This window comes from Spermophilus citellus, assembly GCF_964194105.1.
Source record: "Spermophilus citellus genome assembly, chromosome: 2".
Taxonomy (NCBI): Eukaryota; Metazoa; Chordata; class Mammalia; order Rodentia; family Sciuridae; genus Spermophilus; species Spermophilus citellus.
Genome location: NC_138183.1, coordinates 142,392,342 through 142,464,430, shown reverse-complemented (window position 1 = coordinate 142,464,430; position 72,089 = coordinate 142,392,342). Strand labels below are relative to the sequence as shown.

At 42.3% G+C, this 72,089-nt stretch overlaps 5 pseudogenes across 5 annotated transcripts in view; 4 read left to right on the top strand and 1 right to left on the bottom strand.

The window, feature by feature from the left end:
• The window catches only part of LOC308641622 (non-histone chromosomal protein HMG-14-like), a 2,976-nt pseudogene extending 1,972 nt beyond the window's left edge, over positions 1-1,004 (top strand). Inside the window, exon 2 of the transcript in view lies at positions 830-1,004. The product of the transcript in view is annotated as a non-histone chromosomal protein HMG-14-like (transcript). The remainder of the gene's footprint in view (positions 1-829) is intronic.
• Positions 1,005-4,600: 3,596 nt separating this feature from the next.
• Positions 4,601-5,519, bottom strand: LOC308641621 (putative olfactory receptor 10D4; annotated as a pseudogene). Its single transcript has one exon. The product of its transcript is annotated as a putative olfactory receptor 10D4 (transcript).
• Positions 5,520-16,371: 10,852 nt separating this feature from the next.
• Positions 16,372-28,905, top strand: LOC308641620 (von Willebrand factor A domain-containing protein 5A-like; annotated as a pseudogene). Its single transcript has 14 exons — positions 16,372-16,414; positions 16,522-16,724; positions 17,023-17,227; positions 17,339-17,514; positions 17,799-17,913; positions 19,653-19,684; positions 21,440-21,597; positions 21,840-21,928; positions 22,114-22,257; positions 22,629-22,708; positions 23,773-23,905; positions 24,748-24,912; positions 25,154-25,254; positions 28,785-28,905. The product of its transcript is annotated as a von Willebrand factor A domain-containing protein 5A-like (transcript).
• A 1,282-nt stretch (positions 28,906-30,187) lies between these two features.
• LOC308631506 (olfactory receptor 10D1B-like) lies at positions 30,188-31,095 on the top strand (annotated as a pseudogene). The gene has a single exon. The product of its transcript is annotated as an olfactory receptor 10D1B-like (transcript).
• A 4,314-nt stretch (positions 31,096-35,409) lies between these two features.
• Positions 35,410-36,414, top strand: LOC308641619 (olfactory receptor 8G50-like; annotated as a pseudogene). Its single transcript has 2 exons — positions 35,410-35,424; positions 35,475-36,414. The product of its transcript is annotated as an olfactory receptor 8G50-like (transcript).
• Positions 36,415-72,089: the final 35,675 nt, after the last annotated feature.

The window sequence follows — 72,089 nt, the reverse complement described above, 5'->3', positions numbered from 1 at the left end:
ATTCTTTTCAAATATTCAAGTAATACGTGTAGGCCCCAGCCACACTTTGTTTAATTCTCTTATGAATCTAAAGAGGAAGGTTGTTTTTATGTTAGGAAGTGGGGTTCAAAAAATTGGTCTTGTTCAAGATGGTGGCATTATGAGAGGTAGGCCATCTTTTACCATGATGGTAAACAGTGACTATCCATTCAACTCAGAACCCAGGTTGCCAGAGTCCCAGTCTAGAGCTAGGCAACTTCTCATTGAATTAACAGAAATTTTAGTAAAAATTCACTTCTCACTATTATCAGCCGGTAGGAAATCTGTTATGTTTGTCAACTTATTGATAAAATCCTTTTCTAAAGAAAAGCCTTACCTTTCTTATTTCCCTGTGATTTTGAGTTTACAGTTAACTAGGAGGATGCCAAGGCAAGGAGATGGCCAAAGACATTTTAATTAAGTCAAGAAAGACTTGCTTTTAATCAGGTCTTCAGTGTTGCAACTTCTAGCATTATAGATATCACACCAATATTTCTGGCTGCTAGACCCATCAAATGAGCAGCAGCTGGCTGGATGAATGGACTAATAATGAGTTCAGACCCTCACTATGGATTTGCTTTTATGCCAAATTATACCCATACCCACTATATTCAAGCTTGTGTTATGCCACCCTTTGCCATGCTAATAATCAATGGTACTATTGGCATAAATATCACTCATACAGAGATCCCTTGTGCAGTCAACACATCCTGCTGGCTCACAAATTGTCTAACCTTTGCTATGAAAGCTAAACATATATTTATCCTCAGAGTGCCCCCTGTGCAATCTGACTTCCAGTGAACCTGTCTAGAGAGTGGAGGAGTCCGGGGGACATGGAGATGGAGAATCTTCTGAATGAGATCCTGCACAGGACAAGGCATGCAATTAGCCTCATCATGGCTGGGATTACTGCCCTGGTGGCCACCATCAATGCCACAGCCACTGCGGCTGATTCACTTAGAGTATCCAGACTGCTCAGACTGTAAACAAGTTGTCTACTGCCATGGCAGAAGCCTTTGCTGTTCAAAATGACTTGAATTAACTGTCCCAAGCTGCTATTTTAGTCATTCAGCAAGAACAAGACCTCCACCAGGAACAACTAGATATTCTGTTTATGTTGCAAAGGCTCACTTGTGACTCTGAATTTCATTGCATTTATGTCACCCAATGCCACAGTCCTGCTGCAGCAAAATAACCGGGGGTGACGAACAACTTGTGTACGTTGATACAGCAGGAGTGGAAGCTGTTTATTGGAGGACAGGAGGGGTATTTATACATTCCACACAGCTTATCTAATTAACATAAACTCGATACAGCAGTCAACCAATAAGGAATCTCCACACTTAATGGCTCGCTGGCGTTACTTCACAAACCACACCCTCTGGCATTTTGCCAGGTGCCATCTTAACTTGTTTACAGACCCTAACATTTCTCTGGCAAAATGCCAGGCACCATCCTGACTTGTTTACAGACTCTAACAACCCAATATCTGTATCTGAAAATGTAATCTTACACTTCTCCAGTTTTTCTCAGTATATTAAGGGTGCTTGGGACCCTAACGATGTTATGATTATGTATAACCTTACCAAGGCAATTGTCAAAAAAATCAATGAGACTAAGATCTATCTTGACAACCTCCTCTTTCTTCCAGGGATTAACTGAACATTGGAGAAACCTAATAGCCAAATTAACTAATTCTTATAGTGGAATTACCCTGGCCTTGCTGTTTATGGCAGTGATAAATTTTTCTTGTGTTGTTGTGAGATGCTTGTATAACCATATAAAAGCCATCGAACAAAAAACAGCAATGCTGGCTGAAGTCCTTGCAGCACAGTCAGAGGGGTGAGATGTGGGGACACGTGCATGGAGTACTGCATACATGGCATACGTTAAGGGCATCTGAGTGGCAAACCACCCCCCCACCATAGGCACATGAGTGGTAAACCACGAATTACCCTGGCCTTGCTGTTTATGGCAGTGATAAATTTTTCTTGTGTTGTTGTGAGATGCTTGTATAACCATATAAAAGCCATCTAACAAAAAACAGCAATGCTGGCTGAAGTCCTTGCAGCACAGTCAGAGGGGTGAGATGTGGGGACACATGCATGGAGTACTGCATACATGGCATACGTTAAGGGCATCTGAGTGGCAAACCACCCCCCACCATAGGCACATGAGTGGTAAACCACTTACCCTGTAGGCACAGCCCTGGGCGTGAGGCCATGTGTTATGGTCCCTGTGCTTGCTCCAGGGCCCACTCTTTGACTGGTTGCTGCAAGGACAGTTAGCAAGACATTGTGTTGGTGGCTGCCTATAATCTGCTTACCTACTGCCTGAGTTTATATACATTGTAAATGTGCAATAAAATCAGACCTGCTTCCACCTTCGTTTCCAGAGGTCTTGATTAGTGACTCCTCAGCCACTCTCTTCTCTACCCTGTTCCATGGACCTCCTCACTGGATGAGAGAGAGCCCACGCAATTTGTCTCCCAAAAGGCAGGTGAAGGAAAAAGAAAGAAACATATAAGTGTTTAAAACTAGAGGGGCTGTTTGGGTTTTCTGATTAGCAGAATATTTAGAGTCATAACAACCTTACTCTAGCAGATGAATATTTTTTTTAAATTGACATTACACATATAGGAGAAAATGGAGCCACTGTTTACATTGTATTAGTTAACATTAGATATGTTTCATATTTAAATCCAATTGTTGCTTTTTGAAAGGAACATTTGTGTATCAATGATTTTGAAATTTGCAATATTGTCCATTTGATTTCTATCAAGAGTGGAACCTAACTTCTTGTGAAAAACAATCACAGCATCTGTTATAATTTGAATCTTGAATGCCCTTCCAAAGGCTAGCATGTTGAATAGAACTAGGGGCACTACTGGAAAGTGATGGAGACTCTAGAAGTTGGACCAGGTTGGAAGAGGTGGGTAGCCTGGGCCACATCTTTGAAGGCAATGTCTTGTTCCAGACCCCTTTCCAATCTCTTTCTCTTTCTCTATCTCTCTGAGTTCCCAGAAGCCAGCAGAGGAGCAGCTTTCCACTGTCATGCCCTTTTGCCCTGATGTTTCTACCTTGAAGCCAGAAGATGGCCATAAACTGAAACCTCTGAAACACTGAGCCAAATTTTTCTTTACTCCTTGAAATTGATTATCTCAGAATTTTGTCACAGCAATTGAAAAACTAATGAATACATTCTTTCCTTAGAAATTCTTAGATACCACATTGCAATTCCCTGGTTACTGGCATGAGCTGCCACTGAACCTTTTAATAGTTTCTAATAGTGCATTCTACACTCTGTGATGACTTATAGATTCTTCTTGGAGAACTGATTTTTAGTCACCTGTTGATGGGCAGAAATTGAAGAAAAGAAGAAAGCAAAAACCATTTCATTACAAAGCACTATTCTATTTTACTTCTAAAATACAAATTACTTCCTCCCTATCCTACTTTTTTCTCTTTGTCTCTCTCTCTTTCCTTTCTTCCCTCCTTTCCTCCCTTACTCCCTCTTTCTTTCTCTGTAATATTTATTTCATTCATCTGTCCAAGGGGAGTTAATGTGGCTTATAAGAAGAGTCATAAATAACTAGTAGATAAAATATAAATAGAGAAAATAATATAGAAAAAGAGGACGAGAATTATATTTATTACACAATTTAGTATAGTTTCTATAAACAAAACTTACCTGTTTTACCCTCAGCATTATGGAACACAGAGATTAGGGGAAGAAAAATAACTTATATTGTTTGTTTTATGAGAAAGGAAGAAACTTCCCGTGGGAGGGAAATTTACTATTCCTATTTGAATTTAAATAATTTTAGTTTGGTTTTTCTTTATAGAAACAGAAATAAATCAACATCTTTGTTTTAAAGCCAAATAGCAAACTATTTACTGTCAATGGGAGTTTTTTATTTTTTAATCACATTTTTACAAGACAAAAATTCTTACTTTGTGTATCTAATGAGAAACAATATAGACTCATATCTTTCCAGAGGTCTAATAATGCAATGAAAACATCTAGGTCCAAAGGAATCCGCACAATAAAAAACTCTCAAAATCACACAAGACTTTATTCCAAGAAGATATTACCTTAAATATTAGTTAACTAAGTTTGAATTTTGATGTTGCTTGCTGGAAATTGGAGTTCACTCTCTAAAAGAAAAGAGACAGAATTCTGATGTTATGTGTTAGCCTTTCTTCAATTTTTTTCTCTCACTCTCTTTTTCCTCACGATGTATAAGAGTACACTTTCAACCAAGACCATGAGGAGACAGATGTGTTTTAATTCTTTCAACTATTTAAACAACTAAGAAATGTTTTGGGGTACAATTGTGCTGAGACAGAATTCATACAGCATGAGTACAATGTCAAGTAGCAACATTATCAGTTCTATTTCATTATAAACATGGGGGGAAAAGCTGGACAAGTATATTAAAATACTGAGAATAAGAGGTAGATTGATTCAGAGTATATTTTATTTCAATATGTTTTGAGAACCGCAGATGAGAATTTGTCCTATGATATGGAAAATCAGACTTCATCCTAAAAAGCTTTAGAGTCTTTTATTTATTTTTTATTTATTTTTCCAGAGCAAGACTTCTCTTGGGAAATACATTCCTCAGGGCTGATTTTACGTCTTTATTCCTCAGGCTGTATATAAGTGGGTTCAGCATGGGAGTCACAAGGTTGTTCAAGATCTGAACGACAGCACCCATCAGAGGCCTGGGGTTAGGCTGTAGGTAGATGATGATGACTGGCCCATAGGCACAAAGAATCACAGCCAGGTGGGCACTGCAGGTGGAGAATGCTCTTTGCCTGCCCTCTGTTGAACGAATTTTGGATATGGAGATCCCAATGCGAGTGTAGGAAACAAGGATGAGAAAAAAGCAAATGAGAGACAAAAGACCAACATTTGTAAAACCCACTCTCTGAGCCAGAGATGTGTCCTCACAGGCTAGAGGTAGCATTGCAGGTATATCACAGAAGTAATAGCCCACCTCGTTGGAGCCACAGTAGGGTAAACTGGAAGGTGACGGAGGTTAGGATAATGGCATGGACACAGCCACCCATCCAGGTCCCTGTGGCCAAGACAGAGCACACTCTGTGGTTCATGATGACCATGTATCTCAAGGGAAAGCATATGGCAACAAAGCGGTCATAGGCCATCACTGTGTACAGGAAACACTCAGTGCAGCCCAGGAAATGGTAGAAGAAGAGCTGGGCAGCACAGCCCTGGAAAGAGATGCCATGTTCCTGCCCTGAGAAGTACAACAACATCTTAGGAGCAGTTGTGGAAGAGAAACCCAGGTCAAAGATGGAGAGGTCTCCCAAGAAAAAGTACATGGGAGTGTGAAGCCGAGAGGAGGAGATGATAGCAGTGAGAATGAGCACATTTCCCAGGAGGGTACACAAATAAAATAATGAGAACACGAAAAAAAGGGCTGTCTCTAGGCCCTCTGTCTCAGGGATTCCCAGCAGGATGAATTCGCTCACCATCGTTTGATTTCTCATTTTTATAGAAGAATCAATTCTTGATTGTCTGTAGAAAGAAAGCTGTGGTTAAATTTAATATGTATTTAAATTTGTTCTGTTTAGATCAGTGCAATGAAATGGAGAAGAAAATTATCTAGATATTTAGAGAGTGATGCTTTCTGAAAAAATTGTCTTTACCTTCCCACATCTCCCAAGATGGGTATACCCTTCCACAGTGTAGTTTCCAATAGCAGGTGGCACTCATGAACAATCCCACTCAGCCTCATTGGTCTATTCTCCTATCTTCCATTCTGCATACACACTGTTAAATTGCATTAATTGAAATGTTCCTTTGTGACACTTATGGAAGCTGCACGTGAAAAAGATACAGTATTTATTCAGTGGTCTCATCCTCTGGAGTCCCTGAACTTAGTGCAGATGAGTGACTGGTAGCCTCCACCTCAGGCTCCAAAGTCTATAATTCTCTAAGCAGGTCCAATTTCAACAACACTAGTTTTGCACCAGTAGGAGACACAGGGGAGAGGGTAGTAAAAACACCTTTACAAGTTTTATAAATTGAGAACCTTGAATTTTTTTATTGTTTTATATTTTCCAACACAGTAAGATCTTTAAATTATAGATCGCTCCGTGGATTCTAAAAACAATGCCTAAGACCCTATCAATATCTATTATCTCTCTTTCTCTGTCTCTCTCTCTCTCACACACACATCTATATATGATTATGAGGAAAGACAAGATAAAACATAAAGGTAAACTGGGCATGGTGTCCCAGCCCTGTAATCTCAGAGGCCCAGCAGGCTGAGGCAGGAGGATCATGAGTTCAAAGCCAGCCTCAGAATTTTAGCAAGGCGGTAAGCAGTGAGACTCTTTCTTTAAATAAAATACAAAAACAGGGCTGAGGAGGTGGCTCAGTGGTTAAATGCCCCTGTGTTCAATCCCTGTACCAAAATATAAATAAATAAATAATAAACAAAGGCAAAACTTCAGGTACTCACATAGCAAACACTGTGCATAGCTGGCTGGATTGTTGAATGTTGTTTTTGTTTCCTCCCCAGTAGAAGAAAGAAGCTTCCCCTGCCTCAATTCCCAGCAGCCTACAGGTTGCTAATAAGGGTCCTGAATTACTCTCTTTTTAAGCTATTTTCATGTAGCATACCACATGTCTAAGGGTACTCCAGCTCCCTTACAATCATTTCCTGTCTGACCCCAGGAACTGCAACAATTCGTAAACCCAGGAGATTTTAATAACCTTGGTTTTCCTTTGGGCATTAATCCTTCAAGTCAGGAACCTCATTGTGCAAGAGTGCAATTAACTACTTGGTATAATTGGAGCTCAGAAATGAGAAAGTGAGATGAAGAGAAAGAGAGAGAGATTATTATAATTTCCTTTGTAAAATATACTTTGTGGAATAAAGGTTGATCTGATACCTATATAGCACATATTTTTATTTAGTGCTTTTTAATGTGCTAATGTTTTTAATAGATCATTTATACATTATTTTACTCCACAATACTGCCAGAATTGACCTATTGCAACAGCAACTGCAGTAGCTGAGAGAATTAAAGAAATTGATGAAAAGCTAGGCCCAGTAAGTGTGGGAACAAGGGCAGCTCCAGGGCCATTAGCAGTAGAGTTTTGTGGAGCAGCCTTAGAGCAAGACTCAGGTTCAATAGTCTCATCCTCTGGAGTCCCTGAAATTAGTGCCCTCTGCTTTTGTGGAACTCAACTTAAAATTCAGTACAATGTCCTTGGTTAAGTCATATGCTTGCCCTGTGTTCAGGGTCCAGGGTCCAGGGGAACAAATATGGGCAGTGCTCAATGGTATGGAGAGGGGCTACTGCCTAGATAGAAAAGTAGAAAATATGCTGAAGGGCCAATAAGAGTTTGAAGCTATTACTTGAACTGTCTGCCTTATGTACTGTGTGGCATATATTGTGGCTTCTATGTTAAAATGTCATGAATATTCAATAAATATTGAGTAGAGGGTACCAGACCTAATTCTTCAATGAAAACAATTATACATTTGTTTATTTACATGTACATGAATTCCACTATTCCAACAAATATCTAGAATCCAATTTATGCCAGATATTAGTCACTTGCTAAGAGAGACAGACAAGTGAACTGTAAAATGGATTAGACATATTCCCTTGGCTGAAGAAATGTAAACTATCTCTGGGAGAAACAGCATCGTACAGTCTTATTTAGATCTCAAAATTCTGATGGAATCTACAGAGATAGGAAAAAGTAAGTAATAAAGAGAGTTTTTGTTGTTTTTGCTGCTGCTGTTGTTTATAAATGCCCCAAATCATGGAAGGAGCTAGCCTTTGGCTTGTTTTTCAGGACTTTTGTCCATGAAGTTTCTGATCAAGTTTTAGTGCTTATAGGATGTTTAGGTAGTAACACCACTCTGAAAACATCTCAAATCTGGAATCATTAAAAATTAATAAAATTAAAATTTAAAACATTATTAAAAATTAATGTTTTTCTTACACACTAAACAAATGATAAAAGATAAAAACTAGATACTTTTATCTTTCTTTCTTTTTTTTTTTCCTTTTCAGTATGATAGAGGGAACTCAGGGCCTGGCACATGCTGGGCAGGCACCTTACCTCTGAGCCATGTCCCCAGTCCAATCCTTGATTATCTTTAAATTTTGGAGCACCATGACTGGCATGAAGAATTATTTTTTATGAATAAAGAGATGATTCATATACTTGTGACGAGCAATCAAAATTTCTTTAAATTTATATTAGCTAAAATTTAGGAAGGCAAATAAAATAGACTATGTTAGATGTTCACTTTAGAACCAAGGTGGCATGTGCTAAATTACTGTGATTGTCACAGTGATAATACATCCACATCCCAAAAGGTCCAGTGTTCTCAGTGATGATACTTATTACAGATTTAGTAGTCATCAGAGGGCAATGGGACAGAATTTGATAAAATAGCAAAAGGTCTCTTATTTGTGCTTATAGTTCTCTTCTTCCAGAAAGCAACAAGATATTCCAAAATTAACATAAGCAAAAAAGTAAAATTGCAAGTTGTTTTTATCTGCATTTTTAAGCAAAGTTTTGCTGTTTGTGTCAAATAGATTTTGTATGTGTCTAGAACACATGAAATACTAATGTTTAAGGAATTATTACTATTTAATTGAGAAAATATAGATATATTTATGTAGTACAATATGATGTTTTCAATTAGGTAACAATTAATGTTTTATTATCTTATGAAATGACTAAATCAAGCTAATTAATATATGGATCACCTTTTTTTGTAGTGAAAACACTTAAAATCTACTCTCAACAGTTTTAAAGGCTACAATACAATTTTATTAATTCTAGCCATAGTATTGTGCAATAGATCTCTTGAACGTGTTTCCCCTGTTTAACTGAAATTTTGTATCCTTTAATCAATATTCCCTTTTAGCAAGCCCCAGTCCTTGATAAACCCCTTTCTACTCTCCACTTCTATTAGTTCAAATTTTTAATAATTCCTATACCAGAGAAAATGCACAGTACTTTTCTTCCTCTGTATGGCTTATAAATAAGATCCCTGAACTACAGAATTTTGAGATACTTGTTCAGGAAAAAGGAGAAAAATAGACACAAGATAAAAAAAAAAATGCAACTGGCAAAGTGCAAAAGCCTGGCATTAGCCTCATCTGATAGCATCAGAGCAGATGTTTATTTACTTAAGTTTCCATGTATGACAGTACACTAAAACCAGATTTCAATTCTCTTATCTGGATGGGCCTCCCACAGACGCCCTCTGGGAATGCTTACAAGGTAGGAACCAACAGAGGAGAGCAACAAATGGGTAGGAGAATAATAAACCCCACTCTGTGGCTTTACAACATTTTCTTGTAAATGAATTTAGGCATAATGTAGAAGCAACATAATTACTACTACACCACTGGGTTTTGAAATGACTCTGCTTTTTTTCCTCAAGAGTAATTACTCTGAATGTTTTTCCACTTCAACTTTTTAGATTTTATCATTTTCACTTGACCCCAGTCTGAAATATTCTTTCCTTCCTCTTGAAAACAGCTTTTTAAAAAGTAAATGTTACAAACTCATTGCAAAATAATAAAGAAACACACAAAAAATGTAAGTTATTCAAATCCCCATAAATAGGATTACATATTTTAACATTCAGGTGGACATTGTTTCCAATGTCCATTTATACATGGACAACTTGTATTGGGATAAAATAATGTGTAAGTATTCACAACTTCTGTAAGAGATGGTGTCGCTCAGGCCAGAGAGATAGAATACATCTGGGGACAAGTTACAGATGGGAACAACAAAAATAGATAGAAATCCCAAGAAGAAATACATGAGAGTTTCAAGAATAGAGGAAGAAAGGAATGCTATAAAAATCAGTCATTTCCAAGCAGAGTGAAGAGGTAGATGACAAAGAAGACACCTAAGAGAAAAGTCTTCATTCCCTCCATCTGAGGTATCCCCAGGGGAGTGAACTCATTGAGCACAATGTGATTTGGTGACAATGAGTGTACTGGTATTGTGTCTGTCACAATCACACTGCACCTTCCTATTTTTGTGTTCTTTGGAAAAAATCACATCTTATATAAAGATGCAAATATAGTATATTTAAACATTTCTAACTGTGCAATTTATGAAACCTTAGAGTCACAAAACTAAAATTTTTAATATAACATTTGTGTGTTTTCTGTATTGTAAAAAAATTGTATTTAAAAAGAGTATTTGTGGTAAGAATACTTAAAATTGATCTACTTTCTTAACAGATTTGTAAGTATACTATACAGTAATGTCAGATACAGAAGAATATGTTCATAGATGTATCTCTAGAATACCATATTTATTATTGTTTATTTATTAACAAAATCAAATTTTTAAATGCTCTAAAATGATTGCTTTTGACCAAAAACAGATTTAAACCATTTTTAATAACCCAAGACAGCAATTGTTGCAGCGAATTTGTTTTTGGCCAAATGAAAAGAATTGAGGTATTTGTTAATATATCATGTGGTCTGATTGTTCATATAGGATAGATAGGGTGGGTATTGAACGTCTTCTGTGTTGGGTTCATATCTCATTGACACCCTTTGTTCTCTATAGATGCCAGTATTTGGCCTGTCTGTTCTGTGATTATTTTCAATTTCAACTTATTTCCTTACTTCTTGTGGTTCTCGTTTCCCATGAGCCAGAACTTAATCATAAGATGACGCTGGATTTAAGAAAGACTGGAAAACTGGAAAATGTTTTATTTTAGAATAGCCATAGACTTGGCTTCACTTAGGATTCCTACTAATAAGAAAAGAAGGTGAGGATCAATGTTCAAAAATACCTAGCAAGGCCAAAGCACAAGAACAGACTTTCATGTGGAGATTCCTCATCTGAAGTAGCCTCTATTTGTTCTGTAATGTACTACACTCATGTATTACCTAAAGGGGTTTCTGTCCACAGGCAGTAGCACATCTTTAATGGTGTCCCATAAAAGTATTATAAAGCTGAAAGATTTCTATTTCCCTGTGGTGTCATACCCATCCTAATGTCATAGCAGGATGCATCATATGTAATGCTGTATTAATGTACCTATTGTGCTGCCAGTTACATACAAGTAGGGGACAATAAATTATGGGAGCTATATAGTATTTGACAGAGATGATAAATGACTATGTTATTGATTTATACATTTACCATACTATATTCTTTACCATTGTTTATAGTGTACCATTTTAAAAAAGAAAACCTTACTGTATACCAGCAGGAGCCTCATACGTCTTATGTTTGATTCATATCTTGATTATATCAAGGGCCCGTGTTCTTAATTGACCTGGACTTTTGGGTCTGTGTTAGTATACTTTTGATTACATAATAAAGAAAATACCTAATGAAACATGTTACAAAACATGTTCCATAGCTGAGCCATGCATGATTGTTTTAATTTCTTGAAGAACTTTCACTACCAGATATATACTTCTTTGCTTATTTATTTGTTTATTGTTTTTTTTCCTCCATTTACAATATAAGCTCAAAAGGGAGAAGAATTTGTCTTTTTTTTTTTTTTTTTTTTTTTGCTAAATGCCAATGTGCAGAATAGTATCTTCTGTTTTGTATAGAAGCCCAGTAAATACATGTTGACTGGAAGAATGAATTATGTGTTTCTCTAATAAAAGTTTGATCATTGGACACATTAAATATTTTATCTGAAAAGTATAAAATTATTGACTGTATTTGAACAAATGTGAATAAACTCAAAATATAATGCATCCATGCTTTAATAAATATAAAGGTCTGTTTACTTGTTATTGTGCCAGGTTTAGGGTCATTTCACCTATTTATCCTTACAATAAGCAGCAATATATGTGTGTTCTCTGATTCTGTCCTTCCAACCAAATTCTGTGTCTGGTCTGCAGCAGACTTCAAATTCTAAGCTTGTGATTCAGCTAGATCAGAGGATGAATGCTACACATTTTCCCCGCTTTTTTCTCCTGTTGCCAGAAACTTCAGCCAATAAAGTGAACATGTAGCTGAGGAAAGAATATATATATATATATATATATATATATATATATATATATATATATAGATAGATAGATAGATAGATATCTCATATGTAATAATATATATAAAATACATAAATATTATATATATGATTTCTATCCAGAGAAATAGACCATCCCTTCTCATCATTAGTCTGTCATATATAATAGTAATATATTTCTGTATTATTGCTTACTACTGATAAAATCAAATTTGTTCTTGTTCTTATGCATTGCTTTACTCTTTATGTGTATGTATTTGTGTTTTTGTGTGTGTGTGTGTGTGTTTACTTTCACATGCATTAAGATCAATTAGATCTTAAAAACAACTCAGGGAATTAGCTACACCACTATCCTCATTTTACAGATGTAAGAAGAAAAAAGTTGCCATGACAAATACATCACAAAGACCTAATCAAACTGAGTCTTTCATACACATATATATGCTACATAGATTTTTCTACATTGATATGAACTTCTTTGATCCAGATTTAATAGGTCAATTTGATATATAGAGAATATACAGGGAATTTAATCACAGGTAGTGTTCTTTAGCCAGGAAAATGAGCACAGATATTCTCAGCTATTTACACTGTTACACCAGAAATGTGATTTGCCATCCTGAAGGGACACACAAATCACCATGCCTGGAAAATGCAGACCTTATAAAATGGATGCTATCCCAACAAAGCAGAAGTGTGTACCCAGCCCTAGCACTGGGTATCATGAAGAGACAGAGAATTGAAGTTAGAGTTGGGGAATCAATGACACATGCCCACAATGTTTCTATTAGCAGGGCCAGCACAGCAGCAAGCCCTTGGTAAAGTCTGTTACAGGGATATTTAGCATCTGATATCACTGCTAATGTTACTCTTGCAGCATTTTCACTGGAAAAAAACAGCTCCTTCTCTCTTTGTCTCTCTAACAGTTCCTTTGTAGACACCAGGCAGATGGAAAAAGCAAATATTCTCATGTTCTGGACTTTTACATGATCCAAAGAAGAACAGAAGTACAAGTATTTGTTTAGTAAATATCAGTAGGTCCCTTAGTGGTATAGTTGCTAAAATATAACTGGTCCCTAGAAGGGGGAAGGACTTCCTGGGAAATTTAACTGCATTTGCTTTCACTTTTCATCAGGTCTGGGAACTTCAGGAGAAGGTAGGTAACCCTGCTGCCTGCACTGAGACAGAATCCCACCCCTGCACCTGAAGCCTGAGCCTACCATTTTACCTCCCTTTCACCTGTCCTTACATTTATTGGTACCTGTCTTCTAGTTGCAAACCCCAGGGTGTGGAACTTAGTACTGGTGTATTTCCCCAGGATTTCTGCAAGTTTAGTTGTTTAGGAGAATCTTGGGGGAAGGCCTGGAGGGAAAATTTGGCCATCTTCTGATAATCCCCACCTTTCCCATTTTACTATTGCTTTTCTATCTCTCCATCCCTCTACTTCTCCCTTCCTCCTGCTTTTCTCTGGGATAAGTGATGTTTTCTCTGTTTTGTGTATGTTTGTGCTGTCAAATGTGGCTTTAAGTCTCCACCCAACTCAATCATTGCAGCTCCCAAGCCTATCTATGTCAAAACTGAGATTGCTGCTGTCCCTTTTTGTAAATACCTGGGCAATGAGAATCTAGGACTGAAAAAATTTTTTTTTTAAAGAGAGAGAGAGAGAGAGAGAGAGAGAGAGAGAGAGAGAGAGAGAGAAAGAGAATTTTTAATATTTATTTTTTAGTTCTCGGCGGACACAACATCTTTGTTGGTATGTGGTGCTGAGGATCGAACCCGGGCCGCACGCATGCCAGGCGAGCGCGCTACCGCTTGAGCCACATCCCCAGCCCTAGGACTGAAAATTTAAAGATTGAATCACTCTCTGATTCTGGGCAAGCCCCACGCTGCAGCCCAAATCACTTCCTGGCTGGCCCAGGTTTTCCACTTCTCATAATAGGCTGTTAGGGTGTGGTCCACTGGATTCTCCTGCTCCTCCCCTCCCTGCCTGCCTGTGACTGCTTCTGTCAGACTCCTGCATCTCCAATGTCCTGTCCAAACAGAGCTCTCAGGCTGAGAGAGAAGCTCTCTCTCCTGGGTAGCTGAGAGCTTGGATTTTTCTCAGTCTTTGGTCTGCTTTGTTCCTGTATGAATCTACTGCCTTAAGTTTCCTGTGGGTGTTATTAGATGTTCTTTCTCTGACTTAGCCTAGACTCTTCTATCTGTCCCACTTAGGGATCATCCTGGAAGCCCTTTTCCTCAACATGTTCTCCTGTTCTCTAACCTGCTACTTTCCTCTTGTGTTGTTTTAAAATGTGGGGTGTTTTACAATGCACTGTTTTTATTCAATTGCCTGTAATAACAGATTTGGAATGAGGAGCCTGGTTATTGCTGTGGATTTGTATAACAAGGCTTGTTGCATAGGAAATACAAGTGATATCACGTGGATACTCAGCATGGGCACGATTTCAAATTTTGTTAAAGTGGAGATTTTGTTTGTTTTTCTAGGTGTGGGAGTGGCTGTGTATGTGTGCGTGTTTGTGGATCTAACTCAAGGTCTTGTTTGTTCTAGGCAAGTATTTCATCACTAGCAAAATCATCACCCTAATATGTGCTTTAAATAATGATTTGGATCAGTATAGTGAGTTTACAAATATTTTTACCCAATGCTTCAGAAAGCTTGGGCAGGGATCCTTCCAGAAGGAAAGCTGTTCCTCAAAAGAGCCCCTGTTTTTGTGCCTGCAGTTCCCTTAGGGAAGCATGGCATTCTTTATATTCTGTCCAGGGCTCTGGATAAGCACATGTGTGCTATTGTTCTCCAGCATGCTCTGAGCTCCAGGTGGTGCCATTTTAACTCTTTAAGTCCTATTTTTAGTTAAAGCCCCTGTTGGTTCTGGAGATGGCAGCCCAAGTCACACTGTGTCAGATTAGGGACAGGCAAGCTAGCACATGATCCAGTGCAGAATGGACTCAAAATGACTCCCTGGAGCATGAGGATTCAGCATTAGGATAAAACCCACCTGTGGGCCCCCTGGATAAAAGAATTGCCATTAAATCATGCTTTTGGTACATAAGATGTATCTCTGTTGATATGTATCAAATTACATGGAATGTACCTCCAAAATGATTATAAAATTTGAGAGGAATGTTTAGGACAGTCTGATTTAAAATGTGGGACATGTTGCACGTATACTACTTGAATACTAGAATAATTTGGACATAGCAATTAAAAAAAAGAACTGTGACATGTAAAAGAAAAGTCACAAGGCATATGGTACAAGGTCTAGGAGACTTAACATCTTTTTACATGGGAGTCTGAATAGAATGATTCACAATGATTAACAGTAAATGTTTATTGAATAATAGTAACAAGGTATAATAATAGTAACAATGCTGGTATCTGTTCCAGTTTAAAAATACTAATGTAGGAATTTTGCATATATTAATCCAAATGTGAAATGAAGGTCTGATGGTTATTATTTTGGAAAGATAATACCGAGTTTCAAGGGAGATTAAGGTTATGAGAGTATAGTGGGAAATGAGGGTCAGAATACCGAGATCTGGAAGCAATAATTTATTAGTAGCACCACAGCTCAGAGGGATATTTGCCAATGTCTAAGCCCTAAGCATAATAGGGCTTATACTTTTATACATAAGCAAATTTGGGGTACATCAAGGTAAGGGAGTTGGTGCAATTCTACTGGAAGGTGCATTCTACATTTCTTATATAGGTACAAGTTTGTCAACAATCTAGGGACTCAGCTCACATAGCTTAGGGATTTTTATGGCACTAAGCCTAAATGGGGATTGTTCTATTCCCACTACTTTTTTCCTGTTTCTGTTACTGCAATTATCTGTTACAGCTACTTGTTAGCCGCTTCAAACCTCTATCGTTAAATGTCATTAAGCAGATTTGCTATGTGTCAGTGTGCGAAACCACAGCCTGTCTGCTCTTAAACTGCTAAAATTCTTATTTTACTCTACCATGGGATCTATTCAATATTCCCAAGGGAACAGTGTATTAAACGCACTTTTGAGCTTTTGAAAAAGTGGAATTGCTGTTTTAAGTAGCCTCAAGGGTTTTAAAATTTCCTGTTTAGTGAACCTTGGTGAATCATACAGCATCACCCACCACCACTCCTGGGGAGGGTTGTCATTTAGAAGGAGCCAAACTATCAGACTCTGTCTCCTTTTCCTCCTCCTTTTGTTCTAGATCCAACCCTAACTTCCTGAATGTATTCTTATGCAAGAGGGAGGCTCATAATGTACTAATATTTGGATGCATATCTCCCAACATGTCAGTCTGCTCATAATGTGTCTTTTCCTCAGATCACCTTGTCAGCATGGAGGGCTCCTGTGGCCTAATCACTCTCCAACAGGAGCCAGGTAAGCCCGATGTCCAACCCTTGTGTACCAGTGCTAGCCCAACCCCTGACCTGCAAGAGGTCTTCCATTATAGCTTGTGGAACTCTTGAAACCTGACCTATCCCCAGCGGCACTGAAGAATTTCTCTGTAACTTTGTCCATCCATGAGTTTGTGGCCAGTGTGTCTGCAACCTTAAACTGTGAGAATGAGGAGAAAGTCCCTTTGGAAGCCTCCTTTATGTACCCAATGGAGGAAGACTTTGATGTCTTTAGCTTCAAGGACATGATGGATGGGAAAAAAATTGTGGCAGAATTACAGGACAAGATGGAGGTACAGGAGATGGGTTCTTTGTCTTCTCCCCTCCTTTAATGATTAATGTGAACTCTTTAAGATCTCATTCAAATGAACCTTCACTAAAAGTGCTGGTGTTGGACGCTTTTCCCTCCACTCACGTCTAAATGCTGATTTTCCTGAAATCATTTAAGGATAAATCACTTAAAGGCATTAAAACTCCAGGTGTGAAATTGAGAAGAACCATTAATTTCTTTCTCTAACAGTCTTCATTTTCTTCAGTCCTGTCTTTTCATTTGTTGTTACCTTTCATTCCCATCCCTCCTGTTTTCCTTAGGCCCAACGCAACTATGAGGATGCCATATCCCAGGGACTTATTGGAGGAGGACTCATACTCCAGAGATGTTGCAATGTGGGGAACCTCCAGCCTGGGTCAAAGGTGGAGCTCACCCTGAGGTATGTTCAGGAGCTGCCCTTGGACGCTGATGGGGCCCTGCACTATGTGCTCCCAGCCATCCTGAATCCTAGATTCCATCTCCCTGGTGAATCCTTTTCCCCTTTGAATACTGGGGTGGCATAATAGGGGATTTTTTCCTTCATTTTGGGGTGTGCCAAAACTATTAGAAAAACAGAATGAAAGTAATTTTTTGTAGAACATCTTATAGATAGTTGCCTTGATATGAAAATTCCTCTAGTCCCCTTGGAGGAACTGCCCTACACACTCAGCATGGTTGCCACCATCAGCTCCCAGCATGGCATCCAGAGAGTCCACTCCAACTTCCCCTTGAGTGCTGTTGAGTTCCTTGCAGATGATAAGACTTCTGCTCAGGTAATCAGTAAGAGAGGACTGTTGTTGCCAGGACCCTATTCCTTGGGTCCTGACTTTGTCCAACCCTTCCCAGGTGGTCCTTACTTTTCCCTATTAACCCAGAGGGGGATGCACTGTGCTCCCTCTTCACCCAGGTTTCATATGCTGAGTCTTCTCCTGATTCTCCCACTGCTCCTGGTCATGCTCACTGGTGGAAGAAGCCTGTGGCCCTCAGCTCTGACCTCAGCTCCAGGCAGCAAAGAGTGAAGATTCTAACCTGACTCCCTTGATAGTCCCCAACTCAAGTTTCCTTGGCTGAAGAACACAAGTTTAACAGGGACGTGGAACTCCTGGTTTACTACAGGGAGGTGCACAGCCCCCGAGTATCTGAGGAGATGGGGATGCCTGAGAAGAAGCCAGGTATTTTTTTATCCCTTTTTACTCAGTTTTTGGCAGATGACTGTCTTAGAATCACTCTCAAATATCCTCACTTCCATTTTCTATCCAATAGCAGCTAAACCTACTCAAGTGAAATATTGAAAGAGCTTCACTGCAGCACACAAAGAGATTGGCTTGGGTGTGCACTGTGGCATTGTCTTTTAGGCAAGTTTAAGTAGTAGATAGTTAGATGAATAATGTGAACAAATAATTCATAACAGAAAAGACAGGCATTTATACATATGCAGCAGTGATCAGTCCAGATATAAATGCAAATAAAAATGAGCATATGACATCTTTATATTTTAAAATAACAAAGATTTTCAAATATAATGCTTCATGTTTCAAAAGGTATAGTGAGTTTGGCACTGTCATAGATTACTGTGAACAAAATGTTTTGTGTCCATCTTTTCAAGACAAATTTTACCATATATATCTAAATAAATGCTCAATTTGGTAACTGCAATTTTTGGAATGTTAACTAAGGACATAAATCTAAATACAAATAAAAATATGCACTGGATACGCTTTAATAACAATTTTAATAACATCAAGTGTTAAATGATTAAAATTATTTCATTCACTATGCTGTGCCCTCATTAATGTGATAAGTTAATATGTAGCTACTGAAATATTATACATTGGCATTTTGGAATAATTTGGAAGAAAGGCCTCCATGTAACTGGAAGTAAGAAATAAGTCTCACAAGCAGGTTACCACTATAAAATAACATATGCCATAGAAAAAAACATTTTTAAAAAAGGACGTATGAACATAGTCATTGCGATTAGATTAAGACAATGTTTGGTTTCCTAATTTCTTTTTTAATCCAGTGAATAACCCTTATTGATAGATTCTTCATACATACATGTAATATTCCTGAAATTCTTTCTTTTTTTAAATTGTGACAAATAATAAAATTTAACACCTTAAATATTTAAAGTGGACAGTTCTGTGACCTTAATTAATTCATCTTTCACCACAATCACCACTATTCATTTCTAAAATTTTATATTTAGCCCTAATTATTAATTTCTAATACTGTTTAGTGTCTTAGTAAGTTCAGTTTCTTACTTTTCCCTGATTTTTCTTATTAACTAAATCTTCCTGAACACATATGTGCTTTTCCTAATAACAAAAATTGGTACAACCAAGTCAGTCTATTGTTCTCTTGAGCCGTCCTGGCTGCCTGCACTGGGGTGCAGGGACCATAAAGTGTTACTGGAAAGATACCTCCACTCAGCAGCATTTTCCACATGGTTAGAATGGAGGCATTGTTGGGGACAGTCACATTCACAGTGACATGGTTGGGACTAGACTCATGCTTACACAACAACAAAGCTGTGCAGTTCTCTGGAGTCAGTTCCCACAGGCCATCCCAGGCTCTCATTACTGATGTGTGGCCAAGGTAGTTTCATACACTTGAGCTTGCAAAGTGGCATTCTTTGGTGGCCTCACTTGGCAACCATAATTTCTTAGGGCCAGCTGTCCATGATGAGGTCCCAACCTCAAAAATGTTTGCTATACCCAGTTCATCTCCTATGAAGCTGCACTCTCTGCCTTGTACATTAGTTATCTGTGTTTGATTCCTATTGGTGAGCTCTTCATGCCTGTGAAATACATTATTAGTGATTGGTTCTCAGAACATTATTTCATAATGTTCAATTTTAGAAGATAAGGATTGAGATCTCTATCTCTTTTCTTGTCTGATATTTTTCTAGGCCCCATGCAGATGTTCTTATCTACTCCCATGGCCAGTTCTATAGACCACAGGGGGACATCAAGGACATCCTTATCACTCTCATGAATCTCTTCCAGCAGAGATATTCAGGTGCAGCTTTGTAGCTCACATATTTGGTCGATTTGATTTGCTGTACATGTAACCACAAGGAAGCAAATGAAATCTTGGAATGGCAACCTGGCTCAATAAAAACGTTTTATTGTTGTGCCAAATGAAGCATACCAGTATAGAGGGGAAAGCACAACATTATTTTTTAAAAACTTAGAAGAATTTACTATATTAAGGGAATGATGTCTTTTTAAAATTAAAATTTAATTAAAAATAACTGTATAAAAATAACTTTTAGAAATAATTTTATAAAATTATTAAGAGTTCAATATGAGTTCAGTCCTCAGCTAAGTTTCATAAGGGTATTGTATCACTTAGCCAACAAAACAACCATATTAAGTAGATATTATATACCTTGATTTTTCAGATGAGGAAACTGATTATAGCAAGGGGTAGGGTTAAGGTTTGAAAAACCTTGTTTGAAAACAAGGAAGCCAAGATTGGTGAAGTTAAAGATAATTTGAAGGAGGCTGAAAGAATTATAGTAGACAATACACATGCAGTGCTCACCATGTATCTGGTGGTATTCTGAACAGTTCATATGTACTAACTCCCATCATTCTTATTCAACCTTTCTGACGTCTCAGGACAGTGGCAGCCCAACAAAACCCGGGTGTCTCTTGTCACAGAAAAGTATCTACCTTATTCATCAAAATAATGCTGCATTGTATATCCAGATGTCTGGATTGTATATACATCATTTTTTCAATTAGTCTTTATCAAATATTTTGTGGATGATACCTACTATATTTAGTAGCCCATTTGATTAGTAGAGTATCCCATGAATAAAAGATTAAACTGAAACAGGATCCATGGTCATATTTTATCTCAGGCTTCTAAGGATTTAATTCTACCATTCTAGATTCAGTTTATAAAAATACAATAATGGTACCTCATTCCATATCCTCTTATATTCTCTGAACTATAAAAGTGGAGTTAATATAATCTAGTCATTCTCATTTCATTTCCATCTCAATAATGATGTTTGAATTCCAGCATCAATTTTCATTCACACCTAAACATAAAATCAGATATAGCTTTAAAAGTTTATCCACTCAGGATGGTCTCCTCTGTTCTCCCTCATCCCATGGTTTATGTGAAGCTATTTGAATTCAACATGAACCCCAGAACTTTCTTTTCTTAGAGAGAATATCAGTGAGTCCTTCATACCAAATCATGCGGAATTTCATTGGTGTGTATATTGCTTATAAATACTCTTATAATTTATGAGCTTCAAAATTATGCATATGAGCATCAACCTTTCAAAGCTGCAATTAAAGACTTAAACAATGACCTTTGTGATAAGATTACCATTGGTTTGATATGAAGAAGGTGTGCCTCTGCAGATAAACTTATCTGCTGCTTCTTTTGGCAAATGCTAGAAAATGTTCATCTCATGTGTCTCACTCATTTGCTAAGCTTCCAGGAAAATAGCTTCCAGGGACACTGTTAAAAGGGTTGATTATTCTTCCCTTACTTATTTATATGTTTATGCCTCACTTGCCAAAGCCCTTTATAAGCTAATACTGCCTAAGAATCAAACACAGAAATTTAGATTTGAGATTTTCCTGTTCACTATTGAGTTCACTATAATTGATTCCTGGATGCTTTAAGATTCTTGCCCTTTTTTCTCACAGGATCTTTATCCATTTTGTATAGGGAGATCCTTCTGTCATGGTGAGTTTAATCCAGACATTCCTGAAGATGAGGCATCCATGACCTGTGCAAAATTTGTCTTCCTTATGGACTGCACAGGAAGTATGTGGTGCCCCATGAATAACCAGAACCAGTCTCAGTCACGCATAGAGGCAGCCCAGGTAAATCTAATTTCTTCCTCTGAGTCAGATAGACAAGTGAGGGTGAATCTGAGGGGTTAAAGTGGGGTGCATTTGGAGATGCAGGTCTATTCTCCACCTGAGCAGCAGCTGGTATGACCCACTCTGAGGCCTTGGAAGGTAAAGTGGCATGGAACCAAGGTGACAGGCTACAGCCCCAAGAGTTGGCTTGGCAGTGTCTGAGGAGGTCCTGTCACTATATCCTTATCCTCTCTACCCTTCAGGAAACACTGATTCTGCTGCTGAAGAGTTTGCCTATAGGCTGCAATTTCAACATCTATCAATTTGGATCTTCCTATGAGAAATTCTTTCCATAAGATTCTGAAAAGACCAGAAAATTAATCTTTTAAAGGAAGGGATTAAATTTGTTAAAGATATTACTGAAGAATTGATCTAGGCTTTGGGGATTTCAGGTGGGATTACTATTTGACTTGGATTTCTCAGCTATGTGCAATGTCCAACTGCTGTTCTATCCCTGTGTGTGTTTGTTTCTTTCAGGAAGAGTGTGAACTCTACTTAGAAAACAATGGAGGAGGATGGAAAGAGTTAAGATCATGAGCAAGGTACCTATGGGGCACTGAAATCTTGGCACCACTTCAGAATATTTACAGGAAGCCCTCCATCCCTGGTCACCCCCTACAGGTAGGAATTGGAACAGACTTAACAGAAGGACACAGGGAAATGAATCAGTCCCTGAGCTTCACTGCAGGGGTTTTAAAATGTGATGTATAATTGGAAGACTCTATTTTATAATACTTAACTCAGTCTGTTGGACAGGGGAACTGCCTTTGTGGATTGCCCCAGAGCCTCTGACAAAGTCAGTGTGTGGAGGAGCTGAAAATCCCCAGAGTTGCTAACAGACCTGTGAGGATGCTGTGCAGTGCCAGGGGAAGTGCATGCCTGTTTGTAGAGCCCTGAAGTCTCTGGAATGAAGCAATTAGGGTTTTCAAGAGCAAATTCTGATACCTTATGGTGAATTTAAAGTTTAATGTGTATTTTCTTTCTTTATACAGCTTTTTGTCTTCACAGATGGAAAAGTTGCAGAAACATTTAGTGTAATTTAAAAAGTTCAGTTTAACCACAAGAAACATAGGAACAATCTGAATGTGATTCCTGCTGGGGTGACCAGACCCTAATGGTGCCACTTGCAACCTATATCCTCATAATACCAGTGTTTACATCAGGAATTGTCCTCAACACAAAATATGTATTGTATAAATTTTTGCTATTACTATAGTTATTATCTTATATTCATCCACACAGAACATTTTAGGGAGTTCTAGGCAGAGATCAATAAAAACATTTCATTTTGATTTCATACATGAAAATAATGTAAAAGTATGCATGTAAGCACTATATATATAGCATAGGGGACACTTCAAAGTTCATGTTGGAAAAGTACAGTGAGGGCATCAAGATGCTGGCAGAATTTGGTCTTCAGAGAGAATGATACCAAATTAATTGCATTCATCCTAATGTGATGTCACTAGATTTGAGGATGATGACTCACACTAACCCAAATGAAAAAAAGACTTGTTATGTAAATCTAAATCCATAGTATTAATTTACAATGGAAACTATTTTTCCTGCTGTTTATATTAGTATTACCAAGGCATTCTCTGTTCATAGATACATTTATTTGGGAAATTAGACAGTTTAAGTATGTTCTGGTGCACACAAACTAGGACACAGTAAGATCTTTCCAACTGAAAATCAGAAGACCACATATTAAGAATGGCCTTCCTGGGCAGATCCAATGCCCTAATAGTACCAGGAAGGTACACGGAAAAAGTTTCTATATTTTCTTTCCCTTGTCAGAGTAATGTTCTGCTCAGCATAATGCTTAGTGCCATGTTGACCATTTGGTAGGGAAATGAATGTGGATAGATTTGTTAAGTTTTCAGGTCCCCAGTTCTTTATCTGGGAAATGGAAGAGAAACCTGCTGCTGAAGAGACTCAGCATGCTTAAATTCTACTATTAATTTCAGGTTTTTTTTAAAGTTCCCTAAATATACAGCATGTTCAATGATTGGCTTCTATTACAGTTCTCATCAGGGAAGTAGATTAACTTATCCTGTAATTGTCACCATTCCTTGTTAATTGTGTAAGTCCATTCTTGAGTGCCCATGTCTAACCTCCATTTATTTATAATTGCAGATGTTTCTCATTTGGCATTGGAGAAGGAATTTCCACCAGCTTAATAAAAAGCATTGCCCAGGTGACAGGGAGCACTTCAGAGTTCATCACAGGTAAGGACAGGATGCAGTTCAAGCTGAGGGGAAAGCCCTGTGTCCAGAGATGGGCAATCCAGACCAAGTACACAGCAGGGTAGGGGACACTGCTGTAAGGGCAGGAGCCCAACTTGCCTCCAGTGTGCATTTTCCCAAAGGCCTGTGCTTTGTCCTTAGCCGGGCTACATGTGGTCTCACACAAATGTGTCCACTGTACATGTGGAATATGGCCCAATTAGTTGGAAGACCAGAAATAAGAATTTAAAAGATGTTGAGTCTTTTGTATTTGAGAACAAATTCAGAGAAACTAAGAGCTTTGAATGTCATGTTTGAGACTCGCAGATCTGTGCTTCAGGACCTTTTTTAGTGGTAAATTGATGGTCCCTTATCAATGCACACAAGGAGATATCTCTGGTTCTATTTCTAAACTCCTCTTTTCTTTTTCTTTCTTTTTTTGGTACTGGTGATTAAACTGTATTTTAATTAGAGACAGGGTCTCATTGAGTTGCTCAGCACCTTGCTTTTTGCTGAGTCTGGCTTTGAAGTTGCAATCCTCCTGCCTCAGCCTCCTGAGCTCCTGGGATTACAGGTGTGCACCATTGCACCCAGCTCTAAATTCTTCTTTCCCTGTTGCTGCCATGTCTTCTTTAGTTCCATTATCTGGATATCAACTTCCCCTAGCATATCTTCATTCACATTTATGCTATTAAATCTCTCAACCTTTGCTTTCTCATGTGTAAAGAAAAAGAGATAATACCTACATCCCAAGATAGTATTAAAAATTAGGCATAACATGTGTTATGTCACATAGCACCTGATACATAATAAACATTCAGTTAATTGTGGGTATCCTTCTCATCCTTATTTGTTTCTGCCTATTTGGTTCCCTTTCCTCCTTCAGGCTCTTAGGTCCCTGAAACACTCTCTACAGCCTGCTATATGCAATATCTCTCTGGGCTGGAATTTGTCTCTTGGTGTGCCTGCTACCATGCTTTCCACAGAACCAACAGCCATGTTTAAAGAACAGAGGTTAATCATATATGCCCTGCTCATTGGGAAAATGCAGGTGAGGCAGATTAGCAACTATCCTGACAATTTCAATAAAGTTGGTAGGTAGATTTACATTTCAGCAAGACTGCAAATCCCAGGGAGAGCCAGACCACCGTCTTCCCCATCATTTCAAGTCTCTGATTTCCTGAGCTATCTGATGGCTATTTAGAGATTTTAATGTGCTGAGCTGGGGAGGTGCCACTGTTCCAATCATTTGTCTGGTCATGTCTGCCTTCCATCACTTCTCTAATTTTTAGGCAATTGAGTCTACAGGAGAAGTATGCCTCAAATACATGCTCCAGAACAAGAGTTTTGAGCATAAGCTGACATTTTCTCTACAACCCATGCCAGATGCCAGGTAAGAATACAGTTTCCCTATTCTTTTCCCACATTTCTCTTCATTTTTCTTCCCTTTTTCTTTTTTCTGTCATCCTTGCTGTTTGGATTCCTTTTATTGATTTTGTCTTTAATTGTTTCCCTACATTTGCCTTTTTCTTTATAAAACATTCAGTCTTGTCTCTGCTCTTCTCTGCCATTTTCTTCCCTTTGCCGTTCCTAACACTTGGAACCCAAAGTAACTGTGGGTGTTTTCTGTAAGTCTCAGAATGTTTTGTTTCACTTTTTTCTCTTAGATTCACCATTCACCATCTTCCTAAAAATTCCTTGACCAGAAAAAAGACTTGGGTTTCAGTGAGACCCTAGTTAAAGATAAAGAACTCATGTTGAAGATCAGCATTGAATCTGGAGACATCAACTCCTTTACAGAATATATTGCTATAAACAAGGAGCTTAAGCAGCCAGTTCAGGGGACCCTGGCTTACAGGCAGAGTCCAAGGCCAATTCTGTTCAATGATACCTGTAGGAGGCCAAGAATGTGTTTTTCTGGTGAGTTTATCCCATTCAGACTCCCACAGAGTAAGTGTCCTGGATATCTGAGTATACTATTTAAAGGAAAAGCTTGTGAAAGACCTTAAACTGTCTCATTTTCCCTGTGCCTCCACATCCAAGGTTGTCTGGTGAATGTTAAACATTTTTTTTTCTGTACTAAGGAGCTAAAATGTGGCCCACTGGCAGAGAGATTTAATATGGAAGGATATTAGAATATAGAAAGTACAGAGAAGCATCAAAAAACCAAACTATTGCCAGGTACAGTGGCACATGCCTATAATCCTAGAGGCTCAGGAGGCTGAGACAGGAGGATCTTGAGTTCAAAGCCATCCTCAGCAAAAGTGAGGGGCTAAGCAACTCAGTGAGACCTGTCTCTAAATGAAAGACAAAATAGAGCTAGGGATGTGCCTCAGTGGTCAAGTGCCCCGAGTTCAATCCCCAGTATCCCCTCCGAAAATAAACCTGTTTAAATCTGAAGCTAATCTATCAATGATATGGTAAATTATCCCCCAGATGGCTGGTGTTGGTAATGTCCTGATACTAGTAGTGGTAGAAGAGAGGACTCAAGAAAAAGAAAAAGAGCCCCTGAAGTTAGTTGGAAAGTTTCTACTTCTCCCCCAGGGAGAAGTAGAAACATTTGTATAGAAGAGGGTCCAGTATCTCAATTTATGTAGTGGAACCAAACTACTAAAAAGAACCATAGTGTATGTGAATCTTTTCAGCAGTACTCAGCAGATTTGGCATAAGAATGGAGCAAGTAGAAAGTTGGGCTAATTTCAATCTTGGAAGTTTACTAGATAGGTGTGATGAAAGCAAATTAACAATATGGAGTTAAAAATATCAATAATGGAGTGGCAACTGTTGGACTTGAGATTTAGATTGCATACAGAATAAAGATGAAAGGAAGTTTATATATGGGAAAAATAGAGAAATCAAGACTTATATGTTTTAGATGAGGTAAAATAGGAATGTCTAGGTAAGAAACTGGAAAAATTAATATTTTAAAAGTAAGATTTTTTAGTTTGTTTTTTATAAATGGCACAATTCTGCATGATAAAAGGCTTATCATGCCTGGGAATGTAAAATTGAAGGAGAAAATAGAGCCAAAGTCATTGAATTTGAGGAGGTTAAGAAGCTTTGCATCAGGAAACTGGGTAGGCTATCTCCATGGGTATGTTGGAAACCTTCAAGATGATGGCAGACCTTACAATGAAGAAGAAGTCTACAATCTGGATTTCAGAAGCCTTAATTCCTAAAAAGGATAATGCAAATCAATTTCAAATTTACCCACTAGTTGTATCATGCCAAGAGAGCTCTCTTGAGAAATATGTATTGAATGTTCTGGTGAGATTGATCCTCATGAACAGATTGTGAGCTAACACATTTCCTCCCCCGCTGCCGCCTTTTTCTCCATCTCTCCCGCATACTTTGTTCAGGGAAACACTAGTGATTCTAAGGATATACAGAACACTTATCCAAATCCCTAACATGAATGGATTAATAATAATCCTCTCTCACAGGGTCAGCTGCAGTCATGTTAGGAAGCAGTAGTGATATGGTGGAAACTGAGCTAAGCTTGGGAATGCCTGGGCTCTTCTGTTGTTTAACCTTAGGAAAGAGCTCTGAGTTCCTGTGTTCATATTTGTAAAATTGGGTTAAGACAAAGCATCTTACACATTTTTTGATAATCAATCCAAGCAACATGAAAATGCACTGGAAAACTACAATAACCACAGATGTTAGATGAAATTGCTTATGAATGAGTATTTAAAATTACAATTAATAGTGAATTTGTTTTTCTTTATAACTCAAAGAAGGAGTCATACTGTTTTTGATTTGAGATACAGATTTATCTTTAACCAAGTTAGTTACCTCAGTTACTTTGATTAAACACTTAGAGACTAAATTGTATACCTTAAAATATAGGGGAGATACTACCTGTCTAATAAATTTACGGTATTAATGAAAGAGATTGTGTTTACAGATCACACAAGACAATGCCAGAACATAGCAAATGAACAATAAGCCTTAGCTATTATTAAAACTATTGTCTAGCTGGGCTCAGTGGTTCATGCCTGTAGTCCCAGTGGCTCAGTAGGTTGAGGCAGGAGGATCTTTGCACTTTAGGCAGCTTCATTAATGTTTCTGAGTTTCAGTTTCTTATCTATGGATCTGAATAGTAATAATAATGGTAACTTATTCTTATTAGTACACTTAAAAAATAAATCACACTTTTAAAAGTTTGATCCCATTCTTGGAACATAATAAGCATTCATTATATGGGTGTGTGTGTGTGTGTGTGTGTGTGTGTGTGTGTATGTTCTATTATTATTACCATTATCATTACATATGTATTCAAGTATTATTACTATTATCTTTATATATATTCAATTATTATTAATACTATTATCATTACTAAGTGAATAATGAGAAGAAGAGAAACCAGTAGAGGTTCTGTTTTTGGGACTGAGGTCTCTGATAGCTTCATGACTGTGGCATGCTTGGTGGCTAGGAAGTTTCTGTGCAAAGACACAGAATGCCTGGCTGCTGGGAAATCTTCTGTGCAAAGACACAGGATGCCTGGCTGCTGTAGCAATGTTCTTCATGATGAGGCTCTGTGTTAGTCTTATCAGCCTCAACCTTGATCCCAGGCACAAACTCCTGGGAATAAAGGAACTCTCTTGTTAGACAACCATAATGTATCACTGAGCCTAAACCTGCACACATAACAGTAACTTTATACAATGAACTTTCTTGAGAGCTATACAAAGCTCCTAACACATTGCAACTTAGTGTATAACTGAGGAATACCCTGCATAATGTTGCTAAGTCTGTAACCTGCCTAGTAATACAATGACCACTACGTACTAATGATGCCAATGACCTAAAGTAACCTATTGATATAAATAAGGCTTGGCAGCTTGACCTCTCTGCCATTCTGCCATCTTTCTTTCCTGCCTCTGCATTTTGTCTCTGTGTCACTTTTCATTTTCCTTACAGGAACTTACATGTCCCAGGCACCACACCACACTTGACTTGTATAACCTTCCTGATTAGCGGTGTTCTGGTGTTCTTTGCTTTTATTCTACATGAGTCACCGTATTTCCCACTTCATCAGTAACATGAATTTGACACTTTCCTTGCTGCTGCTATATTTTGCTAATATTTTCAAGTTGCTAAAGTCCATGTAGAATAGATTAAAGGGATAGAAAGAGCACTTTCTTGAGATAGAATTGTGGATCTTAGCATTATCAAATCTAGAGGAATGTAATCTGAAGAGGATGTGATATAAGTCTACTCAATAGTGTTAACAAGACATATACTTGAAAATAATTACAAAATACAAGCATCAATGGAAGGTGCTTAACAAACTATGTTTCAGATGTATAAAATAAAGAAAGATTTTTTCTTAGGATTTAGGGGATTTTTAAAAGAATTTTTATTTGTACATTGTAATTATATAGAGAGAGATTTATTAGTCATAATCTAACATGAAAATTACAGGATTTGATGAGTGTCATTTGCCAGTATCTTCTCTTTCTCTCCTCTCCTGCCTTCCTTGATCTACTTGTTCTACTCATTTCATATCCCTTCTACTATTATAATTATGGCAATTATTAGTATTATTTTAATTAATGGATTATTATAATATAACTTGTATATATAATATACATAATCATACAAATATGATTATATATATTTAAAAATAAAACATTTTTAAAATGCTGAACCATTGCTTGGAACATAGTAAGCATTCATTAATTCTATATTAATATGTAAAATTGAGATACATGTACATCGTGTACATGTGATTCATTGTGGTATATTTGTACATGGACATAGCATAATTTGGTAGAGTCTGTTTCCCCACACTTCCCCATGTCTTCTGTTTTCTCCCTCACTCTTGGTCCCCTTGCTCCACTCTGTGTGACTCCCTTCTATTTTTATGAGATTCTTTTGTAAGGCGAATAACAGGTAAAGCCATTATTCATATTGAGTGCCTAGTTTCCTAACACTATTTTTTTCTGCTATTTGCAGAGTCTAATGGATAATTGGAGTTTGTTATTTAAAGATATGAGAATTAAAAATATAACTGTGATCAAAAAGATTATATCCATGGGAAAAAGTCTCCTAACTTGGGGATATTTTGAATATTTCTGTAAATTTCTCCTCTTGTCATAGTAAACAATCATTTCTCTTAAAAATAGTTTTTCTAAGATTGGATTGACTGACTCTGAAATAGCCACATCTTTTTACCTGAAATTTTTACATAGATTTTGCTCTTTACTTTCATATGTCCAGTTGCTTCTTTTTAAAAATATAGTCAAAGCTTAATAATATGACATTGTTGTACACATTTTGGTGTTTTAGACTCCTTCTCAGGGTTAGAATTTCTTACAGCTATGAAGATTCCCTTTGTGGTGACTGAGTTTGTCCTGCTAAGAGTCCCAAACCAGAGGGTCTGGAGACCATGCTCTTCATCTTGTTTTTGTCCTTTTACGTCTTCAGCTTCATGGGGAACCTGCTAATCTTGCTGGCAATTATCTCCTCCACTTGGCTTCATACCCCCATGTACTTCTTCCTGTGCAAGCTATCTATTTTTGACATATTTTTCCCCTCTGTGAGTTCTCCCAAGATGCTGTTCTATCTGTCAGGGAACAGCAGAGCCATCTCATATGTGGACTGTGGGTCCCAGCTCTTCTACCATTTTCTGGGCTGCACTGAGGATTTTCTGTACACAGTGATGGCCTCTGAGTGCTTTGTTGCCATATGTTTCCCTCTATGCTACACCATAATCATGAGCCACAGAGTGTGCGCCATCTTGGCTCCAGGGCCCTCATTTTGGGGCTGCATTCAGGCCACCTTTCTGACCACTCTCACCTTCCAGCTGCCCTACTGTGGTCCCAATGAGGTGGACTACTACTTCTGTGACATCCCAGTGATGCTGAAGCTGGCTTGTGCAGACACTTCAACCCTGGAGATGGTGAGGTTCATCAGTGTTGGCCTCATGCCCCTCAGCTGCTTCCTCCTCATCCTCACCTCCTACAGCTGCATTGTCCACTCCATTCTTCAAATTCGATCTACGGAAGGCCGCCGCCGTGCCTTCTCCACCTGCAGTGCCCACCTCATGGCCATCCTCCTCTCCTTCATGCCAGTGGTCCTCATCTACCTGCAGCCCACTCCCAACCCCTGGCTTAATGCAACTGTTCAGGTCCTGAACAACTTGGTCATCCCCATGCTGAACCCCTTGATTTATAGTCTCAAAAATAAGGATGAGGAAGGTCCTCCACCTTCTGGGCTTCCTTCCTGAATAATTGTAGAGAGAGATCAGTAGCTAACACTTCAGCCACACATCATAGCTGATGAAATACTTTTATTTGGATTGCATAAGGTATTATTATTATCTTCATTTTATGACTGGGGGACTGAGATGCTCTGAGTTAAAGTGACTTGTCTCAGGATGTGTGAAGAACAAATAGCAAAATGAAGACTCCAGGGTTGGTCTTCTGACACTGGGAACCATGTTTTTTTGTGGACATTACAGGGCTCATAAAGAGAAAGAGAACATTTCCCAGAAGGCAGAAAAAAAAAATGGACCTTCTGCTTCTCAGTCTTAATTGTCTTCATCCTTTTTCATTCCTAAACCTCATATTCTTCTCACACTGATATTCTTTCATGTTAGCTACAGTGTTTGTCTCCCCAAACCATTAGACAAGCCATCATTTTATTGGCTAAAGCGTTGTTAGGGAAATGAGAGAGATATATCCTCATGGCTTCCAATAGCATCCTATTACTTCAGAACTACAAAGAATGTGTATAAAGAAAATGCTTCTTGCTAGGACCTTGGGCAGGTTTCTCAGTGAAGCAGAAATACCAGTATTCTATACCACTTACAAACCATGACTTTTGGGCTTAGACCTGGATATAGGCATTGGTGGTAGACATCAGCTTGTAAATGGGAAGAGAGAAGAGATAAAGGGATCCATGGAGAGGGGATTAGGCTGTGATTCCATGTGAGAAAATCTGGACTTGTCTTTGCCTTGTTCAGTATAATCAGTGGTCAATGCTGAGTATTGCTGGGTTCCAGCTATTGTTTTGCTGTGTTTTGGGCTTCTTTGTTTTACTAGAAGGGTTTTGCTCTGATTTATCTTCCTCTATTTATTGATTTTTTTTTGGTTCAACTAGGCTATGAATGAGAAATATTTCATTTCAATCAGGCCAGGTATAATTTTCATGATCGAATTTTAAAAGTATACTATCATGCTTGGGAAACGCTACTGCTGTAAAGTTTGTTGTGGAATGAATTTGATCAAATTATGTCATTTCATTATATATGAATATATCACAGTGAAACCCCCTATTGTGTATAATTAATATGCAACCATAAAAATGTTTTTTTAAAAACCAGATGTGTCTGCAAATTAAATGGAAATTATTTGAAAAAAAAAATATAGAGAAGAAAAGATCCTGGTAAGAAGGTGATAGAAAAGGAGTGGGTAGAGACAGAAGAAAGGCTTTTCTTTTGTCTTCTCTTCTCATAATTAGAAAGCAGCCAAGGAACCTGCCAGGCCCAACCAGCAGTATGTGTCTGCCTGTAACCACCAGGGTGAACTGGCACATGGTCCAGGAAAGTAGGCAAACTTTTGCCTGATATTACTGTGAACCTCCTAAAATCCTTCTATTGCAGCAGTTTACCTTTTCCTTTTCAGTAAACAAAAGCCTAAAAGGGAAGTGGAAATACATCTCAGGTTATTTGAATTTTACTGCATCACAAACCCTTCTCATTTCTCTTAGGATCCACTCTAATGATTCCCTTCCTCAGTTTCCTGGCTACATATGGTCATTCAAAACAGAACAGTCTATAAGAATAAAATATGGGCTCCTGCTTCTTTTCCAATTCCTGTTTCCAAGTAGAGAAAGATCATTTTAATTCCAATTATTCTAGACCCTTTTACTCTCAGAAGGTAAGAGGACTTTCATGAACTTGAGTCTCCTTATAATATAACAGTGATTACATAGATCTACCTGAAAATGATTATTCATTCTTTCTGCAACAAATCTGAAGGCAGAAAATTATCTTTTTTAATAATTCAACTCATACAGCTTCCAGGTATGTTTAATGGTAAACATATAAAGATAAAACATATCTTTATGGCTATAGATCCTCCCTTTGAGGTTTCATACAATAGATGTTTGTTTTTACTGTCATATAGATAATAGGTGTAAATTATTTTAATCTAAATATTAAATTTTTCTGAATAATTGCAATCTATATACCACCATCATAAAATATAGCCTTCCAGAATTAACACAACTCACCAGATACAGTTTCTCTTGGGTATCTACCACTTCCCTCATTTTGAATACTCTCTTTCTTATAAAGAAATTACTGGTATTTATAGGTGTTTCTTCTCTGCATCCAGGGACTTTGATATGGGGAACTGTCAGGTCATTGCTTCTCCAGTTTGAATGTTGTGCAGAGCTCACTCATTTCTACTTATATGTCTACACTCAGGTTCCCTTAAAAAGCCTTCTTTGATCCCACTCTGGGCTAGCACCGTAATGACCATGTTCCTATAGGACCCCACAGTCATGTTCAGCACAGGAAATTAGTGTTGGCCTCCTGTCCCCTTCAAGATGGTATCATTCTGAAGATGAGGAATTCTATAGCATTTGTGTCCTTATGCTGAATGCCCACAACAAACATTTGACTTATCCTTGTCAAATTTGTTTTAAGATTAGTTCACATTCACAGCCCAATACTATCAACTTGAATCATTACAATTGTATAATTTTCCACAACTATTTTCTACTTGGGAATTCTCTTCAACCATACTGATTTCAGTCCTCCTTAGTTATATTCATTTTTTCACTTTTGTTCTAGTGGATTTTTATCTCTAATAAAAGTCATAGAAGAAAATGTTTGGATTGAATACATGCCTGCCTTATGTCTGTAACTTCTTCTCTTCTTTTTTTCTTTTCTTTGTTTCTTTTACTTTTATTATTTCTTATTAATTGTGCTGCTCTAAACATTGGTATACATCAAACTCTATAGTATATTGACCTTAATTTTTTTGGATAAATACCAGAGAGTGCTACAGTTGGATCATATGATGTTGATATTTCTAGCCTTTTGAGGAACCTCCATGCTGATTTCCATAATGATTCTACTAATTCATATTTCTACCAACCGTGTAGAAAAGTTCTTTTTCACTCATTCTTATTATGTTCAACTTACTATTGTTTTTTCTGTGTTAGCCTCTGGTTTGGGGATCTTATCTAAAGCCCTTACCATCAAATCCAAGGTCATAAGGATTTAGTTTTGTGTTTCTTTTCCTAATATTCTTAGAGTAATAGATCTTACATTTAGTTCTATGGCACATTTCTAATTGCTTTTTGTGAACTGTATGAAAAAGCAATCCAGATTAATTGCTTTACATGTCCCAATTTAATGGACCTTGTATAATTTGTTGAAAAAAAAGTTTTTCCTCATGGAATTGTCAATAAAATCTTACAATAAATTAATTCTTCATAGGTATGAGTTTATTTTTGTATTTCCAATTCTATTTTATTGAACTGTGCATCTGAACTTATGGAAATACCATACTATGTTGATTATAGTTACATTGTAGTAACTTCTCAAGTAGGAAATATGAGAACTCCAAGTTTATTCTCCTTTCATCAGTTTGCTTTGATATTTTATGACCCTTGAATTATTGTAGGAATTTTACAGTTTGTAATTAACTGCTACAACATAGCCAGGATTTTAATAGAGATTACACTAAGTTTATGCATCAATTTGGGAAGTACTGCCATTTTGACAAAATTGAGTATTGTTGATTCAGGAATATGGTATGTATTTTCATTTAAGTAGGGCTTTTATTCCTTATAACAATGTTTTGTAACTTTAGGCAAATTGCCTTGCATTTATTTTATTTAACTTATCACAAAATATTTTATTCTTTTTCAAGTCATTTCAAATGCAATTTTTTGATTGTTCATTGACACTGTAGAGAAATAAAATTCAGTTTTTCTATTGATCTTGAATTCTCCATATTCATGAACTTTAAAATTCATCCTCATAATTGTTTCCTAATGAGTCCTTAGTATTTTCCATAGACAAGCTTGTGCCATTTAAAAATAAAGATGGTTTTACATCTTGCTTTCAAATCCGTTTGCCTTTTAATTTTGTTTTCTTGCCTGATTGCACTAGCTGGATCTTGTTGTATTCTGTTGAACAAAAGTGCTGGGTGTGGACATCTTGACATGTTCATTACATTCGGGAAAAGTATTTCAAACTCCTTTCCTTTTGTGATATTGGCTGTATGATTTTTGTGTTGTTGTTATTTTAACATCAGCAAAATATTTGCTCTACAGAGCATTTGAAATTATTAGAAATAAGGCATGAAAAGTTCTCAAAACAGTCAATCATAGTTATCAGAACAGTTCTTTGGATTATCAGGAACTAGTTACTAATAACCACTCTTTTGCCAAATAATACAGATTAGGAAAATGCTGCTATTTATTGACATGTCCCATATTTGGGGGATCTCAAGGTTTTGGGCTGCAAACACAGATGAACAGTGGCCAAAGAAGTAGAAATATGGCTGAAAAAGCTTGAATTATGGCTCACACTTCAGTGAGATAGTAAATACTTATATTAAATTTGTTTTTTTCTTCCTCCAATAGGGTTCGAAGAAAAAAGTGACACAAGGAAACCATTCCACCACAGTGACAGAATTTATCCTGGCTGGATTAACAAACAAACCAGAGCTCCAGCTGCCCCTCTCCCTCTTCTTCATAGGAATCTACATGTTCACTGTGGAAGGGAACCTGGGCATGATCATGCTGATTGGGCTCAGCTCTCACCTGCATACACCTATGTACTATTTCCTCAGCAGTCTGTCTTTCATTGACCTCTGCTAATCCACTATCATTATCCCCAAAATGCTGGTAAACTTTGTGGTGCAGAAAAACATCATTTCCTACCCTGAATGCATGACTCAGCTCTATTTCTTCCTAGTTTTTGTTATATCAGAATGTCACATGTTGGCTGCAATGGCATATGACCGCTATGTTGGCATCTCTAACCCTTTGCTTTACAATGTTACTATGTCTTCTCAAGTCTGTTTCTGGTTGGTAGTTGAAGTGAGCTTGATTGGTGCCACAGTTCACACAGTCTACATGCTAAGAGTGCTTTTCTGTAAAGCTGATATAATCAACCACTATTTTTGTGATATACTTCCACTATTAGAGCTCTCCTGCTCCAGTACTTTTGTGAATGAAGTACTAGTTCTGTGCTTAGTGTGTGTAATGTCCTTGTCCCAACCCTGACCATCCTTAGCTCTTACATCTTCATCATTGCCAGCATCCTGTGCATTCGCTCCACTGAAGGCAGAGCGAAAGCCTTCAGCACCTGCAGCTCACAGCTGTTGCTCTCTTCTTTTGTTCCATTGCATTCATGTACCTGCAGCCAATGTCAGTTAGCTCCATGGACCAAGGGAATGTGTCCTCTGTATTTTATACTATTATTGTGCCCATGCTGAACCCTGTAATCTATAGCTTGAGGAATAAGGATATGAAACTTGCCCTAAATACGTTCCTTGAAAAAAAAACAACTGCCCTGTAAAAATAGTATTTTGCTTTAGTAAAAATTTACAATTTCTGGAGGTTTGATAAAGAAGCAGTCCAGATATAGCGATATATATTCACAAGTCGTGAGATTAATGCTAGTGTTTGATTTCTTGGAAGACAGATGCCAAGGATAATACTGGATACCCAGGATCAGATACAGAACAGCACCTCTTTAAGATGTGCCATGATCCATCTGTGCAAAATAACCTGAATCACATCTAAACACATTTATAAACCTTAAAAACACTCCTTAGGGTTGAATATGCCTCATTTTAGGCAAGTTTTTTTTTTAAATCTTAATTCTGGGAATAAATATATTTGGTTAGTATCCTTTTATATTCTCAATATTTTGTATACCTGTTCTTTTTAACTAAGTTTATTGGCAAACATTTTTGAAAGTTTGAGCTCTAAAATAAATAACCAAACATAACAATTTGTAATACCCAAAGTATTATGCCTAATTCTTACTAAGTTTATAGAACACTATTAGGAAATATGGAAGCATGTGATGAGTGACCATTGTTCTAACTCACAAGGAGATAGCACTATAGATGGAAAGATTGACAATAATATACATGATGAATAATACTAGGAATACTTTTACATAAATTAAGCAATAATCCTTGCTCCTCAGTTTAGGGATGATGTTACTGCCTCTACTTTCTTCATAATTCTATACTCATTTTCCCTTAATCCAAAGAGATAATTTTTTCCAAACTTCATTATAGAATCTCTTAGTTGGAAATGATCGTTTTGTTATTTACTTGTGCATATAATATTTCTTCCATTGGAAAATTTAAAGTTAAAAATTATTTTTTTACTAATGACAAATATCATTTCTAACCAAAGACTATTATTCACTCAAAAAAAAAAAATATTTTTTTTTTTTTAGGGTGAGGGGAGCAGGGATCAAGGAAGAAGACTTCCAAGAAGTAAATTTGCTTCTTTCCCCCTTTCTCATACTGATGTCTTTTCAAACAGCAAACAGAAAATTTGTGTTCTTTTCCTGGAGGCAATTTTCTCCTTATTAAGTCTCTCTTGGTGGCATCTATTAGATGTTCAGCTCCTATATATTCTCTTAGTGGTAATTTAACCATGTCCACTTTATGCTTTGAATATAGCCCTTGCTGTTCTGTCACTGATGCTTATTTTTAAGTTGACATGTTTTTTCCTCTTCTCCCTCTCCCAAATTAGCAAGTGAATTCAATCCCCTGTTGGAGCACACCTGGAATGTAACCTTTGAATAACTTCATTTAAAACTCTCTGTTTCAATGGATGGGCAGAATCTCAGCCCCTAGGTCAGGAGTCCCCTGTGTTTTTCCTTTGCTAGCAAAGCTGTAAAACTTTTTACCTTTTTCTCAAACCATGTCCTCATTATTGGATTGGCATCAGGGACAAGGACCAAACTTTTGGTAATAAATTGGCAACCTAGATGGGACCAAGTGCAACTCCTGCTCCAGTTTTCTTGGGCAGGTCTGGCACATTGGACAACCCACCCCCTTCCATGCTGAGGATTCAAGGTACCTGGTAAGTTTTTTGAAAGGTGACTGCTAGGGAATTAGGAAATGGGGTGAATTTTCCTTCAGCTGAAATATAATATGTCAAGAGCTTTGTAATGTTGTGAACAACCAATAAAAAAAAAAAAAATCAGAGGAGTTTTTCTGTAAGTAAAGGGAGTGACTCAGGGACTCTCCTAGCAGCTGCTGAAGCTCCTTCTCTTCAGAGAATTTCTGACTTCTTTCCTTGAACTGTGCAAAATACTCCCTCAGATTGGTCTAAGAGAAGCAATGTGTCTGTCACACAAAAGGACTAACTAACTTTGCCAAGAGATCTGTAAATGACAGTTAAAGGAATTCCTCTACTAAACAGAGACAATGCTAAAAAAAAAAAAAAGCTATTTTACAGAAATCAAATGACATTACATATCTTAACTACAGTTCAAGGGGACACGGACACCTTGGCCATTATATAAACTAAATGCTTTGTGTGTTTCTAACAACTGTGTTAATGTTATAAGTCTTAAATGGCCTCCACTCACAAATCAGTGTCATGTCAGTGCCATCTTAAGCTTTATTGAATTACTGACTTCATGGTTTTCAGAGGCCAGCTAAAATATTAATTGTTTTTGTGCTAATTGTTTACCAAAAAATAAAGTTTTGCTTGTTTATTGTTGTCCTGGCATAATACCTGACCTATGTATGCCTTTTCTAGTAATGAACAAACTGCTACCATGGACCTCTGGACTGCCCAGATGCTAAATACCCTTAATTGTCTATGTCTCTCGAGATAGAAAACAAGGATTTGGGGTCACTTCTCCCCAACTTTACCCTCTGTCAACAGAAAGCAGCTTGTAAATATTACCACCCACTTTTACTTAGAAATGGAAGGCAGAAATTGACAGTGGGGAAATGTAACAGTGGTTTAAATAAAGTTTATTTTTTTATTTTGTTTTTTTTTATTAGTTGTTCATGACAATACAATGATCTTGACATATCATACATTTGAATCAAATGGGGTATAATTTCTCATTTTTCCAAGTGTTCAGGTTGCAGAATCACATTGGTTATATGACCACATATATACATACAGCAATACTAGTGTCCATGAAGTTTAAATGAAGTTTTTTTTTTTTTTTTTTTTGCTCTGTCACTGAGGCTTATTTTAAAGCAAATACGTTTTGTCCAATTCTCCCTCTTCCAAATTAGCAAGTGAATTTTGATTCCCCAGGTCCATCCCAGTCAGGGCACACCTGAAATATAATCTTTTAATCATCTTTTTAAAAATCCTCTGTTCCAGTAAATGGAAGGAGTTGGAGAATGTATTGCCAAGTGAAGTTAGCCAATCCCCAAAAACCAAATGCCGAATGTTTTCTGATATGAGGAGGCTGATTCATAGTGGGGTTGGAAGGGTCTTGGGAGTATTAGAGGAACTCTAGATAGAGGGAAGGGGTGGGAGGGGAAGGAAGGGGGCATGGGAGTAGAAAAGATGGTGGAATGAGATGGACATCATTATCCTAAGTACCTGTATGAAGACATGAATGGTGTGAATATACTTTGTATACAACCAGAGATATGAAAAATTGTGCTCTCTATGGGTAATATGAACTATCACATAACAAAGTAGAATAGAAAATAAATTATAAATATCCTCCATTCCCCCAATGAGCAGAATCACAGGAGATCCTGGCATTTTTCCTTTGCCAATAAAGCAATAAAACCTTTTTTTCCCCATTTTCCCAAAACCGTGTTCTTGTTATTGGATTAGCATCAGGGACAACAATTGAGATTTTGGTAACAATAAGAGTATCTACATTTTTTTTTCTTTTTGTATCTTTCTAGAAGAAGTTCTCATATTTTTGGAGACAAGGTGTTTCTTTTTCACTTCAGTGCCTCTTCTACATGACAGGCCATTGTTGTATTCTTTCTGACACCTCTAAGCTTTGAAGTCTTCAAAAACTTTGCATTAAGGAGAAAAGTATGTTCACCTCCAAATAACATTGTGCTCTTCCCTGCTCCCGTCTCTTGCACTATGTCCACAGATACAGCAAAGCGACACTTCTACTTTCAAAGCTAGCGTGAGAGTTTAACCTTGGTTAAGTTGCTTTTCTCTCATTTAAAAAGCATAAAACTGTGCTTGTGTTGTCATCAGCTGACCTTCTATGTGACAGAACACCTCAATGCAAAATCACCTTTATGTCACCCTATAAAACTAAAACTTATAATGACAGAGAGAAGGCTATCCCCCCTTTGAAAACTATAGGAAAACATTTTCTGAATTTTCTATATGCTACTCATTTCTTATGTTCTTACCTCATTTTATTTTCCTAGAAAAATATCTATATATCTATTCATATCCATATATCTATACAAATATCTGATCCATATTTTTGTGAAGGGTAACTTATAATACATATGTATATGTGAGGATTGTATTTGTATTGCTTGATCTGTTTTACAAGGTTTATGTGTATGTAATTTCCATTTGATTATGTGAGGTATTTAACAACAATTTCCACTATATTTTTTCTTATTACTGGAACAAAAGATAGAAATGACATTTATACATTTTTATTATGTTTCAAAGCATTCAGTTCTATGTTGAAACTGCTAAAAATATTTATAAGAATTTAACTCCATCAACTTGCCTCAGTCTTCTATTCAACTGTAAATTAAACTTACTTCTCAGCCACAATGAAAATACAATTTTCCAATAGAGATTTTTAATCCTTCTAGTTTGCATTTGACTTATTATTGTCCAACTGTTCTGGACAATAATCTCCACAAAGGATCCCCTCTCCACAAATACTTTATTACCACACCTCTAAGATATAGAACACATCTTGCCATCCAAAGGACCCTTATTGATTTTCTTATACCTATCTCATACTAATAAGAAAATTATATCTACCTTATAACATATATATTAATATCTTATCAATCTCAAGAAGCTACATATGTTTTTTATACTCACCCTTATTATGCTTAACTTTGTAGAATAATTCCAGAATTTGTAAAAATAATGATGATGTTCTGAACAATAGTTTTCAAAGATCTTGAAGGAATATTCCTGAGCTTCTTCTGTGACAATTTCTAGTCCAGATGTGATAACTTTTGAATGTTCTTTTCTTGAAAACCAAGGATTTGTTAGAGAAATATGCACTTTTTCTTGATTTTCATTCATGTGTCATGAATATGTAAAAATAATAAATATGTTGACACCTGATGAATAAACACAGAAAATCTTGTGGTAGAATGATAACTGGAACTCAACTCAATGTGAACTAACACATTCTTCACACACAGTGTAGAGCATAATTTCATCTATGCTGGCATTGAATTTTTTTTTACTATGTAGATGTTCAGTACATTATATAATATATAAAATGAACTAAAATTAAATTTCTAAGAAGAAAAAGAGAGAACTATATTGTTAAGTAAAATAACCTGAAATTCTATAGCCAGGAAATATATTTATCTGCCTTTTTTAGGAAAGTGGGGATAGTTAAATTCATTTGATTTGATTCCAGGTAATAAAGTCTACTTAGTTCATATATGTTTATACACAGACGTCTGTTAATCCAAACTGCAGTTTGTTCACACCTTTATTTGATGTAATATAGGTGAAGTTATTCAGGGTTGTCCCATGGAAGATCTAAAATTATGTCATATGTCAAATTAAGCATAATTTGAGGAAATTCCTTATCAATCATGTCATCTATAAATCTGAGTCTAGGAGGAACCTGCTGTCAACCTATTTCTTTCACTTGACACTAAGTTACTATGAGTAGTGATAATGAGTGAAAAATATTTTGAGTCTATGGATAGTGTTGGGTACAAGTGTTGTTCAGTCATTTCAAAGGAATGCACATTGTGGTGGTCGCAAACATACACCTGTAGGATGAACTTGCAAATATACTAAGCCACATGAAGGCCTCAGTGTGGTTTGTCAAGATCATCCTGATTCACAAGGACCCGTCTTTCCCTCGCCTTAGAGGGAACAGAACCCAAGTCCTGGAAACTGCCTTTAAGACTCCAAATTTGTTTTGGAGAGGGTAAAAGAACACCAATGTTGGAGAGGACTATGATGAGTTTTAGTTAAAAATTGATTTCTAAATGTGGAATCAGAATAAAGTAATACATGTGTAATATAAGCATATATCATTGTTTCTAAATTATCATGTTAAATTTCATAAATATCTATTAGATCTCCTAAAAAGTTGATATCATCAGGAAAAAACTCCACTTTTATCCTCTTCCTGGGAAATATTTTCTATTCCCATACTGAAATTTTTTCCTAAACTTGGTTTCAGCTTTTATTTTGACACCTGTGTTTGTATATTCAGTTTTTTTTTAAATCCAGGATTACTTGCATATATCATCTAATCACCTGTTTTTAATTCAGTGTAATCATACACACACACACACACACACACACACACACACACACACACACATTGATCAGGTGTTTTTACCATCTTTTTTCTTTATGAGGCAGCAAAAGCACAGAGAAGATACAGAATATGCCCAAGACTGCACAGTGCATTCCCTACTGAAGGTTTGTGTCTCCTCCAAATTCATGTTGAAGCCCTAATGCCAATATGATGGCATGAGAAGTGGGGCCTTTGGGAGGTAATCAGATTTCGATATGCTGGGCGGAGGGCATGTCTCCCAAGATGAGATTAGTGTTCTCAGAATTTCAAAAAGAGACCAGGGCTTACTTGCTCTCCACCAAGTGAGAATACAGTGAGAAGCAGCCAGCTATGAGCAAAAAGAGGGCTCTTTCCAAGAATTCAATCTATCAGTACCTTGACCATTAACTTCCCACCCTCCCAAATGGGGAGAAATAAATGTTTCTTAAGCTTCGAGTATTTTGTTTAGCAGCTAGAACTGACTAGCACAGTCAGTGAAAGGACTTTGTGAATATACAATGAAATAATGTATGCAAAGTGGTCTATGAATATAAGCTATTGCATTATCACCTTCATCATCATTACCATTTTCCTAACCAAATGGCATAGGAGCTATTTTTCACACCTAATTCAATTCCAAAAGAAGCCACTGATATTTCTCCAGCAGAAAGAGGTTATGACTGCTCCAGATGAGTTACTACCTAGATTTTCAGGTTGTTTGTGGCCATTTTATGGATCTACATAGACCTTTGGCTGCTCTGTAAATGAGTTTTCTGGCCCATCATGAGATTTATACCCCTGTGCCATCAATACCATCCCCTTTTAGGGTGTCCAATTATGACCAGTGATTTACATCTCGAGCCATTCTGAAACCCATGTGGATTTTCTCTTTCTCAGAGGTCTATAAAAACATGAATGACAGGTGATGTCACTGAACAACAAAGATGGGAGAGGACAGCTTGAAGAGCCTGGAGAGGAGCCAAGCAATCAGAGAAAAAAATAACACTAAGAGTGGAGGAGGCCAACCTCTGTCCAGAGGGCTCTGGGAAGAGCCAGCCTGATTTCCTTCTGGGACCTGCTCATGGGCACTGGCCTGGGCAGGCACCAAGATGTGGTTTCACCAGACTGAGGTTCTGATGGAGTTGGTGTCTGGTGCCAAACTTTAATTCAACTGTTAGCTCTAAAAACAGGAAAGCATATGTTCTAATCAATAAAATGTTCCCTTTTGGACAATATTATGGTACAAAATTCTGATGTTTTTTTCAGATTTAAAAATGTAATAATAAAATATAATATTATTACAGCATAATATTTAAAACAACACAAAATGCAAGCATGGCTTTAGATTTCTCACAAATCATATTTTCCCCCAGATTAAATTTTTATTCAAATATATCATTTATATATCTTTATGGGGTATATTATGGCAACTCAATAGACGTACACAAGTTTTATCATGCAACTTTGATATTACATCCAGGAAGTCCCTATAATGAAACCTGAAATTAGTTTCATTGTGATGAATTACTTTTCCTAGAATTCATACTGTGACAGAGTCTGAGAGACTGTCTCTTCAGGCCCTTCAAGAATTAGGACATTCTAGCACTTTAAGTAGGTGGCGTTGATGCAGGAAAGATGAGTCTGGACACCTGAGGAATTTGGAGGAAGCAGATTTATTTAAGCTGCAGCAATCCAGAGGAGCTAACACCAAACAAGCTCTGGACCCCAGGTCTGGAAATTCTCTAAGATTTCAGTGGGTGGTTACACAGCACAATGTTTAATATAACTTAACTTTGTTCCACATTCATAGGTTGGACAGAGGTTTCACAATTTTTTACACAGAAAACAGAAATTTTCGCACATCAAAAAACTTGATTGGAGACTATTTTTTTTTTTTTTTAGGATGTGGATGAGCACAATACCTTTATTTTTGTGTGGTGCTGAGAATTGAACATGGGGCCTCACATGTGCCAGGCAAGTGCTCTATCACTGAGCCACAACCCCAGCCCTGCAGGCCTAACTCTTACAAGAAGGAGGAACCTGGCCTTCACAACAAAAAGGAGCTCAAAGCACAATGAGTGCTCTGGAAATTTTGTTGACTTCTTAAAATAATCTCTTCTTGATTAGGAGAGAGACTTGTGTGTTACAATTAAGGTGGGAGTCTTTTGGAAACTACAGCATTACCCCCTTTGATGCTCATTATTTAATCCTCTAAGTCAAAGGGCATTATTATCTTCTTGGCTTAAAGGTTTATATGATGTAATATCATAGTTGTTGTTTCTCTTTTTTAAAAAAGAAACCTGCTTCTATTGTAGAACCACTAGTTTTAATGAAAAGAGGAAACAAACATGGAAGCAATACACAAGTTCATAGCACAATCCATGCCATGTCAATTAAGCTTTTGAATCCACCAAGAAAAGGAAACCATCCTCCCAATAGTGAGCTTGGATCTCAACTGCAATGCCCTTTCAGGATTGAACTGGTACATGTGTTTGTTTTCTGATATTATTAACTATGTGTTTGATTGTTATCAGTCCTAGAGTCAAGACAAAACAAGGGACTCTGTATATGACAGAAGTAAGGGGTGGCAATGACAGTATAAGAGCTGTCTTAAAGAGTGAAACTGTCCGTTTTCCTTTTGGCTAGTATATCTTTCACCTTGTACATCCAACCCAGAGTGGCTGAAGCAGGGCTGATGTTTCCTCTAGCTTTGGGCACATTCAGGCTAGTCAGCTTCCAGAGTGACTTGAGCAGGGTTGGTGTTCTTCGGATCTTTGAGTTTCTCTGGTGTTTCCTTCTTCCTGATGCTCAGCTTAAGGGGTACAAGTTAAGGAGGGAAAGCTGCAAAAGAATGTACGTAAGAATAAGAGATTTTATTTTCAGGAGGTTCCAAAGCAGGCTAAAAGGAACAAAGTATTACATAATGTATATCTCTGCATATGTACATACATGCATTGACATATTTGGTGACACTCTAAAAATTAGAGTAAGGGATTGTAGATAGTGCTCTATGTGGGGGTGTGACAAGAGTTGGGGGATATCCCAGGAGGCTTGAACTATGTAGACTTAACTCAATGTAACTTTAAACAAATTTGAAAACAGCCTATAATTTCACAACCCTGACCCAACATTGGCTTATGATCTTCCATATATTATCATTTCATCTAAAAAATGAAGTAAATTCAATCGCCTGCTCACAGGTCAATTGCCTTCCAAAGGTGCACCTCTAAGTGGGTTGACTTTAATCTCAGAATATATTTCTGCATGGAAATCATGTCAAATGCCTTCCTCGCTCCCAAAGTTTAGGTACTGCTCAACAGCTTAATTTTACCCCTGGCTTATGCTCCTCACCAACTTTACTTTACCAGATGCAAACCCAAGGTTGTACCTAGTTCTGCACCCTGGTCAAGGTCACCCAGTTAAGAGGGATTTAAATCCAGCTCTACCCAATCTGAAGTCTTTACTTCTCCTCACACTACCACTTAGCCAGACAAACTTGCTTACTTATATTTTTCTTTTCTTGATAATCTCTTGGAAGAAGCCAGTGTTAGGCTAAATTTGGTAGATCTAGGAGGGTATTTTCCCAATAGGCTATTTTTCCTACAAGTCCAGGTATGGCCAGTCTGGCTGTCCCCAGCCTGCTGCAATGTACTGGGGCCTCACGCCACTGCCCAGAGACCCTGTGCCCAGATGACCCTATGTCAAGGACACAGAGTCTCCTCAGGGAAGAGTGGAGGAGTAGGGGAAGGAGACACCATGGAAAGTTCAGGAGAAAGGACCAGAAGGTTCTTCCAGGGCTAGACTCCAAGAGCAGCCAGAGATCCCTCTCTATCTTGCCCTACAGGATCAGGTCTAGACCTGGCCAGCAGCTACCAGGCTCTAACCCCACCCTCTCACCAGTGAGCTGGACCCACCTAGCCCCACCCACTGCCTGCTGTGAGGACTGCAGCCTTTATTTAAAGTGCTCACTTGTTTATTTGGATGAGTTCCCTCAGTTAGAGCCACAACTCCTCAAGGGTCCTAAGGACTGGTGGCTGGTCCTGGGTGACAAAAGGCAGGCAGCATGCAGTGCAACTTGGTGACGTGACTGTAATGGAGAATGATCAGTTTCCTGGCTCTTATACATCTTGAGCAGAGAAGCATCCTTGGGGTCAATTCACTGCAATGGCACCATCATGAAATGGTGGCATATGGTGGCAAGAGCAGCATCCAGCTGTTTTGGGCACAGGGCATCAGGCATCAAAAGTCAGGAGTTGAGTATTGGCGTGGGGTGGGAACGACTGTGGCGGTGTCAGCATGCAGCTGTGATTTGGGAGTTCGGTGCTTCCTACTCATGGTGGCGGTGACAGTGGAAGAATCCAGAAACAGTGGTTGTAACAACAGATGCATCCAGCCATGAGTGTTTTCATCTGCTCTAGTGACAAGGGTCTGGCAACAGTTGCAATGAAGTTGACCCCAGTACTGAGTGCCACTGTCTAGTATCCATGTTAAAGTCTGGTGGCAGCAGGGTGGAGCTCCAGAGTCTGGCAGGGGTGGGAGCAACATGCAGCTGCATCAGGGGTCCAGCCTCAGTATAGGGGTCAGGCACCAGATGTGGGGTAAAGTACAATGACACTGGGGACGTGGTGGGCAGTGTTGGAGTCCATCTGGAGTTTGGAAGTTTGAGTGCTGCACAATGGTGGTGGCACCATAAGAGTTCAGAAGCAGGGGCAGCAACAACAGGCAGTGTCCAGCAGTGAGCATCTTGATCCTGCAGAAGTAACTGGCGTCCAGCTGCAGGACAGTGAAGGTGGCATCCAGGGGCCATGTGGGGAGTCTGGTTGGCTACAGCGAAGAGCTCCTGGCTGGCATGGCAGCAAGGGCATGGGATAGTGGGTGTCAGAGTGATAAGGTAACCAGTAGATGGGATGTCCTCTGTGGTGGAGGCTCCAGGCCCTGGTCTTGCGCCTCTTCGACTGGCCTGCTCAGGAAGAAGAATGCGGGAGGCGGTGGTACCCAGGCAGCTGCCCAGGACCTTATACTTCCCACAGCTGCCATGTCTCGCTCTGGCCATGAGCCCACTGTGTGTCTGCTCACCCCATCACCTGATATAGCCTCTCTACTGAGGAACTAGGCTGTCTGCTAGGTTGGGGCGTTCTTGGGAGAGAACCCCACCATCCCCAGCCACATCTTGCATGGACTGTGGGTGCAGAAAGCAGAGGTCCTAGGACATCTTCACGCCCAAAGTGCATTTCTGTGGCTGGGGGTGGCAGAAGACCAAGACAGAGAACTGCTTGCTCTTAGACTCCCACTGCCACCTGTGCCCTCCACCCTTGTCCCGCCCCAGGGATGCACTTGGAGGGTGAGGATTTTCTAGGCCCCCCCACCTCCCACCTCTGCACTCTGCTACCACAGCCCAGGGGAGATGTAGCTGGGGAGGGTGGGGGCCTTCTCCCAAGGCTGCCCCAGCTGGCAGCAGGCCTACTCATCCCTCAGAGGCTGCAACTCAGGGAGGGGCAGGGTGAACTCAAGGATTAGGTGAGCAGCCTGGTGGACTCAAGGCCAATGCCAGGCATTGCTGGAATGGGCAGCATAAGGTCCTCAGCAGGTGTCTGGGTACCACCAGCTCCTGCGCCCTGCTTCGTGGGCAGGCAGGCCCTACCAGGAGCAATACCAGTTGCCTGGAGGAGCCACTGCAGAGGCCATCACAGCCTCTAGTCGCCCTCTGACTCTGAGGCCTGCTGTCCCAAGCTGTCACCATCACCGCTAACAGAGCTCCATACTGAAGCCACTGGAGTTCCCACAGGGCCACCAGTGATGCCGCAGCCACCATCACTGCACTGGGGCCAGACTCCTGCCACTGCCAGAGGATGAGAATGCAACTCTCTGGATGCCTGGCTTGACGTTGCCACCTACAGACTCCTCAGTTGCCTTTGCCACCACTGCCATCACTGCACTTCAGACACCAATACCTCCACAGATTCCAAACGCCAAGGCTTCACTGCCCAGGCTCCTGCCCATGGCTGTCCTCCAAGCCTGAGGCCAATTCTCCATCCTGCTACTGATACATCTGGGCTCCTCAAACTCCCTTAAGACATGTAGGCTTGCTATTTGACATTCTCCCCACAGATGGATGCCCCTGCTACAGGATTCTGACACTGCTCCTGGTCACTGGGAACCTCCAAAAGAAACCCTGCTGTGGAACGCTGAGTTTGGCTTCTATATGCTTCAGTCCTAGAAACCAGACTTCTTTCACAGCCACTAGATGCCCTTACAGGTGCCACCTATACCTCCAGGCTTGGGAAGGGTCCAGCACATGCCCTTCCATGCCTGCTGCCTGTTCATATGTGTCAGGGGAATTAACCGTTGATTGGGTTAAAGCTCTCAGAACTGAATCATTTCACTGATAATTCTTGTATTGGCTCACCCATGAGCTTCTGGGGACACCTACTATGTAAAGCACAACACATCTTCATCGAATAGCTTAGCAAGACCTTCTAGATAACTTGCAAGAGCTTCTACATCAGCACTAGTTTCTTTGCCTTGCACTTTTATTTCATGGAGAGGGGCCTCTTGGCAAAAACTTAATGCACCAAACTCTGTCAGTTGCAATGAAGTTGGCCCCAGTGCTGAGTGTCACTGTCTAGCATCCATGTTAAAGTTTGGTGGCAGCAGGGTGGAGCTCCAGAGTCTGGCAGGGGCGGGAGCAACATGCAGCTGCATCAGGGGTCCAGCCTCAGTATAGGGGTCAGGCACCAGGTGTGGGGTAAAGTACAATGACACTGGGGCCTTGGTGGGCAGTGTTGGAGTCCATCTGGAGTTTGGAAGTTTGAGTGCTGCACAATGGTGGTGGCACCATAAGAGTTCAGAAGCAGGGGCAGCAACAACAGGCAGCGTCCAGCAGTGATCATCTTGATCCTGCAGAAGTAACTGGCGTCCAGCTGCAGGACAGTGAAGGTGGCATCCAGTGGCCATGTGGGGAGTCTGGTTGGCTGCAGTGACAGCTCCTGGCTGGCATGGCAGCAAGGGCATGGGATAGTGGGTGTCAGAGTGATAAGGTAACCAGTAGATGGGATGTCCTCTGTGGTGGAGGCTCCAGGACCTGGTCTTGCGCCTCGTCAAGTGGCCTGCTCAGGAACAAGAATGCGGGAGGCGGTGGTACCGAGGCAGCAGCCCAGGACCTTATACTTCCCAGAGCTGCCATGTCTCGCTCTGGCCATGAGCCCACTGTGTGTCTGCTCACCCCATCACCTGATATAGCCTCTCTACTGAGGAACTAGGCTGTCTGCTAGGTTGGGGCGGTCTTGGGAGAGAACCTCACCATCCCCAGCCACATCTTGCATGGACTGTGGGTGCAGAAAGCAGAGGTCCTAGGACATCTTCACGCCCAAAGTGCATTTCTGTGGCTGGGGGTGGCAGAAGACCAAGACAGAGAACTGCTTGCTCTTAGACTCCCACTGCCACCTGTGCCCTCCACCCTTGTCCCGCCCCAGGGATGCACTTGGAGGGTGAGGATTTTCTAGGCCCCCCACCTCCCACCTCTGCACTCTGCTACCACAGCCCAGGGGAGATGTAGCTGGGGAGGGTGGGGGCCTTCTCCCAAGGCTGCCCCAGCTGGCAGCAGGCCTACTCATCCCTCAGAGGCTGCAACTCAGGGAGGGGCAGGGTGAACTCAAGGATTAGGTGAGCAGCCTGGTGGACTCAAGGCCAATGCCAGGCATTGCTGGAATGGGCAGCATAAGGTCCTCAGCAGGTGTCTGGGTACCACCAGCTCCTGCGCCCTGCTTCGTGGGCAGGCAGGCCCTACCAGGAGCAATACCAGTTGCCTGGAGGAGCCACTGCAGAGGCCATCACAGCCTCCAGTCGCCCTCTGACTCTGAGGCCTGCTGTCCCAAGCTGTCACCATCACCGCTAACAGAGCTCCATACTGAAGCCACTGGAGTTCCCACAGGGCCACCAGTGATGCCGCAGCCACCATCACTGCACTGGGGCCAGACTCCTGCCACTGCCAGAGGATGAGAATGCAACTCTCTGGATGCCTGGCTTGACGTTGCCACCTACAGACTCCTCAGTTGCCTTTGCCACCACTGCCATCACTGCACTTCAGACACCAATACCTCCACAGATTCCAAATGCCAAGGCTTCACTGCCCAGGCTCCTGCCCATGGCTGTCCTCCAAGCCTGAGGCCAATTCTCCATCCTGCTACTGATACATCTGGGCTCCTCAAACTCCCTTAAGACACGTAGGCTTGCTATTTGACATTCTCCCCACAGATGGATGCCCCTGCTACAGGATTCTGACACTGCTCCTGGTCACTGGGAACCTCCAAAAGAAACCCTGCTGTGGAACGCTGAGTTTGGCTTCTATATGCTTCAGTCCTAGAAAGCAGACTTCTTTCACAGCCACTAGATGCCCTTGCAGGTGCCACCTATACCTCCAGGCTTGGGAAGGGTCCAGCACATGCCCTTCCATGCCTGCTGCCTGTTCATATGTGTCAGGGGAATTAACCGTTGATTGGGTTAAAGCTCTCAGAACTGAATTATTTCACTGATAATTCTTGTATTGGCTCATCCATGAGCTTCTGGGGACACCTACTATGTAAAGCACAACACATCTTCATCGAATAGCTTAGCAAGACCTTCTAGATAACTTGCAAGAGCTTCTACATCAGCACTTGTTTCTTTGCCTTGCACTTTTATTTCATGGAGAGGGGCCTCTTGGCAAAAACATAATGCACCAAACTGTGGCAGTTGCAATGAAGTTGGCCCCAGTACTGAGTGTCACTGTCTAGTATCCATGTTAAAGTCTGGTGGCAGCAGGGTGGAGCTCCAGAGTCTGGCAGGGGCGGGAGCAACATGCAGCTGCATCAGGGGTCCAGCCTCAGTATAGGGGTTGGGCACCAGGTGTGGGATAAAATACAATGACACTGGGGCCTTGGTGGGCATGTTGGAGTTCATCTGGAGTTTGGAAGTTTGAGTGCTGCACAATGGTGGTGGCACCATAAGAGTTCAGAAGCAGGGGCAGCAACAACAGGCAGTGTCCAGCAGTGATCATCTTGATCCTGCAGAAGTAACTGGCGTCCAGCTGCAGGACAGTAATGGTGGCATCCAGTGGCCATGTGGGGAGTCTGGTTGGCTGCTGCGAAGAGCTCCTGGCTGGCATGGCAGCAAGGGCATGGGATAGTGGGTGTCAGAGTGATAAGGTAACCAGTAGATGGGATGTCCTCTGTGGTGGAGGCTCCAGGACCTGGTCTTGCGCCTCGTCAAGTGGCCTGCTCAGGAACAAGAATGCGGGAGGCGGTGGTACCCAGGCAGCAGCCCAGGACCTTATACTTCCCAGAGCTGCCATGTCTCGCTCTGGCCATGAGCCCACTGTGTGTCTGCTCACCCCATCACCTGATATAGCCTCTCTACTGAGGAACTAGGCTGTCTGCTAGGTTGGGGCGGTTTTGGGAGAGAACCTCACCATCCCCAGCCACATCTTGCATGGACTGTGGGTGCAGAAAGCAGAGGTCCTAGGACATCTTCACGCCCAAAGTGCATTTCTGTGGCTGGGGGTGGCAGAAGACCAAGACAGAGAACTGCTTGCTCTTAGACTCCCACTGCCACCTGTGCCCTCCACCCTTGTCCCGCCCCAGGGATGCACTTGGAGGGTGAGGATTTTCTAGGCCCCCCCACCTCCCACCTCTGCACTCTGCTACCACAGCCCAGGGGAGATGTAGCTGGGGAGGGTGGGGGCCTTCTCCCAAGGCTGCCCCAGCTGGCAGCAGGCCTACTCATCCCTCAGAGGCTGCAACTCAGGGAGGGGCAGGGTGAACTCAAGGATTAGGTGAGCAGCCTGGTGGACTCAAGGCCAATGCCAGGCATTGCTGGAATGGGCAGCATAAGGTCCTCAGCAGGTGTCTGGGTACCACCAGCTCCTGCACCCTGCTTCGTGGGCAGGCAGGCCCTACCAGGAGCAATACCAGTTGCCTGGAGGAGCCACTCTGAGGCCTGCTGTCCCAAGATTGACCTTCTGGATGACTTGCGAGCGCTTCTACATCGGCACTTGTTTCTTTGCCTTGCACTTTTATTTTATGGAGAGGGGCCTCTTGCCAAAAACATAATGGACCAAACTCTGGCACCTTCAAACTTCTTATGCAGCTTTCTCACTTCTCTTGTCTGTATAACAATCTAAAGTGATGGCCTTATCTGGATTTGACTTCATCTTCATAGAACGTGGTTGTTTCTTATTTTCTTCAGAATATAAAAAGTTTTTCCAGATCAGCAATAAGGCTGTTTTTGCTTTCTAGTCATTTACATATGCCCTGGAGCAGCAATTTAATTTCCTTCTTGAACATTTCCTTTGCATTCTCAGTGTGACAAAGTAGTGTAAGATGCACAGCTTTTTATTTGAAGTGCAAAACGTAAGACTCTTCTTTTTATGTAAACAATACAGACCGTTACTGAGTCATTAACGGTTCTAACTTCAATATTGTGTCTTGAAGAAAAAGATGATGGTGAGCCATGATCTGTGGAGCAATAAGAATGTACATATTAAGGTTTTTATCTTATATGAGAAGGATTTGTAGTGCCACATGACAGTTAAAGTAGATCATAGTATGAGTTATAATGGCCTGAAATCTTCAACACTCATTAGGCAGTCCCTTCTGCTCCATAACAGGGGCATCTATCTCACCTCCTCCTGGATGGCCTGTTTGTATCCTCTCTCACAGCACCTATGAGCTCTACATGGGCTCCATCAGCAGCTTTGTAGTACTGGTGGTGGCACAGCCTGGTGAATGGATTAAGCACTTTTAGGTCAACATAAAAGAATGTCACTAAAAATACTTACAATGCCATAAGAATTAGCATCACAAAAAATAAAGTAGATAATCTCAGAGGGGAGGGGAAGGATAGCTGTGCTGGGGTTATGGCACTGGGTAATGCTCAGGAGCTCACATGTGGGAGATGCCATTGAAAAGTTCAGAACTAGGGAAGTGAGGATAGATTCTAGGAGATGTGGAGGGCTGTGGCCTAATAGTTTCTTGACCTCCTGCCTCTATTGTTTTGGACCCTGAATTTATATTGCTGCCAAGAAAGGTGGTTCTCTTTCAGAGGATGGGATGGCAGCTTGGAGCACCATATGTACCATACATATATACCAAGTGGAAGATAATGTTCAATATCCACTGACCTACTTATTGGCAGCTAAGCTTCCTCCTCTTCTTGAAGGTTCAGTGGCCACTGGTGGCTCCATATCCTCCTGTGTGGTCAATGCTGGTGGAGGACCAACCTCTGATTTTGAGGGCTATTTCTTCTCCTTCACAGGGAATGTGATGATATGCTCCCCCAAATGTAAGCAAGTAAATTGAGCCATGGCTGCTGGAGGCAATTATATCACTTGATATGGTGCTAGAGCTGCAGGAGAAAACACCCAACATGACTGACTTTCCTTGGGCCTTTCCCAATTCACACTAAAACCCTGCCTCTGAGAATAGTCCTGGCCCTCCTCCACAATTGGCCATCTTCCCAGACTAGGTTCCACCAGCTGAAGGATGTCAGAGTTGTGTGTCTTGGGAACATATGGCAGATCCCAGGGGCACCAGCTGAGATTCCTCTGCACACACCTTCACTCATCCACCCCAGACCCCATCATCAGAGAGCTCAGACTTACAGGATCTGTGTTCTTCAGCTCGGGAAGCACATGGAAGTTCCCCTCTGATTCAGGCATAATGATCAACAGGAAGGTCCTGAGAAGCTTCAGGTTGTCCAAGTCTTGGGACCTCAAAAATATTCTGGATAGAGGTACAGCTGCATTTTGATGATGGAGCAGAGGGTGCTGTGGAATGTGGAGTGAAACAGGGAGTCATGACGCACAGGGCCTCTCTTTTAACTGGAACCTCCCAAGGTCCCTGCATCATGGGTTCCCAAACAGTAGCCAGGCAAGTCCATGCACCAGATCAAAAGGGCAACCTGTGAGGCACATGTGTGGGTAAGGGGCTCCCCACACTTGCTCTCCGGTCTCTGTACAGATAACTAGTGGCATCCTGGGTTTGGATTGGCTGTGTTGGAAAGGGATCCACACAGGGCTTGGCTCTGAGGCCCCAACCACTGCTCTGTTCCTTTGGTGCCCAGAATCAAATGCAGAACAATATGTTCTTTCTACAGGGTAAACCCCAGGGTTGAGTCCTCTGCAGGAAATCACACAGGGTGGAAATTGGGATTTGCCCAGCCATCATTTATAAGAGCTCCCCATGAAACAGGAGCCCTCCTGACTGGCCCAAAGAACACCCCCTTCTTTCCTTGAAGCTACTCCTCACAAACATCTGGCTGCAGGTTTCTATACCTAGAGATGGTGAGGAGGCTGACACCTCTAACATCCTGTGCCCCTCATCTGCCAAGATGGCTGGTGGGCTTGACTAACTTCCTGACAATACTGGAACTCCAGGAGGACTAGTAGGTTTGTCTGCATTGATTCCTAAGGAATAGGCCAAATGATGGCCCATGGTGGTTCTACACATACATTTGAGTGATGACTGAGCCAAACCACCTACTGCCTAGCTCTTGAGGGCCAGGACCCTATTCGTTTCTCCCCAGGTGTCCCTATTCTGGCTACATGCAGGTTGGAATGCTCCCAGATGCAATCCACAGACTCCTTCCTAAATGTGGGAATTGTTTTTCCTGAAGCCTCAGAGTGGTGAGGCCCGAGGCAGAGAACTTTCTCACAGGGAGGGGATATGCCCACAGGGTAAGGCCAGAGCTATAGGCTGCCTATAGTTACACAGAACCAGACCTGAGGCAGACACTCTTTGGGCTCATCCTACTCGGTTTTCTAAACATCCAGGCAGGATGCTCCTCTGAAAACACTACTTTCCCCAGAGCTGACTGAGTTCCCAGAATTCCCAGCACCACGCAGGAGATGGTCATGTGCCAGGGCTTGGAAGACATGCACATCTTTTACACAGCAGCTCCAGCACCTTCTGAGGAATGTCCAAATTTGGGGAGGAATGCAGTACCTTTCAAGAATTGAAGACAGTAGCTGCTGCATAGTAAGTGTGCATACATTTGTTTTAGTAGCACCACCTACCACTGTGTTTCTGGCCCATGCTCATGGATATGGTTTCTTCAACTCTTCATGGTAACTCAATGTGATGGGTATATCCCCCCTCTAGAGATGAGGAAAATGAGTCATGGTCAGATGAAATGACTTGCCACAGAATACTCAGCTACAAATGCCAGGGTGGGAATTCAAATTTAGGCTGTCCCACACCAAGTCTGGAAGAGAGTACCGTTATTCACTCATTCAACAAACCCCTATGGGTGCCTCCTGGAAGTGAGTGCTTCCTGTGTAAGCCCAAAGATTCATAGCACCCATGCAATGTAGGTCCCACTTTTACCATTCCCAAGCTTCCAATGAGGCTGCTGACCTAGGAAGGCAAGGCCCATCAGGCCTGTGAGGAGACTGCACTTTGCATCAGTGAAGCTCCACATGGATTCAGGTTGCTCTTTCCTGATGGCCAACGCACCTGCTTCCTCAGATCACAGCCAGGAAACATCATGGTCATGGCCAAAGGTGGGTTCATGTCATTCTACAACTGTCCATTCCCACAGAATGTGCATCAGCAAGAGGAAAGACTAAGGTTAGCTCCAGACTCTAGGTGACAATGATGTGGGTTTCTGAACTGGAACAAATGTGACTCTCTGGTGGGTAGTGATGGTGACAGAGGCAGAGGCTGGGCAGGGATGGGAGCATTTGGGAAATCTCTGTTCTTCCCCTCAATTTTGAGCTTAAAAATTCTCTCAAAAGTTATCAAGTAAAAAACAAGAGGAGGAAGAAGTGTGCTTTGTCACTCTGCACCGGGAGAGGCTGAGGGCAGGCAACCAGAGCTTGGGGCAAACAGACCCAGCACCTCCTTCCCAACCTGCCTCTCTGCAAGCTCAGCACAGCATGGTCTTCAAGGGGCTTTGGGGTCTTTATAGAGAAGCTGTCTGATGGTGACAGCTCAGAAGCCCTGCCTGACACCTCCTCAGAAGGCCTTGAGGGGAGACTCAGATTTAGGGTGGCCCACCTCTCCCTCTCTGTCCCTGGGCTGTCCCTACTTATCTCCACTCCACCCCTGCTCCCTCAGAGGCTGCCAGCTGCTTGCTGCCTGAGCACCTTTGAGCTGCCCTTCCCACTTCTTGGCCCAGCAGCTCCTGTCCATCAATAAGCTCTCAGCGCTCATGACACTTCCTCTGAGAAGCCCATTCTGACTGCCACCTAGGAACACCCTGACCCTCTCTCTCCTCTGTTTCCTCAACCATTTCTGAATTCATCCTATGTCTTCATCAGTTTACTTGTCCTCGCTCGGTCTCTCCTTCTAGACTGTGGGCTCCAAGAGGGTAGGGGCCTTCCTTGTGCTCACTGTTGTCTCCACAGCTCCCCCAGGATTGGAAAGGAGGGCTTGGAAGCTGTGGAAAAGTCATAGGGTGAGGATATAATGAGAAGTGGGTCAGCTGCAACCTGAGGGAGGGCCCTCACCGTACCCTGCCATCCTGGCCCCCTGATCTTGGCCTGCCAGCCTTCAGATCTGTGAGAAATCAGTCTGATGTTTCAAAGCCACACAGTTGATGGTCGTAGTTACAACTGCCTCCACTGATTAAGACCTGGGCAATCTGAGCCAGGCTTGGGTACTGCACTCAGGACACTTGGAGGTACCCAGGAAAGCTGAGGATGCTCTGTCCATGTAGCCAGTTGGTGTCTGTTTGTACAATATCAGGGTCTGCTCACATGATCCAGTGGACACCTGGCAAATAGTAAGCCTGCAGGCAGCACTTAAGACCACAGACAGGCACAGGGGCAAAATCAGCCACCTCTACTGCAAGGGGCTGTGTTCTAAATGCGGCTGCTCTCACCCCTTCAGTGGGGACATCTGTGGCTTGCCTGCTTGGCTTTCATATCCCTGTCTCATCATTTACCCTTGAATATTTTTGGTGACTCTTTCTTTCTCTCACACAATGATTCAGCCCCTCCAGGCTTGACCACTGAGATCAATCCATCCCACCATGATGGGCAGAAAGAAGCAGTGACCCAGGCTGGCCCATGACTTTCACTCTCATCATTAGGACACTGTCTTTTCCTCCAATGCCAAACTAGAAGACTGTGTCTCTAAAGCTGCTTGGCAACATGCCACCACCCCCAGAGACAGGGTGGGCAAAGAAGGCAGTGTCGGGAGATGGAGCGAGGCAGTGTCCTGATGATGACACTGCAACCTCTGGATAAAGCTGTGCCTGAATCTGTTGTGTTCAGCCCACAACTCCCAAACATGTGATCCAAAGCAACCGACTTGTCAGCCTTTCTTTCTCCTGTAAACTTATGCTTGTTTACTTATTGATCTAGCTAACAGTGTTAGGGTTTATCCAATTTGAAAGGTGGACCGCTTTGGTGCTGCATAGCTGTCTGGCCTTGGCTCAAGTCCGTAAACCCTCAGAGCTTCAACTTCCTTCCTAGTAAAGAGGAGTTGCTACTTTCACCTACACAAGAGGAAGTCAGCCTTGTAGATTATATGAGACAAGGCAAAGCACTTAGGATTGATGTTTGATGAACTGGAGATTCTATAATTCTAGTCTACTAATTAAGCATGATTGACTGAAGAATAACTACAGGGAATGCTTTCAAAGACCCAAGTATCACTGAGTGTCTGACTCCTAGGGCCTCAGCTATCTGATTTTTCAATGTGGCCTCGGTATGGCAGCAACTGTTGCATTCCATAGAACACCCACAATCTGAGCTCCTAAAACATCAGGAACAGAAAAAGCAGAAAAATATGGATCTTCCATCTTCTCATATCACTAAAAGAAAAACACAGTGACCCATCTGAATTTAGAACTCTGAAACCCCTCACCCAAGGGCTCAGGACAACTCCATGGCAGGATCAGGAGGCTCCCCCCAAAGAGCTTTTCCCTTTGGACATCAAGAAATACCCCTTGCATTCAACATATAGCACAGCTCTGGGGCCTGCGGCACCCCTACCAAGGGCTTATCCAGGTGATCAAGCTCATGCTCTGAGAGCATCTGCAAAGTCATCTGTGAGCACAGGGCAGAAACTGACCCCCTGCAGCTGAGTCCATCTTGCTCCCACTGGAGTGAGCGAAGCAGTCCTTCCTGCATACACATGGCACCACTAGAACAGGTCAGCAACACTGCTGCACAAGGGAAAAGAGACTGTCATTCCAGAGGTTCAGGTGCTACTAAATGGGCAGGACCACAATTTGAACCCAGGACTGTCTGATTCCAAACTCTGGCCCTTTGCCAACTCCAACTCACACTCCCAGCATAGGTCACAACCGCCTGTGGGCTGTTGGTTGCAGCTGCAGAGCAATGTAAAGCACGGTTTGCAGCCAGATCCCTGGGTGAACTACTCACTATCTCTGTGACCTTAGGCAAGATACCTGCCATGTCCTTGTCCCAGTTTTCTAATGCACCAGTGAAGGTGTGTTGTTCACTCCACAGAGCATGGGGGTGCTTAAGTGAGATTGTCTATTGAACAGCTAGGTATCATATGGTAATTTTTGTTTTGTTTGTTTGTTTTTATGCCTTTATTTACTCAGGATGTCTTTAACTGAATCCTAGGCCTCCTGGAGGGGAGCAAGCCTTATCAGCTGCTGTTTTATTCTATCTTAAGTACAGCCTTGGCAAATTCCAGGGAGGACCGGTCACAGAGCGTGGTGCCAGCTGGTGGCTAGAACCTAGGGCTCACCAGAGGTGGTGGTCAGCTCTAGAACCTCCTGTGCTTAGAAAGCAGGGACAGGGGATGTGAGCAGGGACTTTTTAGGAATCACATGGTTGTTAGGGACAGAGGCCTGGGAACAAGGCTCAGGCCATGTCCTGTTGCATCAGGTGCCTGAAGCCTTAGCAATTTTGCAGGCCCATGGGGGTGACAAAAGTGCCCTTTCCTACTTGTTAACCCATGACAAAATCCTCCCCCAAGCTACTACAGCACCTCACGAGGCTTCTGCAGGGAGACCCAACAGCATGGCACAGGAGACACAAGCAAACAAGAAAGCCAGGCCCCTCTTGCCACTCTCACTATTGATAACCAGGAAGATCAAGGCTACCAGACACCCGACACTATCCAAAGCTCCCAGGAGCTGTGCTGCCAGAGTCCCGAAACAGCCTCAAAACACATCGTATGGGTGGGACAGCATTATTCATGAGAAGTTCTGCCCCCATGAGCCTACACACAGGCTCCACTGAGTCAATCCTACAGGACTCAAGGGACCCAGAAATGTCCTTCTTGGAAGTTCTGTGCCCATTCAATGAACAAGGATTCTGCCACCCCTACTCTGAATGCTGAAAAGTGGAGGCTGAGCCTGGGGTTCCCAGCCCAGAGGCAAAATTCTGCAAAGAATAGGCCCAAGTTTCCTCTTTGGCCTGACACCCTAGTGACCGTGCTTCCTTCCTACTGGTCCCTGATACTTCCATGTACCTCCTCTGGTCCAAACTCCCCCAGGGCTCCCATCTTACCCAGGGTGAGGGCCAAAGACCACAGCAGCCACGAGACTCTGCAAGGTGGACCCTGTTCTTTCTCTGACAGCATCATCACTCTCCTCCTTCACTCTGCTCTGGTTTCATTGGCCACCTTGCTACTCTGTCTTCCCAGCTCAAGATCTTGCAGGTGTTGATAATTCTGCCAGGAACACCCTTCCTGAAGGAGTGTATGTCCTCCCTTCCTTCAACGCTCTGCTCAAACATTATCCCCTCAGCGAGGCCAAGCTGACCACCACCTCTGGTGAGCCCTTTCCCTGTCTTTCTGACCTTCATGTCTGCCATGGAACTTATTATTTATCTACCTGTCCTCAGACTGGATTGTACTCTCAATGAAAGCATGTGAGTAAGTGCTCAATTTGCATCTGCACGAGGAGGGGAGCCTCAGTGGTGTTCAGTTCATCCACCACATGATGCCACCCCTAACACACACACACACACACACACACACACAGAGAGAGAGAGACAGACAGACAGACAACAGACAGACAGACAGACCAGGCTGGCCCAAAATGTCTACACATTGTAAGACCTCGAGCTGACAGCTCACAAGATGCAAACATGGCTGCAAAGGGGTGCCAGGCTGAGCAATGGTGGGGGGTGACAAGAGAAGGGCAAATCTCACACACACACACATACACACACACACAAATCATAGCCTTATTTATTCATATATACTCATGCATTACACTAAACAGACTCACAAAAACAGTTCACACCGATTCACATGCAATGTCTGGAAATGCACTTGGACATCTGCAGACAGATGCACATACATTCTCATACTCACACACTGCAGCCCAAACTCCACACATATGCACACCACGCACACACATACACACACACACACACACACACACACACACACACACACAGCCATGTGTGTACCCACGCACACTCACTCCAGACCTGCAGATGCCATCCTCAGCCCGGCCACTCTAAATGTTCCCTACCTCTACAGGGACCTGAGAGGTGACTAGCTATACATCCAGAGGCTGGACTAATCTCCACCATGGCCCAAGGGACAGTAAATGGGCAGCAGGGCAGCAGAAGTCTGTTTGTCATTCTCCTGTGTTAGGTGGTTAAGATGATGGGATGCTGCCTGCCAATGGAGCAGTCCACAGACCTGAGACCCCCAAGAAGTGGCCTCTGTCTCCTGGTGGTGGTGGCTCTGGGTACTGAGAATGTGTGCGTGCAGGAGGGAGTCTTTTTGTCCCCAAACTGAACCTCTCCTTTTCTGAACGCTGGGCCCTCTTTGGCAGGTCCACTCAACATGGTCCTCCCCAAACAGGCCTACCTGTCCCCAGGAGCTTGTCTCTCCTTTAAGGCCCCCTCACTGAGACCCACACAACTGTTCCTGCACAACAGGGGGTCCCAACCAGACACCTCAAGGTATGCCCCCAACCTGGAGGATCTTCACACTGCATCCACCCCTGCACACAGCTTAAAGACACCACAGGTACCCCATACCTCCAGCCCCAGAACCCTAAACACATGGGTCATCCCTCCAGCCCTCCAGAGGTAGATGCTCATCCTGGGTGAGCCTGCCTACAGTGTGGCAGCTCCTGTCACCAGGGAGCACCCCTCCAAGAACCATTGGCCCCCACCCAAGTTGGCTGTGCCTTCCCAGATGTGCGGCCTGCACCTACCTTCTTCCTCAAGGTCAGCAGCAGCTTCAATACTCTGCAGCAGCTTCTGCCTTATGCCAGGTCTTCATCTCTAGGGGACAAGCCGGTGGGCATGGGTGACCACATGGTAGGAGCATCCAGGGCTGTCCACTCCCCAGCCCACCTTGACCTTCCTTACCTGAGGGAGCAGCAGCCATGGCTCTCACAGTGTCCTCTGAACAGAAAGGGATGGGGGACCCTTGGGAATATGTGCCTGGTAAGGGCAGTGTGTTTGGTGTGCTACAACTCAGGTGGGCATGGGTAGAGCCAGGGACTGCCAAGTTCTGAACTCAGGGTCAGGTGCCTCCAACTGCAGTTGGACCATTCACTAGGAGGGCACCATCACCTAAGATCAGCTTGGAAAGTGTTGGGAAATTTTCCTGGAGACCAAAGCCTCACTCAGGATCTGAGGATCTCCTCACCTGATCCACGCTGCCCTCACATGGACTCATACCAGCATCACAGAGCAATGGTGCAGTAGCTTAACCACAAGAGGCCTCTGCTTCCTGCGGTGTCACTTCAGCGCCCCCTACTGAGGAAGCCGACAGCATGCACTGTGTAAATGGGAAATGATGTAAATCCAGGCTATGGTGGAGGAGCAAACACTGAAGGAAGGAAGGAAATAAAATCGGAGCCAACATTAATGAACTTGACAACAAACATAACAACACTAAGGACCAATAAAACAGTTGTTTCTTTAAAAAGGTAAACAAGATTGAAAAGCCCCCATGCTAAAATAACCAAGAAAAAAGCAGAGAAAAGCCAAGTTTATAAAATTAGAGATTGTAGATATCATAGATATCACAGAAATCCAGCGGATCATTAGAGACTATTTTGAAAACTTGTACTCCCATACATTGGAAAACCTAGAAGAAATGAATACATTTCTAGATAAATAGGATCTCCCCAAACTGAATCCAGAGCAAAAGAAAACCCAAACATACCAATGACTTGTAATGAGATGGAAGGCTTTTCATTACTGTCTCTAACAAAGAAAAACTCAGGGCTGGCTGGACTCCCAGCTGAGGTCTACCGAAAATCTTTGAAGAAGAAGTGATGCCAAAACTCCTCAAATTACTCCATGAAATACAAAGGGATGGAACACATTCCAAATTTATAAAGCCAGCATTGCACACATACCCAAACCAGATAAGGACACATCAAGGAAAAAAACCTACACATCAACATCCCCAAAGAACTTAGATGCACAAATATTGGATGTACGTTTTCTCTGATATGCAAAAAAATAAAGAACAAAAAGGAAAAGGAATGTGGGAAAGATGAGTAGAGAAAAGGGACCAAGTGGTAGGGGTAGGGGAACTGAGCCATATTGCATCAGTAAAAATATGGGGAAAATGATAAAGATTTCCAGGAAGTCTTGATACTAACCCCAACAACTGAGACAACCAGTCATTAAGAGAATGGAACAGCTCTCAAAAACTGAGAGGTATCTCATTTCACATAAAACCACTGTTTGCTTGTTTTGGGGGGTGGGGAGAGAGGGGACTTGTCAATTAGCCTACCCTTTAATATAGAAAAAATGCCACAAGATATTTGTTTGATGACATCGGAGGAAGCCCTAAAAGAAACTCCAACACAAGTCTTCACAGGTGTCAGCTTTCTGAGGCAGGCAACATGGCTCTCAGTAAATTAAGTGTCCTGGTAGAAATGTGAAGTGATCCAAATCAAGCTAAAGGACAGCTGGAATCCTAGAGGTGATGACCCAACCAAGAGCTGCTCCTGGATACTACATTCCCCCACCCCCACTTTGGGTAATAGTTATGACCGTTTGATTTTTTCTCGTGAAATTTATAAAATAGGTGCAGAATAACCATCTTAGTGTATTCTACTGTGATTAAGTGTTTTGTTCACACAGAAAACACTCTACTGCCATCCCAATTCCAGAAAGTGGGAAGATGTACTCAGGGGGCACTCTTCCTCTGTCAAAGCAGAATGACACCAATGCCTCAAGAATATGTTACACCCTTGAAGTGATTTTTCCCTAGGTTCAAAAACAAGTGAGTTTTCTTGTTCTTCCTGGCCCAGGTGTTCTGATGCCAGGCCTGCACTCTCTTTTAAGATGTTTGTGATGGTGATTGGCCCAAGACTCACAAACTGCACAAAGGATCCAAAAGAAGAGGCCACCTCAGAAAGGGCAAAGTGTGGGCAGTGGGGCCCCTAGTGGATGAGACAGATGATTCAGACCCTTCAAGACCATTTTCCCATCTCCAAAACCTATAGGGAGCAATTTAAACCCATTATAGACTGCTTACTTGCCCAGGGACCCCGCTTTCCTACTGACTCCCCCTGAAACACTCCCAAATTGCCAGGATGCAAACCCTCAGGAGCCTATCACTTAGTCCAGAATCTTCGCCTAATGAATGAGACAGTTATTCCCATCCACCTGGTGGTTCCCAACCCTGACACTCTTCTTTCTCATGTCCCCCCTTTGAGCACTCACTTTATTGTCCTGGATCTTAAAGATGCATTCTTTTCTGTGTCCCTCCATCCTGACTCTTATTAGCTCTTTGCCTTCACATGGGAAGGTATCATCAGCTGACCTGGACAGTCCTACCCCAAGGCTTCAGGGACAGTCCCTATCTCTTTGGGCAAGGCTTGGCATGGGATCTAACTGCTTGTGACAGCACACTTGGGGCAGCACACTCTTACAATATGTGAATGACCTTCTATGCGGTTCATCATTCAAGGCTTGTGAACTCACACTGCTCAGCTCCTCGATCTCCTGGGGTCCCTGGACTATTGGGCCTCTCCAGCCAAAGCCCAGCTTACTACCTCTTCAGTTAATTATTTAGGTACACTTCTCACTTCAACCTCTAAAAGCCTCACATCAGACAGAATTCAAGCTCTCCATGACCTACAACCACCCAAAACAGTGGAATACACCCTCTCTTTCCTGGGTCTGGCAGACTTTTTCAGGCATTGGGTTCCCCACTTTGCACTTCTTACCAACCCCTTATACAAGGCTACTAAGGAGACCCCTCATTGGACCCTCACCTCCCCTAAGCTAGTAGCCAATTCCTTTTACAAACTCAGGAATGCTCTTACATATTCTTACACTCTCTCTCTCTTCCTAACCCTAAACACCCTTTCCACCTCGTTATGGATGAAAGACAGGGTATCACCACTGGCCTCCTCGCTCAGCCAACTGCACCCTCCTATAAGCCGATGGGATACCTCTTCAAGCAGCTTCACTCTATGGTTCATGATGACTTCCGAGAAATGTTATAAAATTTTATGTTCTCCTGAGAAGTCAACTCAAATATATCTCTAAAAGACAACAAAGAGAGCCTAGCTTATTTAAAGTTTAAAAATGTTTTGCCTCTTTCCCTTAAGAGGGAATTAAAGGCTCTCTTACCTTTACATAATGATAAATTACGTTCACTAATTAATATTAATTTTAAAATTATGTATAAGTTTTTGTAAAATAATATTCAAGTAAAAAATTAAGATTAGTTTCAAAATCAAAACATCTTGCCTAAGATTGAACAAGCGGCCACCATACCTAAGTTAAAATTCTTTCATATCATTCCAAGATAAGACAATTGTTCAAGTTTATTTAAAATTAAATTCAGAAGATAGGCTTTTGTCATAAAGATTACTCTATTCCTAAAGTAAACAAAAACACTATATATAAATAAGTAAATGTTTCAAATTATAAAAATTATATTTCTTAATTTATAACTATTATAAAATTAAATATTTTACTCTTATTAGTTTTATATTGTATTATCCTTACAAGTTTCAAAACTATTATCTCGTAAAGCCTTATGCAAGTACAAATTTTAATGTAACAACTGAAGGTAATTTATAATAATAAGGTGATTACTTATAAGACAAACAAGTTGTAATTCTGTATTTTAGTATCTATACTGGCCCCAGTTTATACTTTTATTGCTTAGCCCATTAGTAGAGACAAAGGAAAATCATAAGACTCATAAAAACAAACAAAACAACAAAAATCTAGGCCTCCTTTTGCTGTGGTGCCCTCTTTGGTTCGACAGCATGGACTTTAACAATCCTCCCTTGCATCACAGGTCACTCTTGCTAATTTTCCTGGCCAAATAAAAATATGTATTGTCACTTCTTGCTGTTTAAATACTTGTACAGTGCTGGGCCATTCTCTAAAGCTAATGGTGGTCCAGTTTATATCAACTTTTTTCTACAATTTTAAAAATAAAAAGGGGGAAACAAAATCCCATATAACCCCACTAAATCTCACAATTATTTTGAAAAGTTTCAAAGTTGTGATATTAAAAGTCTCACTCCTGCTGAGTGACACATGGAGCTTCACTGGGGTGGATGCCCTGGCCAAATTGAGTCTTCAAGGGCTACAGCATGCCAGACTCACCATCCTATGGTGGAGGTGATAGGATGCCCAGTGGCCCCATGGCGTGGAGGCAGGGCCAGCTGAGGCCCAGATGGGGGCAGTGGAAGACTGTTGGGATCTAGGCAGCGTCAGTCCTACCTGGGTAGAGGGGCTGAAGGTGTTAAAGCCCAAGTGTGTTCTTAGCGCTTTCTCGCGCTTCTTGTTTCTCCACGTGGGCTGATGACCATGGCTCCAAAAGCAGAGATCAGATCTGGGAGCCAGTCTGGGCTCCCAGGCCTCATAGATACATTATGGGAGGACGTCAAAGTAGAGGTTGATTTTGAGGATGTGGTGCTGGTTCCCCCAGGAGAGCTTAAGCCTTTCTGTGTGGGCAGGCTTTGGGGAATGGCAGTAACTGTGGCCACACCAGACGTTGCTTTCCCTGGGGTGTGCCTTGCTTTCTGTCCCTTGGTCCCCATGGTGGTGCTCTGGCTAGGGGCACTGGAGGTGTTCTGTTCTAACTGTGCCCCATGTTGCTGCCTGTTGCTTGGGGTACCTCCTCTTTTGGAGGAGATACACAAGGCCTCAAAAGCTATAATGAGTTCAGGGAGCATGTCATGGCTCCCAGATCCTCTCGATGTCATTGGGACCAAAGGGTAACTAGAGGTAGCCTTACTGGCTGTACTGCTTGTCCCGCAAGGTGAGCTTAGGTGTTTCTGGGTGGGCAGGCTTTGAGGGATGGCAGTCAGTGTAGGAACATGAGTGTTTCCTTGCCCCTTTGTTCCCTTTTCTGTGTGTTTCCCCAGTGCCACGGTGGTACTGTGGCTAGGGGCACTGGAGGTGTTCTGTACCAACTGTGCCCCTTGTTGCTGCCTGTTGCTTGGGGTACCTCCTCTTTGGGAGGAGATACACAAGGCCCCCAAAGCTGTAATGAGTTCAGGGAGCAAGTCTTGGCTCCCTGATCCTCTTGATGTCATTGGGACCAAAGAGAAACTAGAGATACCCTTTGTAGTGCTTGTCTCCTGAGGTGAGTTTTGGTGTTTCTGGGTGAGCAGGCTTTGAGGGATGGCACTCAGGGTAGAAATTCTACTGTTTTCTTGCCCCTTTTTAACCTCTTTTGTGTTTTTCCTGGGTGCCATGGTGGTACTCTGGCTAGGGGCACTGGAGGTTTTCCGTTCCAACCTTGCCCCATGTTGCTGCCTGTTGCTTGGGGATTCTCCTCTTTGGGAGGAGCTACACCAGGCCCCAAAGGCTGACATCATTTCAGGGAGCAAGTCTGGGCTCTCTGATCTCCTTGATGTCCCAGGGGCCATAGGGAGACTAGAGATGCCCTTTTCAGTGGTAGTACTTGTCCCCTGAGGTGAGCTTAGGTGTTTCTGGGTGGGCAGGCTTTGAGGGATGGCACTCGGGGTAGGAACTCCACTCTTTCCTTGCTCTTTTTGACCCTCTTTGGTGTGCTTTCTGGGTGCCATGGTGCTGCTCTGGTGAGGGGCACTGGAGAGGTTCTGTTCCAAACTTGCCCCATGTTGCTGCCTGGTGCTTGGGGTTTCTCCTCTTTGGGAGGAGCTACACCAGGCCCCAAAGGCTGACATGAGGTCAGGAAGCAAGTCTGGGCTCTCTGATCTACTTGATGTCCCAGGGACTGAAGGCAAACGATAGATACCCTTTTCAGTGGTAGTGCTTGTCCCCTGAGGTAAGCTTTGATGTTTCTGGGTGGGCAGGCTTTGAGGAATGGCACTCGGGGTAGGAACTCCACTCTTTCCTTGCCCTTTGTTACCCTTTTTGGTGTGTTTTCTGGGTGCCATGGTGGTGCTCTGGCTAGGGGCACTGGAGGTGTTCTGTTCCAACATTGCTCCTTGTTGCTGCCTGTTGCTTGGGGTTTCTCCTCTTTGGGAGGAGCTACACCAGGCCCCAAAGGCTGACATGAGGTCAGGAAGCAAGTCTGGGCTCTCTGATCTACTTGATGTCCCAGGGACTGAAGGGCAACTAGAGATACCCTTTGTAGTACTTGTCCCCTGAGGTGAGCTTTGGTGTTTCTGGGTGGGCAGGCTTTGAGGAATGGCACTCGGGGTAGGAACTCCACTCTTTCCTTGCCCTTTGTTACCCTTTTTGGTGTGTTTTCTGGGTGCCATGGTGGTGCTCTGGCTAGGGGCACTGGAGGTGTTCTGTTCCAACATTGCTCCTTGTTGCTGCCTGTTGCTTGGGGTTTCTCCTCTTTGGGAGGAGCTACACCAGGCCCCAAAGGCTGACATGAGGTCAGGAAGCAAGTCTGGGCTCTCTGATCTCCTTGATGTCCCAGGGACTGAAGGGCAACTAGAGATACCCTTTGTAGTACTTGTCCCCTGAGGTGAGCTTTGGTGTTTCTGGGTGGGCAGGCTTTGAGGAATGGCACTCGGGGTAGGAACTCCACTCTTTCCTTGCCCTTTTTTACCCTCTTTTGTGGGTTTTCTGGGTGTCATGCTGGTGCTCTGGCTAGGGGCACTGGAGGTGTCATTTCCCAAACTTGCCCCACGGTGCTCTCTAGTTTTGGGGGTTTCTCTACTTTCTGAGCCTGATATTTCCTTGCGTGATGTACGGCCCAAGGACAAGTCTCTCCTCCCATCTGCCTTTGAGGTCACTGCATGTGTCTGGGTGCTGCCACGAGGACCCACGGTGGAGTTTCTATGTTTCTCAGACCCAAGGGCTGAGTAGTTTAGGCTGCCCACGCTCAAGGGTGGCATCGGAGCTGCCCCCCCTGGACCTGGAGCTCCTACGTGTCCATGCTGACGACAGCTGACAAAGCTAGGGGCTCCAGGCTTCATCCCACCAGGAACCCCAGAACTGGGTGAGACGGTGGCTCCAGGGCTGAGAGGCTGCTTCCCCTGCAGAATGTGTCCTCGCACCCTTGGAGCTGGAGAGCTGGAGCTTGCTACAGGTGAGGGCCTGTGTGTACAGTAGGGCTTTGGGCCCTGGTGAGAGCGCCGGAAGCTCCTACCCAAGGTGGAGGGAGGCCCCAGATGTGGGGGCTGTGAAGGCATAGTGGTGTTCGAAAGTGTGACCCCAAAGGGGGCCACTGGCTGTGCAGCCAAGCCTGCCAATGTGCTGAGAGAGGGCCTGGGAGGAAGGGCCAAGGCAGCAATTGGCAGGCTGGGGGAGAGCGGTCCTGTAAGGTTGGTGATGGGAGGATGGCTCTGGGAAGAGACAGCAGAGCTGACCCACACTGGGGTGTGGGCCACCATGGTTGTGCTGCTGGGGGGATGGGGAAAGGTCTGGCTGAGGTCCACTGATGCCAGAGGCCTGGCCCCTCCCGGTGGAGAGGGGACCCCCCCATGGGCTTGTGGGGCCATGGCACAGCTGTTCCCAATGACCTGGGTCTCACCCATCAGAAGACCGTTGATGCGCTGCAGAGCTTTCTTCTTCTCCCTATCTAGGTCTTCAGCAGTCACTACACAGGCCAGTAACAGAGGTGGTGGCAGCTTCAGAGGTTCCCCTCGGCGGCATTGCAGGAGAGGAAACTTGCGTTTCCGTGGCCCACTGGTGTCTCCCGTGGGTGAGGACTTCTTCTTGGGAAATGGGTGTCCCGCCCTGCCTTCTGCCACTTTCTCACCCTGGGCCTTCTTTGGGGCAATCCCTGGGGATGAAGAACATCCCAGGGGCGGCTCCCCGTTGGATGGGTCTGGAGCCCTCCTCTTCAGGGCTCCAGACCTCGCGTGGAGCTGTAGGAGCTGCTGATGGGGTTTCTTTTGGGGCAGGAGCTCATGCAGATGGCCCGGGAGCTCTCAGCTCTGTCTTGGGAGCTCTGGGTGCAGAGGTTACTCCACAGAGGCCCAGGCCTGGGCACAAAGGCAGGCACACAGCTATGGGCCCCCAGGGGCCTAAAAGCAGATGCTCTCCCAGTGACCTGAGGGCGCCCCCTCTGATGTTCTCTGTGTACAGGGTGCTCTGCTTGCTCAGCCACCACTTGGCCACTGTCCCCAGGGGCTGTGATCACAGTCCTCCCTGGGCAGGGTTCTTGGGGTGCTGGAAGCTGGCAAGGAGCCACTTCCTGCCCCTGCACCCTACAAGGCGGCTGTCTGAGTCTGCGGCCTGGGATGCAGGAATTCATGAAAGCTGCAGTTGACAGCAGCATCCTCTTCAGGGGACCTGGCATGCCAAGGAAGGAGGCAATATCCAAGTCTCCGAGAAAAGATCCAAGGGCCCGCAGGACCCTGGAAAAGCACCCACCAGGCACATTTCGCAACCGCTGAGGAGCAGTTGCAGGATGGCGGCAAGACGACCTGCGCACAGCCCAGGAAGCCCTTAGTGGCCCACCAGTATAGGGATGTCGGCGCGGCCCATGATCGGGCTTCTGGTGGGACCCTTCTGGCAGGTCTCTGGCCCTCAGCGCCAGGGGCAGGGGTGAGGGACAACACTTGCTGTGAGAAGTCTCCATGGGAGTCTCAGCGAAGGCGCTAGTGGCTAATTCTAGTGTTGATCGCAGAAGGCCTTCTTCCGTAACTCACACAGCTTCAGGAGGAACGGCTGTCACAACTGTTGAAAGGGCGCAGCTGAGGATGGAATGCGTGGAGAACACGCGAGCTCGTGAGGAAAACCGTCAATACCGGACAAGAGGCAGGCGCGCGCCAGGAACGGACGCGCGCGTGCAAATTCCGCGTGCCTGTGCAAACTCTGCATGCACGTGCAAAGTCCAGGTGCGTGCATCAGATGCGGAAGAAATAGGCAAGGGAACTGCGTGCCTGGTGGGTGCGTGGGTCCTGGGGGGACTGTTGAGTGCTGACACTGGGAGGTGATTCAGATCCCGCTGGTCCACCTCCTGACCCAGTGAGGTTTCCGGGTCATCTCGGAAGGGATGAAAGCAATGTCGTTAGATAGGCGGTGCACCAGCAGGGGAGCAAGTGGTGGTGGCATCTCCAGGATCTCGCTTGCTGGGGCTGGGCAAGGACACCTTGTCCTCCCTTGAAGGTGTGAGCTAGGGTTTGTATCTAGCCTTGCTCTGGTGAGGGTGGGCGGGGCTTAGTTTGACAGCCAGGAGCTCTTGCAATGGCAGGAATCCCTCAGCCCATGCCCCGCCCCTGAGCTGTCAAACTTCTGTCTGCTGTCCTGCCTGGGCCTGGCCAGTCAGAAGGGGAACTGCTGGGGGGCAAGTTTCCTGGCTGAGCAGCATTTGCAGGTGGTGGCAGCTTTGGGATCATGGCCTGTGTGTCTTCCTGCACTTCCTCTGGGAACAGTGGAGGGAACAGCTGCTGAGAATGCATTTAAGGCATCCCCCAGAGTCTGGCTGAGGGGTTCAGCAGGGCAGGCTGGGAGGGAATGCTACCCTCTGTGCAAGGTCCTTTCTCTTTTTTTTTTTTTTTTCAGAGTTTAACACCACTTCAGCCACTTTATTTTTTTAAAAGAGAGAGAGAATTTTTTTTTTTTTTTATTGGTTGTTCACAAGGTTACAAAGCTCTTGACATATGGTCCTTTCTCTTTGTGTGGAAAACAGAAAAACCCAGCTGTGTGCTCACAAAATCGAGTTTTATTCATATTTGGGTTGCTTCCTTTGAATTTTGGTTATCAAGATTCTCCCATTTTTAAATTTATTTTTTTTAGTTGTCAACAGGCCTTTATTCATTTCTGTGCAGTGCTGAACCCAGTGCCTCCCAAGTGCTAGGCAAGCACTCTGCAAATGAGCCACAACCCCAGCTCTCCAATTGTTTGACTGTCTTCATTGCTTAGCTGTTCTGGGGACAATACTAGGCCTCCTACTGTTCCTACAGTGTAAGATATGTTACCTTTCACCAGACCAATCCAACACAGACACCTACAGACCCAGAGATCCACTCAGCATTCACTCTTTGGAGGTTCCAGTTGTCATGGGTCTTGGCTTTTCCTGGATGGAAGGGCACCCTGCCAGGGTTAGCTGTGAGGTTTCAAGCTCAAGCTTCCCACAACCCACTAAGCAGCCCTGCATGCTCCTCCATGCTCAGCTATTAAGAACTGTCCCTCCTCCTCACTGGTGGAGTTCTGGGCTTGCTTCTGAACTGGGCAAAATATCAGTGAGTGGGGACCCGGAGGAGTGAGGTTGGAGGGAGCCTCACCTGGGACTGTTGTCCCAAGTGGGTGCTCCTTGGGCCCCTTGCATTGCCCATGGCCTTTTCTGGGTCCACTGGACCTTCAGTAATCAGTGAAGGCCGCTGGGTGAGGTTGTGGCAGTGCTCATCTCTCCTGATGGGATAATTCCTGGCATGGTATCCTTCTGAACCCAGTTCGAGGTGCTGCCCAGTAGGCTGCATTGGGAATCAGGGTCCTGGAAGTAATG